The sequence below is a fragment of the Platalea leucorodia genome, assembly GCF_965183815.1.
Source record: "Platalea leucorodia genome assembly, chromosome: Z".
NCBI lineage: Eukaryota > Metazoa > Chordata > Aves > Pelecaniformes > Threskiornithidae > Platalea > Platalea leucorodia.
The window spans coordinates 9,984,920-10,056,171 of record NC_138858.1 but is presented as its reverse complement, the minus strand read 5'-3'; the positions used below and the strand labels follow the sequence as shown (position 1 = coordinate 10,056,171).

Here is a 71,252-nt window from a genome sequence, read left to right as displayed (position 1 = left end):
GAGGAGAAGTTTCTTGTACCAGCGGGGAGACTGAAAGGTGTAAGGAGAGGAGAAATGCCCTCTCTGAGGGCTGGTTTTGCTGGTGGGCTGGGCTTTTAAATGGAAGGTGATATTCTGAAAAGCAAGATGGGGATGTAGGAAACAGCAAGGACAGTGCAGAGAAGTCCTCGTGGAATATTTCTGAACCTTGGAGGGAGGTGGTTTCTAATATCTCTTCCCAGGAGAACAACCATAAGAGCATCCAAGAGGAGCTGGGATTTTGTGCAGTGGCACATCGCCCTTTGGTCACAGAAACACCAGCTGTCAACATGGGAACACAGAGGTCGCCAAATGGATGACACCCAGGTGGACAAGTGTTATACCTCTCTGGCACATCCCAACAAAGCTGGCAGCAGATTTAGGGTAAAAAACCTTGTTGTGCCTAATAAAACCAAAAAGGAAATTGTGAGAGGTGGAAATGGAGCCAGAGCACCATTCCCTGTAACCAGCCTTGCCTGGGGAGGGAGTTCCCACCATGTCTCCTTCAGAAATGAATGAGTCAAGGAGACGTTACCACAGGCACAACAGGGCATGCGGGCGTGCACAGGCAGAGCAGGGAGACAGCTTTGCTCCTCGGGTGATGGGAATGGGGAGGATAAGTCAGGAGACCTTTTTTACAGCCAAGGTCTCCATGGATCGGGTCAAACAGCTCCTCAAGAGCAGAGGTACCACAGACACATTGACATGCTGAAGCCTGGCTGTGGCATCAGGAGAAATTCATACACTTGGAGCCTGCCTGAGCTCAGTGGCTGCTGCAAGAGCAATTGTGTTTGAGGGCAAAGACAAAGGGGTTCCTCCTAGCTACTCCTTCCATCCATCATCCTTTTCTTCCTGTCATGGTTTAACCCAGCAGGCAGCTAAACACCACACAGCTGCTCGCTCACTCCCCCACAGTGGGATGGGGGAGAGAATCGGAAGAGTAAAAGTGAGAAAACTTGTGGGTTGAGATAAAGACAGTTTAATGGGTAAAGCAAAAGCTGTGCACACAAGCAAAGCAAAGCAAGGAATTCATTCACTACTTCCCATTGGCAGGCAGGTGTTCAGCCATCCCCAGGAAAGCAGGGCTCCATCACACGTAACGGTTACTTGGGAAGACAAACGCCATCACTCTGAACATCCCCCCTTCTTCCCCCAGCTTTATATGCTTTATATGCTGAGCACGACGCCATATGGTGTGGGATATCCCTTTGGTCAGTTGGGGTCAGCTGTCCTGGCTGTGCCCCCTCCCAGCTTCTTGTGCACCCCCAGCCTCCTCGCTGGTGGGGTGGTGTGAGGAGCAGAAAAGGCTTTGACTCTGTGTAAGCACTGCTCAGCAGTAACAAAAACATCCCTGTGTTATCAACACTCTTTCCAGCACAAAACCAAAACTATAAAGAGTATTAACTCTATCCCAGCCAAAACCAGCACAGGGACACATAGCCCTCCCTCCAGTTTGTGTATCCTGCAGGTGGGCTTGGAGCCAAAATGTAGGGTTTGTCTGGGAGCCACTCATCTCAGGCTGGCTCGGGGATGGACGTGCACTTGGTGGGCACGTTTGCCACGTGAGTACCACATGCCTCCTTAAGAGAAGGAGAGTATCCTCCTCTTTCTTTCCCTTCCTTGCTGCTCCTTGGATTAATTTTTCTTGATGTAAGAGAGCTGAGTGCTGGCTGATTGGGCCATGACCTGACTTTTATATAATGCATTGTGCAATGCACTTTATGTAATCAGAGATTTCTTGTGTAATTTATTTGCAGGGCATTTGCTGAATCAAGGACGAGACCTGGTTCCTGTTACATGGGAGAAGGCTAAGTGGAGGGGCACAGATGGGTTTGCTGTTTTTGGGCTGCCCGCTGCCTGGGAGGGTGTAGTGTTAGAGGGCCAGGAAAACAAATCCATGCAGCTGTGGGTTTGATGGTTCTCTGTCCATGTCCACCTCCAAAAAGGTCTCTCCGTTCTTAAAAAGAAAGAAGTCAGGGCTTGAGTTTGCCCTCCTGAGGGCCAGGTCTAAAGGGGCTCAGCCCCCCCCACTTTCCACCGGTTATAGTGGGAGTCTCAGGCATGACTTTCGCCTTTGATGCCTCAGTGATGTGCTTGGAGTTAGCCCTCAGCATTTTGTGCCCAAGGGGGCTGGATTGTGCCAGAAAGTGGGTCAGGAATGTGAGCTGAGGATGTGATTCAGGCTGTGAGCTGAAGATATGACCCCTGTGGCATGAGATTAAAATCCAGTTTCTCCTGGCATCTGCAGCTTGAGAGCACAGATCATGCCTGCTGTTCACGTTGCCCACTGAGGTGGTTAATCCATCAATGGGGCCTCATCCGTGCCTTAGGAGTGGAAGCAACCACACCCAGGTTGTGACAGAACAGCTAATGGGCTGGAAACAGCCGATGCAGATGCCAAGTGGAAGAAAATTAGCTATGGGGCCGTCTCATGAAACAGGCTCTGTCTCAGCAGCACTGGCTCATTGCACGGCCAGCGCATGAGCTGTCCTAAGGGATGGTCAAATGGGGTGCTGCAGCATCCCAGAGCCTCCCTGGTACTCCCATTAGTCCTCTCCAGCCTTCCTCCCCTCTGTTAAATGAGAAGTCGGGTCCTTCTTGCCGAGATTGCTAGGGATGTGCTGCAAGCATGGCCGTGGCATGGGTTGCACAGCCCGGAGAGATGGGACTGCCCTGTCCATCTCACTGAGCACCAGGGCCCTCGCAATACTCTTTCATGCTACAGAAGCTGTGTGTGTGGGATAACTTGGGATTTTATATTCTTTTATATTCCTTTAAATTAGAAGTATTTCACAATGGCAGGAGAACCTGACACCTGGCCGTGTGTGAGCCAGGAGGCTGGTGGGATTGTCAGGCATGTGAACAATGTCCTGCATGGAAAACTACAGCGGAGAAAGCTGTAGGGCTTTGGGAGCTAAAGCACTTGCTCCTCAGTCAGTTCAGGTCTAATTAGTAAGGGAGATTCTTGTGATTAGGAGATCCTGATGCAAAGCAAAGAAGATATACAGACAATGTGATAGTCCTTTGCTCTGTCTTAATCTGTGACCTGAACTAGCTGAGATGCTTGATGTCAGTTAAAATATTCTTCAGCATGAAGAGAAATAAAAGAGGGAAATTTAATGAGATAGGCATTACCAGATTCTTCATGGATCTGCCTGGCTTGTCCTTACCACCTCTGCAGGAGGTGGAGTGCTCTGGTCTCACTGCTGAGCATAGTCTCTACAGGACACCCTACATGAGACACCCCACAAAACTCTTGTCCATGGAGCATTTCAGAGTAAAGGTATTCAGTCAAAAGTCTCCGGACTTAACGCTTTTGATAAAGCTAGAAAATTTTCTGAGACTTCCTCTTCATCCAGTCTCCTGTTTCTTGCTGCTATTTTACATTGAATTTCAGCTTGCGCTGAACCGTGTATGAAAAGCCAGGATGACTCTGATGGGTTTCCTGGTCGCTGTTCTCAAGACATGCTATCCCTTGTTTTAGTCACCTCACCCACCAAGCAGCCAAGGCGTAGAGTCCCAAGTAGACGTTGAAACTCCACCTTGCTGGGAGCTCAGAGGGTCACTACCTTCCACAGGTGAAATGCAAAGCGAAAATGGGTGTTGCGTCAAGATGAGACCTTTGCAATGAGGCATATTGTGCTGGGTAATGGCTCGGGCATTAGGAAAGCTGCACTTTTCACTTTTGCTTCTGGGAATCCCTGCCTAAACTTCCTTGTTCCTCGGAGGTAACTGGAGCTGCATGGTGCCAACATTGCAATCACATGCTCGTTTGCACAGGTTATTACGAGACATGCGCTATTTGGGCTGCCACTTGCAGACCCTCAGCAACGAATCAGGAGGTGTTTGGAGAATTTCCCACTCGGAAGGAGAGATTTAATTAAAAAATAAATGATGTGACTCAGTGCAGATGTAATAGAGGTTGTCAGTGAGTTGTCTACTGTGGTGGTCAAGTCTCTCTGTGGAGAGGCTGAACTAAGCAATGTTTTGAATAATTCAAATGTTTTTTCCCGTGCAGTTGGCATTCTGGAGTTCCATAATGAGACCACTGTACGGTCACCATGCCCACACCCATCAGCTCTTTGCTCATTTTTGTTAGCTCTGACTGGAGAGAAGGAATGCAATTCAAGGGGAATGGTGCAGGTTTCGGTATGGATGCAGGAATAGTCCTCTGTATAAACAGGGGAGAGGCAGACAAAGAGTCAAGTAGACTGTAGCTGTATAGAAAAGGCTTTGCAGGTGGTTATAGTAATTATCAGTTGACCCAAAGTCAACAGTGTCATGGTGTTGCAAAAAAGAAAGGAAAAGTTAAACATTCCTGAGTTGTATAAGCAGCAGCATTATTTGTAGGACACATGAAATGGTTCCAACAACCTATTAGTGTAGACCATGCCTACATGGCAGTAATATGACCAACTCTGGGCACTACCCTTCCCGAAAGATATGTATCAGTGGGAGAGAGTACAGAGCAATGCAACAGAAGTGATTGGAGGGTGAAGAAACATGATGCATGGGGAAGGACTGATGAGACCGGGGTTGTTTAGTCTAGAGCAGTGATTTTTTGGACTGTGCTCTATTGTCTTTTGATCTATTTTTAAAGAGTCTGGAAGAGGTGACTAAGAAAATCAAGTTTCTATATGCTTTAGAGATGTCTACAGATATCTCTAGAAAGGTCTGCACTTTCAGGAGAACTTATTTAGGGTCCAACACTGAAGTGAGAGACAGCGAACCACTGCTGTTGCACAGAGAAGACTGAAAGGGGCCCAGTGCCAATTTTTAAATGCATAAGATTGAAAATGAATTTTTAAATGCATCAAATAAAAGAAAGAAGCTGTTCTCTAAGTTGGAGGGGCAGAAAGTTAGGAGAGTGCACTGTAGCAATGGAGATGGAGGGAGTGAAATCTTACGGATAGTGGGATTGCTAGGTGCTGGAATGTGTCATCTGGACAGGCTTGAGATTCCCAACAAGGGAATCTCAAAGAATAGGCTAGATAAACATCTCTCCGTAATCACAAGGATAGGGCTGACCCCTTCTTGGCTCTCTCAAGGTCACTTTGCATCCCAATTCTCTACGATTGTGTAACTAACTAGTGCTAATTTATGGTCACTGTGATTTAATATATTAATAAACACAGTTGAGAAGGGAGTGAGCAATGATCCAGTTGTCACTTAATTGCTGACTTCCTTTTCTGGATTAGTAGAAGTACATTGAGCAATACTAATCCACTAATCCAACCCCAGGTATCGATGAATTGCTAGGCAGACCTCCTCAAGTCTATTTTTCTATGATTCTACATCACAAGACCGGCAAGTTGATTCTAGGAGTTAAATGCAGTGGTCTCAGATACTCCTTTTTTACAGCATCTGATTTGATCCTAACTTTTCATAGAGCTGACAAGTAAACCTTCCTGAACATCATCCACCTGTCCCCTAATCTGCGCTGTCTTGAATTTTACCTGGTAGCAGCGAGACATAAGGTTTTATTTCCAGGAAGGGCAGGCAGAAACCTTGGCTGTGATACTACTGTTGTTCTTTGACAAGGACCTGATTCCTCTAAAAACACTTGCTGTGGCTTGAAGGAAGCAAAAGCTGCAGTTATTTACAGTAATATCTCTGTTTGCTAGCAAGGAGACGTGTTTCAAAGCCATTCAAAGCCTTGTTGTATATGTAACTTTTTAAGAGAGGCAGCGCTTCATGCAGAGGACCTCACTAAAAGGAGGAAAAAGAGTGGAAGAGCTGGTGGTCTTGAAAGGTGGTTTGAGGACAGGGTATTTAATGAGGATGAGCCAGGTAAGGTGAGACACTTGCACTCTGCGTGGGCAGATTTGGGACATCTGTAATTGCAGTGCAAGGGCAGGGGCTTGCTTTTTTTTTTGCTGTTTTGGTTCTATTCTAGTTACATTCACTGCACTTCATTTGCAGTTTTAAAAACTTCTTGTCTCTCAAATCCTTGACCAATGTAACTAAAAGGCTTGGGTAAGTCAAGGCACAGTTTAGAAGGGGGACAGTCATTATGTCTCCAGCATGCAATAACTGATTGCCCCACATTAGCTTCACAGGACTGATGAAAACGCATCTCACCTCAATGTGGACACCACTTGGGGCACTTAGATGTGCTGCCTGATTTTTCTTAACAAACTCTCTTTTAATCCTGGTTCGTGGAGAGGGGCTTTCCACTCCAGAGGGTTTCCTGGATATCCTTGCCTAGGACTTACAGGGCAACATAATCAAAGGCAAAGTTATTTTGTGGGATGTTAACGTAAGCAGAAAGTGAACAGTGTTTCATGCTAACTGCAACCCCTTTGCAGAAAGCCCTTACAGGGATTACTGCTATAAGCAGCCTCACCATTTTGCCCAAATTAGTAGAAGAGCTGGTGCAAGCATCATCAGTAGCTAAGAGGCTTCACAGGTAGCAATACCATTTCCTTGTTGGAGAATCCTTATGGGCATGTCAGAAATAAACTCTTAGGTTGAATGGACAAACACAAGTGCTATTAATAAATCGTATGAAATGGAAGAAATCCTTTAAGCCTGTTATTCAGAAGAAGTCATCTAAAGACTTGTCTTGAGATAGCAAATCTCAGTAACTAGCCAAAGCACAATCAAATCCTACTGGTCTTCTTTCCCATTGAAATTTTGTTAGTGTTTCATCTCCAGGAAAACATGTCCCAATCATGAGATTAATAGGGATATACTGAATTAACCACAATGTTTAAAAAAACCACTAACATCTATAAAGATGTTGGTCTGATTCATGGGCAGTGGTTTAAATGCTTTGCCCCACCCAGAGCGCAGAAGTCTCTGATATGTCATTTTGCTGAAACTTTGCTGAGTCTGACAATTGTGTTATGTGATATACTCTTTTATTTCTGTTGTTCCCCTTGCTGGGGTTGTTTGCAGAGAGGGTGTGATGAGTGTTAAGGGATGAGGATAGAGGACACATTTACATGTTCAGTTCAGAGATTTTTTTAGGATCACTTCTTTCCAAAGACCCAAAGAAGAAAGAAAATGCAATTCTTTTATACTTGTCTGGATTTGAAGTAAGCTGTTTTGTTGCCTTCATGTCCTTGCAATGAGTCAGTGTCCTCATGGGGTTAACTTGTTGAAATTTTCAGCTCATGGCTTTGTGAGCTCTTCCATTCTTACAGAAACTATTTTTGTTTCTCTTTTTTCTTGAGTAAAGAAATTATCTGACTGGATTTCAATTTGGTGAGATGCTATTCTAGATTGTTTAGGGTATTACAGGAGTGGAGATATTTTCCCAGATAAACTGGACAAACTTTACTATTTGTATAAAAGTCCTCCAGCACGTAAGTTGTCTATTTTTTAATGATACTAATTCTTAAAAAAATCTTGACACTTAATTTCTTTTTAAAAACCCCACCATCTTTTCTTCCTAACATCCTTCAGATCTTTCTGAATTTTCTATGGAAGTTGTCTATGTGCTGCCAGACAAATAATTTCCCAATTCTTATAAATATTCTGTATTCTGGTGGTGATCATGCCAACAAATTTTTTAGAGGGAGTTTGCCATGTGCAACATAAATGCTCCCAGATTTACATAAAAAAAGCAGTGAAGGGGTAATTACACGAAGGTTTGTGTAAGGTGAAAAAAATCCACATTAAATTTCTTGAAAGAGTTTTGTCATCACAATTGGTTAAGGAATAACCAAGGCTAGTTAGAGTCGTGAATCAGAAAGATAACCAATATCTGAAGAAACTTTTCCAGCTATCTGTTGGCTTGAGATATTTGGGGGATAGAAAGTGCCTCTAGAAGAACATACTTTTCATACAAAATCTGCAGTGCCTTTTGCCCATGGTTAAACTAGTGCCTTTGTCAACGTAGCACCTTTCTCAAACTAGCATCTTTCTCAAGCAGAACGTAGGCTCATGTTTTTCTGACATAGCTAATGGCTTTAATGGCTCTAATAACACCCTCCTGCATTTTTGCTCCCAGCCAACAAGCCATATATTTCTTGCACAATAATATCTCATTGAAAAACATAAATATCTTACAAAGCTTGCTTACCTCAAGTAGATGTGTCTACACTAAATCTGATGTCTTGTATGTGTAGGAGTTGCCTTCCTGTAAAAAGACATTAATTGTTTCCTTGCCTTTTGGACCAAAGGGTCCCTGGTTTTATAACCTGTTATGTAAAGCAGGTTTATAAGTTTCTTGTAAACGTTATTTTCTGGCTTATAATCAAGGTCAGGTGAATGTTTTGATCTGCTGTTTTGCATCTAAATTACTATATAGTCCAGCACCAAATCTCAACTGGGAGGTGGCAATTAACTGAGAGCTTCCTAAACCACTAGCCAGCCAACTGTGATTTTCTGGGTTTCCTTGCCCACCCTGGTGCAAAGTAGCTTGAATTCCGCATGGTTTCCAAAATACCCCACCAATATGCAAGCACTGGGTTTTTAACCCTTTCCCAGCAGCGCCCTGGTTTGCACACACCTCTGAGCTAGGCAAAGACTGGTCTCAAAAGGCTCAGCAAGGGCACGTCTTAGCACCAGAGACCCAGGGAGTGCCAGGTCCTGGTAGACCCAATGCTGTGGAGGTGGGAGGTCTCAGGGAACACCACTGAGCCACTTATTGTTGGACTGAGCTGGAGACAAGCTGCCCTGGGAAGCATGAGAAGTGGAGGAGTCTCTGCAGGAGGAACTGAGCTGGGGGCCTTTTCATTAAGCAGCTGCTGGGGACCATGGGGCTGTGAGCACTAAAAGCCCTGCCCATGTGCAGGATGGGGAGAGAGATGTCGGACTGAGCATGGAAAACAGGAAAAAAGTTGGAGGTGGGCCCAATTAGTTTGTTATTTGAGAGAAATTCCAGCAGCCATGCTAGCTGGGTAGGTAGGGAAGAATTTTCTCTTCCAGGTTAATGACCAAAACCGTCTACTTTTAGACAACATGAGGAAGAAGGGTCCAAACTCAGGAGCTGTGGAGGTGATGGTGAAGGATGTCCCACGTGCACTGCCTGCAGACTGGAGGAAGACTGGGGAGTAATTGAGATCAGGTGGTAGCTGCTTCCATCTCACAAGCAGGGGCACAGCGAACCATGTAGCTTTGTGCTGAGTGGCCTGTTGTGGCTGAAGGGGTTTTTCTGAAAGATGGACCCATCCTCAAAGGATTCTGCAATGAAGGGCATGGGGGAGCAGCTTGGGTGCAGGCTACGTAAAATAAATGGAGAAGGGGAAGTGGCTCATGTGGCTCAAGTTGGGTGCAGATGACACTAGGCTTGGCCCTAAATGTTGGTATGAACGTATTCCTTGGGTTCATGCCCACCTTTTGGGTATATCTCCTACCTGAACCCCTTCAGACTATTGTAGCAGCAGCTTAAAGTGACTGGTGAGTATTCCTGGCCTGGGAAAACACCCTTCAGCCCCATGAAGATGTGAATCTTGCTTGATGGTCCTGGCTTATCCTACCCAACGCCAACTGTGGAGGCACCCCCTGGGGGAAGGAACGGCGTAAAAAAAAAATCACTGTGAAAGTAAAACCCGACTTCCCTTTCTCCCAGCTGCTGATGAATAACACTCTTGCAACATGAGTTGGCAGGGTCCCTTTGGAGCAGAGTGACTGAGCACAAGGTGAGGCGACACTGTGCTGGGGAGAGGGTGGGTGCATGGAGGCAGGTTGGCTCTGGGAAGCCAGTGTCTCAACCCAGCTGGGTCTGGCAGCAGAACTGGGGGTGGCAAGAGGGATGGGCACCCTGTGGGGACCTCGAGCAGAGGGGTGCTGCTTCCGTCCCTCCTCGTTGAATCACCTGCATTGTGTCACCCGGAGCATTAGTCAGGGAACTGGACTGATGAGGTGACGGCAACTCCTTACCCTGCTTGCCTTGCTCTTGCAGGCTTTCCATCAGCCTCCGCTAGATGCTTGCTGCTGAACACATGCATCTCTCTGGTTCCCAGCCAGGGCCTCGCACCCTTGGGTTTATTCTGGCCAAGCACTGGGAGAAAGGTCTGTGCTATAAATGGGCACTGACTGGTGGAAACCATGAAGTCCAGATCTGTGTGGGCAAAGGTGATGTCTCTACCATACAAAGCCCTTGCACACACAATGCTGTTTTCCCCTAAAATCGGCAGCAATTTGCAATGGCCCTAGTGAATGCAGCTACTCTGGTGTGAAACCTTGCTGAGGGCTTGTGAAAGGGGGTCAGTGATACCAGCACACGCTGGAGCTGGGAGACCACAAATACCGGCACCAGCACCCTGATGATGACTGCAAACCCCTCATTCTCCATGGCTCACATAGGTGCCCCAACCCTGCCTGCATATCCCTGCCATGTGGAATGCTTGTGATCTTCATGCTGGGCTTCTGGCAGCTGGGAGCTGAGCTCCAGGGAGGTTGCAACTCACACCAAACCTGTCCATTTGAAACCTCCAACCCTTCTGGCTGATCTGTCCTACTCCCTCTGGCTTGTCTGTGCTGTTTCAGAGGTGCAGTGCCTGCAGTTGGACACTGGAGTCCAGCTCCAGCTCCATCACCACTGCAAAAAACAAAATAATTACTTCCCATGCCCCAGTTCTGGCTCTCCTGTCCTTACCACCCACACAATAGCCACCCCTTTTTCCCTGGGCACTACAGCCTTTTAGTTTGGCTTATTAAAGTAATTTATATTCTACCTGAGCCTGTTCTCCAAAGTCCTCCCAGATTCACTTGTAAGCCTCCTCTTTTTCTGCCTGGGAATCGGTAAAAATACAGACCAAAAGGATGCCCAAGGCTGGCCCCTCTGAGCATCCTTTTGAGATGTTCCCATATTTGGGAGCATGCTTTGCACAACAAAGTTTCTGAGCGCAGATTTTTTTTTAACCAGAACCGCAGCCGCACTCTGTTGATTTTGTAATAGGATTTCATGCAGGACGGTGCCAAGAGTGGTATCTCATCTCCTGATTCCTCCCAGACCACGAGGTGATCTGCCAGGAAACAGGTTTGATATGACGTGGTTTCTTCTCAACAACCCCATCTTGGCTGCACCTGTCACCTCATTATGTTTCCAGCACTTAACAAACGGATCAGCTAACAGGGCAAGAGGGGATCTTTCCGGGTACAGAAGGTGGCTTGACCAAGCTGGGATTCCTGGTGTCCTCCTGGGCCTGCTTTTTGAAGATAGATATTGTGTTTACCCTGCAGCAGTCCTATGGGAATGCCAAGAGATCTCGGAGATAATTTCTAATGGGTTCAAAGTGTCTCCAGCTACTTCCTTAAGTACCCCTGGTTTATTAAACTCTGCCCACTGGGCTTTGACCTGTGTTTTTCCTATTTTGGACTCTTCTCCCACCCCTTATTAACACTTTCTGTTATTGGTAGCTTGTCCCAGTTAACCTTTTCCTACATCTGAAGCATGGCACAAGATGTACCATCTTTCACTCAGTCACTTGCTATGTGTTCTCTTTTCCTGTGAATAGGTCTGCATTTCTTCATCTTCTGCTTACTTCCAATGTAGTTCAATAACCTCTTCTATAGAGATGCTTATCTGTATCACTAGCTTCTAACCCTTACAGGTTCTTCAGCCTATCGGAGTTTATCCTTGTCTGCCTGGGCCTTTCCGTCATGCTCATCGTTACTCATAAGACAGCATTTCCATTTGTTGTATAATTCCTTTCTGATTCCCAGGTCACCAACCGGTGTCTGATGCTGTCACTGTCATGTCTCACTGTACTTCCTCTCTCCCCTGCTCATCAGGACAGATTGCCTTTGTGTGCTTAATTAAGGGCATGTTCATGTGATTGCAAGAGAATTAAGTAAACACATCATAAGAAATAATTACCTGTCAGATGAAACATAGTAACTGACTCTCTCCTTCTGTTTGAGCCTGTCCTGGTTGTGAAATTAAATGGGTTAGTTTAAACACCTTCATGGCTGAGTTAAGCAAACCCTTTTTATCTCATTTGCAATGGACTAGTCTTTTGCATATAGTCAATTATCACATTAGTTTATTGTCAGTAATGTCTTTCGATGCACTCATTGATCTCCTGTGATGAGTAAACACATCCATAATGTCTTTTCATAGAATCATAGAATTGTCAAGGTTGGAAAAGACCCTTAAGATCATAGAGTCCAACCGTTAACCTAGCACTGCCAAGTCCATCACTAAACCATGTCCTCGAGCACCACATCTGTCTGTTCTTTAAATACCTCCAGGGATGGAGACTCAACCACTTCCCTGGCAGCCTCTTCCAATGCTTGACCACCCTTTGGGTGAAGAAGTTTTTCCTAATATCCAACCTAAACCTCCTCTGGCACAGCTTGAGACTGTTTCCTCTTGTCCTATCACTTGTTACTAGGGAGAAGAGACCGACCCCCACCTCGCTACAACCTCCTTTCAAGTAGTTGTAGAGAGTGAAAAGGTCTCCCCTCAGCCTCCTCTCCTCCAGACTAAACAACCCCAGCTCCCTCAGCCTCTCCTCACCAGCCCTGTGCTCCAGACCCTTCACCAGCTTCGTTGCCCTTCTCTGGACACGCTCCTGCACCTCAGTGTCCTTCTTGGAGTGAGGGGCCCACAACTGAACACAGGACTCGAGGTGCAGCCTCACCAGTGCCAAGTACAGGGGCACTATCACCTCCCTGGTCCTGCTGGCCACACTGTTCCTGATACAAGCCAGGATGCCATTGGCCCTCTTGGCCACCTGAGCACACTGCTGGCTCATGTTCAGGCGGCTGTCAACCAAGACCCCCAGGTCCTTTTCCGCTGAGTAGCTCTCCAGCCACTCCTCCCCAAGCCTGCAGTGTTGCATGAGGTTGTTGTGACCCAAGTGCAGGACCTGACACTGAGCCTTGTTGAACCTCATACAGTTGGCCCCGGCCCAACGATTCAGCCTGTCCAGGTCCCTCTGCAGGGCCTTCCTACCCTCCAGCAGATCGACACTTCCACCCAACTTGGTGTCATCTGCAAACTTACTGAGGGTGCACTCAGTCTCCTCATCCAGATCATCAATGAAGTTGTTTTGGTAGCACACAGGCTCTCTTGCACTTGCATTATTGATTTAGACCTTTTTTTTCCCTAAGGTCAATTCCTCAATCTGCTGATTACGCCTTTTCTGAAACCCATTATCCATGTTTGAAATCCCTTCTTTGGAGCCCACTGTCCTTATTCTGCTACTGCCACACAAGATCCACTAGTACAAGTGATGTGGGAAGGCTGGTGGAGGATAGTTCAGTTTGAACTAATGTGTGTATGGAGAAAAACAAAGTCCACCTTGTCTTTTCTGCTGTGGCCTCCTCCAGCCTGCAGAACACAGGGGAGAGTTTCTACCTGACACCCTGAGGGCAGCTGTCAGTCCTTTCCCTTTTGACACAAAGGCATCTTCCAATGTGAAGTTGTTGGTCAGAGCCAGTACAAATGTCACAGAGGAGGAAGTTGTGGGATCTGATAGATGGTGGAAGATGAGGATTCAATGGCCTCACCTTCACAAAGCCACTTGTATTTCCTTTCTTCTCCTTGCCTCATCTTGGCATGCATTTACCTTACAACTTTCACTGTGGCAGGAGACTCAGCTAGAGCAGAGATTCATGTCATGAGTAGTTCAGATGTTTGCATGATCCCAAATCATCCAAGGGTCTAGGACAGTTTGCAGATGTCATTTGATAAAATGTGGCTAGGTCTGGTCTGCCCTCGTAAGCAGATCTGTGTTGGGCAACACAGAAACACTAAAAGCAGGTCCACTCTTCGGACTGAATCTGTAGCACTGGTGAAACCTCGTTTCTGGTGGGGTCCCCTTGCAAGGGCAGTTAGGGGGCTTAGCTTCTCTGCAATGGAGAGGGCAAATTTAGAGACAGGGAAGGAGATACGATGCTGCAGAGGGTGTGAGAGAGGGTAAAAGTAATGAGTGTGGGAGCTGGGACAAATAAGACAATAGAGGCAGACGGGGTGGGGTTGCTCAGATGGAAATCTACCTCCTCTTAGATAAAGAAGCATAAACAGGAAGATGCTGTGACTCATCATTTATTTATTTTTGCTTCTTGTTGGACAGTAAGAGACAGATTGGATGTCTGCAATTTACTTTTTGACTCTGCATTCGTCAGGGGATCAGGCAAGTTCCCTCTTTAATGATCCCTGCCATAATCTCAAGTTCCACACCCTGGAGTCAGTAGTGTTTATGGCCACTGGTATGTCTCCTCTTGGGACCTTCAGGCAGAAAAGAATCAGGCTCCAGGCCTGGAGTAGGGCACAACACCTACCTTTTAATCCATTTATTTCTGTTTAGCACAGTTTAGTCCTATTTATACTGAAACCATTAAATCAGTTGGCTTAGGTTTTACGACCGAGCTAGTGTTATAATGTGGACATGACCCAGATTTATTCATGGCTACAGAACAGATCTGGCAAGAGGCTGTAAGAATAAATACTGTGTGTTAAGATTTAGATTTTCAGTCAAAGCTGGTAAAAGTACTCAACATGAAGGTAAGCAGCTGTCTTTTGTAAGAAGGCAACCCAATAAATGTGGGTCAGTTTTGGAGATCTGGGCCCAGACATGGTAGGCAAGGCTTTAGAAGTTGGTTCTTTGAGATGTTTTGGAAATAAGTGGTTCCAGGATTGTGAGGAATGGGAACAAAAAGGGTTGTAGCTTTGTAAAATAATAACCCTGAAAAATCAGTCCGTATTTAAATTGTTTGTTCACTCTGAATGGTTGAGCTCATCCCAAATGCACACTGGGAACCTGACAGTACAAGAGACTCAGCAGAATCTCAAGGGGATGATGGAAAGTACTAAGGAAGAAAATTGCTTCTAAAAGCAGTGTTATAACCAAGAGCAAACAGTGTTCCTGAAAGCGCCACAGCCACCAGCAGAACATGTCGCTGAGCTTCTCTGATGTTCAGGCTGCACAAACTGACACCACCACAGCCAGGAGTGACTGGGGAGCAATTTATGAAGAGGAGAATGGGCACAATAGACTCAAAAGGTATCAGTGTGGTGGCTCAGGTGTCAGACAACAGGCATTCGAATGCCTGACTCTCTGAATAGCTTTGGGCAAACACTCCGACTCTTCTGAACTTTCTTCTGCAATATAAGAAGGAGACTTCCCCATCAGACTGGGGCCTTCCAGACTGATCATATCTCAGAGACACCCTGAAGCTTAAGTGTATTTCCTTAGGCTAGACCTCTTTGTCTGAGGTGGGGCTAAAATCAGCAGCTGGATCCCGACACCAGGATTGGAGAGGAGACATCATTATGTCACTGTGTTTCAGAGAATAGCAGTGATTTTCTGATGGGAGCTGCTTGTTTGTTGCACATCTCTCCTGGGGAGTTAGGCAGAAGTCACAGAGCAGGAGCAAAAAAAAAAAAAAAAAGTGTTTGATGGTTGCTTTGACATTGGTTCTCTATCATGGTGAATGGTGGATGAAATACAGGACTGCTCAGAGAGAGTGCTGCACTGAGAGCTGCATCACCATTTCCAGACAGCAACACATGGACTCTAGGGATTTCTTTGTTCTGTAGTGTGTAGAGGACATTGTATCACCGCACTTTTTAGATTAGGCCTGATTGTTTCTGGGCTCTGGATGGAAGAGAGGAAACAGCTTGAGGGCCCCATGGGCCCCCAGCCATAAGCCAACCTGGGTCCTGCTGATACTTCTCCATGTGAGGAGAGCTGTTGGCTGTTGCCATTGTGTTGTGCACATTCCTGCTCTGCATCTGATTTCATGGCACATCAGTTGCCCTGTCTTTCACCTTACTGAGTAGCATCAACTTGCGTAACTCCCTTGGACTAGTACGTTGTAGTCACTTTTATTAACTAAAGACCCCTGAAAGCAAATGGGCTTTGACTTGTGAATCCTGCTTTTGTAGGTCAGAACCATTCTTGTTCTCCTGAAGACCTACTTAGGGAAGTTTATCCAGCTTCCCTGTGTGTATTTCCCTGGGTGTGTTACTAGGAGAGCTGCTCAGGCTGCTGATAGTACATGCATTTGGCTCTGAACCGACCTGCAGAGAAAGTCACCATGGCTCAAAGGCACCTGGTGCTCTGCAAGCAGCCAAGCAGAAGCCACAGCCACAGACTTCCAGATCGCTCTTTCAAGCTCTCACAGGGAAGATAATTTTACATGTCAGTGTAAATGCCAGACTGCAATTTGAGGTGTTTAAGGATGCTAGAATGCCTAAGGGATTCGGTAGGTCCTGTGAGGTCAGATGGTAATTTGGAGGCACCTGTAAATGCCTGAAAACCTTTGTAATGTAAAGCTCTTCATCGTCCATGGCATGGATTTTCCAAACCCAGCGTCTGCTTTCCTCTGTGAATCTCTAGGACCCAGTCCACCCTTTTCCCAAAATTCCTGTGTTCCTCCATGTTTTCTCCTCCTCCTTTCCCTGGTGCTCCTTGCAAAGCACAACTGCTCTGGATCCAGCGATGTGAACCCTTGGCCCCTCCTCTGAGGTCTCAACAAGATGCATCAAGCTCAGTGCCCCTCATCCCTCTTCAGAGTCCTTCCTAAATCAGTCTACCAAAGTTTGCCTAGAATTGTCTCTTTTCCAGTAGAGTCAATCTCTTGATCCATCAACATGGTCAGCCCTAAACATCTATTAATCAGAGGATATCACCTGTGTGGTCCTTGTTTGTGGAATACCCATCCTGCTCCAGTCCTCTGTCCACAAGCTTGTTCAAAGTCCAATCTGAAACTCATTTCTCTCATACTGCAAGAATTTGATAAATTATGACAAAATATTAAGCTCAGTTTCCTCTCCATCTGTCTGCCAAGTTCTCCATTCCTGGATGTTCTCCCTATCTCTTTCTCTCCTGCCCCTCATGTATGGTTTGTTATCTTTGACAATGAGGTTTTCAAACCCACTGTGAGGATAGCCTATGCTTACAACAACTTTGTAGTCATTCAGGGTAATTTATTAGAGCCTTGACTATTGTAATTCTTTGTGGCACATGGTCTGTCTCACGAACATGATTTTCAAACGTGTGAATCATTACTAGACATCTGTTTTACCAACTAGATCTTTGGCAAGATGAGTTTTTGCTCATCACCATGGACTTTCAGTTTGCATGGCTTTGACATGAGTATGGCCTAATTTGGCCTTGGCCTTGCAGTGTCAGGTGCCTTTCCACATGTCCGCGCGCACGCGCGTGCACACACACACACACACATGTGTCATTGTACAGGATTAACTTGGCTTTACACCTCTATCTTTATCAGCCATCATCCTCTTTCTGAGTCATGGCAGAGGCAGATAAGCAGCTGGTTTTGCTATTGGCTTCATGGTAATAAGTAAACAGTAATTCATATTTTGCAATCATATAGGTCCTTGAATTGGATTATCTGAAAGCACTTAATTAACATTAATTAGTCATCATTGCATAGTCTACGTGAGGTAGATAAGGTTTTATTGTGCAGAAGGGGAAACTGAGGCAGAAAGGAACACCAGGATCAGGCAGGTTGAACGCCTGTCAGAAGGGTTTGCAGTGCCTTGTTTCTTCTCAAAACCTGCCGCAGCCCCATTTTGAAGACACCAAAGGCAAAGTCAGGGCTAAAACATGGTGGGCAAAATCCTGCCCCCCTAATGTTCAGGACAGAACCCCACAGGGTTAACTGAGACCTCTATTCCTGCCAGGTTGTGCCTGTCCACTGCCTTGGCTCTTCCCACTTTTGCTGCTGTTTGATGCTTTGCAAATCATTGACACCCCAGTGCAACAGGGAAGGTAGACATCCAACAGAGCCAAAACAGTGTGGTGGGTCTATACCTTGGCTGGACCTGGCCTGATACCTTAGAGATATTTTTTCAGTTGCCCAGAGATAACATTTGCCAAACCATCCAAATGACTTAGGAGTCAAAGTCCTTGCAAAAGTGCGTAACGGCCAGATGAAGGACCAGATCTAGATCAAAGTATTTGGGTAAAGGAAGATGTGTCTAGACATTGCATGGGATTTACAAACTCACACCAATGTCTCACATCTGGGGCTTGAGTCAGTTGCCTAAATGTAGATGTTTGGGGCTCTTTGAGATGACCTGGATGTCCTTCCTGACCTCTGGCTGCTGTTTGGAAGGACAAGGCTCTCCTGAAGGTCCCATGTCAGATCTGCCAGTTGGTTGAGGTTCCTGAGGGCACCTCAGAGACACCTAGTTTTGGATAACTGAATTTTGCCCCAAATGTCCAGCTTAATGGCCTATGTTGTCAGTGCATGTCCAGCATGTGTTTCACAACATCCAAGCCTGTTTCTGTAGGGACGTAGTCCTATCTCAGACGCTGAGTAAGGTGATGTGAGCATCCTCTGTAAAGTCTTTGAAGTTCCCTGGGTGAGAAGTCTGAACACTTTGTTGGGCCCAGTTCCTATATTTACCTTCCAGTTCTGAGCCCAAGCCATTTAGGAGCTTTGGAAAAGATCTCTATCTGCCTGATGATGCTACACCTATGCACCAGGAACAGGGTTACTGCAGGACCTACAGTTCCTCTCAGAGCTCTCAGTCCCCCCATTATCATCCCTAGGCCTCATTGTATACTGGGTCTTCCCTCTAGTGTCCTTCTCACTCCAGTGTTGGCTCTGTTGAAATTAGTATCACAAGGAGAATTTAACACCAACAAGCCAGACGTTGCTCCCCCAAGGCTCAGTCATGGTCCTGATTTCCCTTAATGCCAACTGATTGGGCTTCATTACTTGCTTGTCTCTATGTCTCACCCAGTAAGAGGAGGTCTGCATGACAATGGTGAGAGAAGATTGAGTGTCCCCACACTTTGTAGCTGAGTGCACACAGAAACTGGATGGATCTGCTTTCTACTCTGGGAACTCCTGTACATCTTGGCAATCTCAGCCAGAGGGACGTGTATACCAGGGAACCTACCTGCTATGGGCAGGCATTGTCTTCTCCTCCAAGTGTTACCTTTGCTCACCAGTGATTTATGTGATTAACCCCCTCCAAGAGGGTTGAATTGACAGCTCTTTGTCTTAACGATCTCACTGTCAGTGTACAATGCTGGATATCAACGTGAGCTGGGCTTGAATGTACAGCACCAGGTGCTCTGATACAACAGACCTGGGGAGCATCAAATGGGGGACCTACAAGATTTTATTCTGTTCCTAGCTGAAGAGGGGGTAATTCCTCTCTCCCACACTCCCATCCCAAGGAGTGAAGGGACCTGAATGAACTGCTCCAGCTGGAGGGTGGTGACTGACCTGGGAAAGCCAAGGTAATGGTGGTCCTTTGGATTAGGGTTGAACTGTTTGAAGACAAGCAAGAAGCAGCAAGAGAAAAACAGAAGATGCAAGAGCTGTTCATCAGTTGAGCACTGCCTGTTGTGCACCCCAAAGGAGGGAAACGTAGTGGGGACTGTAACTTCATGTGTAAACTCAAAGGGTTTTCTTTAAACCAAGGCTGTGTGGATGAACTTCAGGCTGGCTCTTCTTAATGGAGGACTGGACTTTAAAGCCTTAACAAACTTTTAATGCATGCGTCTGGAGCAGTTCTCTGTGGTTAAATAATCCACCCAACTGATCAAAACCCAGGTCTTACTCAGTTCTCACGACTCAATACCTCCCCTCACCTTCCACTGGAGCAGAGGGAGCCCAGGATGACCGGTTGGTGGGAGGCCCTGGTCTCATTATGAAGTGGGGTTGAAACATGTTTTAGCTGAAGGTCTTCATGAGTATTTGCTGACAGCAGAGGACAGGGTCAGACTCACGGCTCTCTTGGGGCTCAGCAGCAAAGCCTGTCATGGTTGATACATGCTTGCTTCCCCGGATTCATTCCTTTTTGGAGCATCTCCGCCCGTCTGTCCCAGCCTTTCTGCCCTCCTCCATGTCCTCCTGCCTATTTCAAGGCTCTCAGCCCCTCAAGCCCTAAATTAGTGCCTGTTCCCTTCTTCTTTGCCTTTCTGTGGAGACGACCCCCCTCTCCCTTTCTTAACCTCAGACCCTTTACCTGCTGAGCCTCAACTCCCAGTTTAAGCTCCTGGTGTAAAATGTCTCTGTGTACAGCTTGCTGGTTCCAGTCCCTCTGCTGCTTCTCCTGAGTCTCTTATCAGATGCACACCTGCCTCCTCCCTGGCCCCTGTTGCAGATGCTGTGTCCCTGATGCCAGGTCTCTCTGTAGCCCTCCTGTCTGACTCCCATCCCTTTCCATGTCCTCCACAGGCTGGCAGTCCCTGTCACCTGGTCCAGGTACCTCTGGGTCCCACTGCCTTCCTGTCTGTCTTGGTTTCTCTCTGGGGAATCATGAGGTGGTCTCTCCAAGGAAGGCTTTCCCTGGCATCACATCCCAAACCCCACCCCAATCCCTGTCCCTTTCCTTTCCATCTTCTTACCTGGTCTCCCTCTGTAAATCCCAGATCTTCCCTCCACCTTCCCAGTCCTCTTGTCACTAGTGTTCATTTCACAGTGTACTTGCTCCTCCACCCCAGTCTGGGTTTGTTACCTGTCAGATAATCCTCCTTCCTCCTAGACACCATATCATGGAGAACAGCATGGTCAGGGAAGGTTGTCAGTCCCTGGTTTTCATCCCTGGTGTCCAACTTCTGCCATGGACCCATCAAGAGCCACCAGCCTAAGGGAGCGGATTCATTTCATCTGTGGGGATGGTGTTGTGAGTAGTCTTGTCCTCTCTAGGAGCTGCAGAAATTTTCAGAAAAGAAGTGGATGAACTTCAAAATTTTAGAGGAGTCTTGTCACCAAAAATCTGCCAAGTCCCTGCTGAGGTCACCTGAGCTGCACCTGGACTACACTGGGGTGGATTTTTCGTGGGCAAAAGCACTCACCTACATTTCTGCCTCCCAATCATATCAAGTCCCAGATACATGACAAGGTCACCAAGACATTTACAAGTATGATTTTAAGATGGGCAAAAGTGTAGATCTGTTACTCGCCTGCTTTTGGAAGTGCTTGAAATTGTCTTGGCACAGAGAGGTGTAACAAACAAGGCAGAAAATGTTCAACCCCCAGCAGTGTCTGTTTGCTACAGGCAAGCCTGGGAGCAGAGCAACAGGCTGTGCTGGCAGCTGTGCCAATAAGGCACAGCAGAAGTGCTTGTGCAGGCAGATGTTTGGGCCTCACAGGCAAAAACAACCCCGGCCCCTTTGCCCAAAAGTGCTTTCTCTGCAGTAGGTCCCTCCGCTGCCCCTGCCAGCCAGGCTACCCCCCACGGCGCACAAGCACCCGGTGCATCCCAATCCCACCCTGGCATAACTTGGCTCCCACCGCTGTGAGCAGGACACCCACCTCTCCCTGCCCTGCCCTGGGCATTGGTCCTGCCCTACCCCTGCCCGCTGAGGGCAGGGGGACCAGTAGCCCTGCAACATGTCTGCCCAGGCAGTAGAGGAGGAGAAAGGCAGCGCCTGGTGTGATGCACGTGCTGGGTGCATGCGTGCCAGTGCTGGGCACCAGCTGTGCCTCAGGGAGCGCGTGGGGGTGTGTTTGTGTTGTTGCATCCTCCTCACGTGGGCAGTCTGGCTGTGGCCCATGGCACACATGTAACATGAAGGGAGAAGGGAGGATGAGCGGAAGATGACTGTAGGAGCCTGCAATGGAGGGGATAAGGAGGAAAATCAGCTAGACCTGCTGGGTTGGTTGAAATTCTTGTTTTGGGCTTGGACAGGGTGTTGAAGTACATTTCTCATCTCCTTGTGAGATCAGAGAAGTGTCTCTCATCTCAGTGCATGGCTCTGCAAATGCGTCCTGTCCTTCATGCAGGGGGACCTGGGGGTGTCTGTGCGCTGTGCTGGGGCAGTGCCTGTCCCCCGGCTTGGGAGGCTGCTCCATGGTGCCATGCAGCTCCACAGTCAGAAAGAGATGACTCGCCCCTGGACACTGCCATTATATAAGGGAGGGGAGGCAGGTTTCCTGGTGATAAAGATGTTGCACAATTAATTATTCTGGCTTGGCTTCGGATCCCTGGAGCTCAAGGGTGCCACACAACATGACTAGTGCAGCACAGGCTCAGCCTGGCTAAGCCTCAAGCTAGCAAATCACTTGTGCTCACATATCTCTCTTTCCACTGAAGTGTATGCTCCTTTTGAAGGGAGACGTGACAGAGCACACTCTGGAGCAGCAGCACCTGCAGTCAATGGGCAGCTAGAAAAATCTTCCAGTTCTTTGCTTGGGCATCTTCCCGCTCCCCCAAGAGACACCCCGTACTGAGCCCACCAGCCCACTTGCCCCAGGATAGCCAGCACTGCACTGGGGAAGTGTGAATCCCCATGCCTGGGCTTCTCATTTGTATTTGTCTGGCTCAAGGCTAAAAGCCATTTAGTTTGATGTGACTTTCTCCTGGAAATTAAAGACCATGTATTTTTCTCCCCACAGTGGTATTTGTACCCTGTAATCAAGCTGCCTCTCCATCTTCTCTCTAAAGGCTGAACATGCTGAACTCTCTCAGCTTCTCCCTGCAAAGTGTATTTTCTTTAGCCCTTGGGTGAATTTCCTGGTGTTGTCTTCACTGTCTTTAACTTTTTAACATCCTTCAGAAAAGCAAAAACACTTGAAACCCCACAGCCCTGCACTTGTCAGGACTGGGTGCAGATACTCCTCACTTGTTGATCTGCTGCCATGCGAGGTTCCCTTCCCCTCCTCTCCACACTCTTCAACAAGCCTCCGACCAGTGGATATCTACTATGTAAGAAATGTCAGAGAGGAAGTCAGACATTGTAGCGACAACCTTCTCATTGCCATGGCCTTTCAAAAGCTGGTCCAGGTGGCCAGACAAGTCACAGGACAGCAGGGGTCTGTACTGGCTGTACAGCTCTTGCAATTACACAGCGACGGCATTGGCAATCCTGGTGGGGGACGGGGATGCAGAACTAGAACGTCATTGTTGTTGGAAATCCCAGAACTAAGAATTGCATCTTATTTCCACGCAGACTCCTGAGCAGAGCTCTTTGAACTTTATTGCAGCTAGAGGTTGTAGCCAGCAAAATTCAGCTTTGATACACACATAGTATCTCTGCTTTCCTCCATCGTCTTTCCCGTGAAAGGAGGCAATGGCTGAAGTATAATCCCAGGCAGTGATCAGGGCTCTTACACATGCTAGGGCAGAGCCCAAACACACCTTAAACCACCTGTAGTATTGCTCACAGGCCGATGGTGCAGACCACAAGCAGGGGAGCATCCCAGGACCCAGGGCAACCAAGTTTTAGGGGCCAAATTCTCTCCTGCTGAAAGCCAAAGACAGCCCCGTTTACACACATGGAGGATTTAGTCCAGCATTTCTTGTTATATAAGTTAACAATAACCTTAAGGTGTTGGTTTGGAGCACATCCATTGAATGATGCGTTGTCCCAGACACAAAGATGGAAAGTTGCCTGTTTACCAAGCGGCAAAAACAATAGTGATGAAAGACAGAGCAGTGACCTGAGTTCAACAGCTCCAGCAGGTGGAGGTAATAATGACAGATGTGATCATTTACTGTGGAGGTTCACGAGCTGGTTTAGAGTTTCATGGCCCAGAGTCATCCTCAGGGCACTGCAGATTCCAGAAACAACTCCAAAGCACCTTACGGTAAACGGTAATGAGCAGAAAATGATCAGGACTGGTGTCAAGGGAGCAGTGTTCCTCCCTGGCCCCTGATGAAACTCCATTTCAGCAAGCAAAAATGAATTCCTTTATAGATACGAGGCCTTGGGAAGAGTTACTAGCAATTGGTCCTGGTTCCTGGTCTGTTCTCGACAGGGCTTGCTGTGGTCCAACTTGAAGCAACCCACCAGGTTGTTTAGCCTGAGTGTATGTCTGCACCTCCCTCCCTGAACACCGCTGGTGTAAAGGCTTGGTGCCACCTCTAGGACATGGGTCTTTATCCCCTGCTTGATGTCTTTCTGAAAGATATGTCTGATCTGAGGGGTACCTTGCCTCTCCAGCATGGACAGCATAGGTTGTACATGGGTACACAGTGCTGCAGACCTCGTGGCTCTTGACTGAAGCTAACAGTCTTGGCCCATTTCTGAAGGTGCCAGGATGGGCTGCTGGGCCTGCTCTTGGGAACAATATGACACACAGCAGCAAAGGGCTGTAGTCCCAGAAGCAGTTCCCACCACCACCAAGGTGATTCCCTCTGCTACAGCTTTGCCCTCTCGCGTGCCCTGGGTCTGGATCCTTGTGGGCTGCTCAGAGCCCATGGCCTTTGGCTGAAAACCCATCAGTGTTTGCTGGCTCTCCACATGAGCTGACTCCAGACAGCTTGTTGTTGGAGGCCTGCTGAGCTCAGCCACCACCCTTACACCTTGGTGCTGTGTCCACAGGGCATCAAGGATGACCACTGGAAGAGCTACAGGGTGCTCTGCTTCACGCTGCAAAGCCTCCTGTTCCAGCGGTGGCAGCGCAGGTGGCACAGCTCGGGGATCTCAGAATTGTTGGGATGGCAAACCCCACCTGAGGAAGACTGCTGCCTCTCCTCCCCCTCACACACACCTTCGCTCTCCTAGAGGAGAAGCAAGGCAAGAAGTTTCCTATATAGGTTAATAATAGCCTTGAGTTCAGATTTCCCGTGATTTCTTTGGCAGCAGCCGGGACCAAGTCTTCCTGGCACATCACTTATGGAAACCTCCCACAAACTACTGGCATGTCTTACTCCTCCCCAGTGGTCCACACTGGGGTATCCCACCAGGTTTTCTCTGCCCCTCCACCCTTCCCTCGTCGTGGCTGACTTGGCTTGCCAGGTGGAGGGATGAATGAGTGGCAGATGGCCATGCCAAGCACCACTCCCTCCTTCTGCGCATTGTCATTTCTGCCAGCTGAGTGTATTCATTGTGGGAGGGGTGGGAGAACATCTGTGGAGCCAGGGCTGGTGCCTCTTCTTAAAGGTTTTGCAAGGCTGAGCGGATGCCCCAGCTGGGTGCCTGCAATAGATACTCCCCAAGCCACAAGCGGGATGAGTGTAAATGATCTTATCCTGCTGTTCAGTAATAGGTATCCAATTTGCTGACTCCAGTTGCCCAACTCAGGTCTGATTCAGGTCTCCGTGGGCTTCCTGCAGGATGTGGTGGCAGGAGGGGTGGGTGCGACATCTGATCAGCGGGCTTGTGAAACAGGGGTGGACATAAAAGACCCATCACCTGTGCCTCCCAGTAGGGGCTGGAGTGTTTGATACCCCCAGCCTGGAGCTGAAGAATGTGTACATTGGTGTGTAGGTTAACAGGCAAAGCAGGAGAGATGCTGCCTGTCTCCAGAGGATCCAGATCTCCTGCCTGGGAAGCCCCAGCCACACACAATAGACTTTCATTGACAGATTTTGCTGCAAAATGGTTTCCCAAGCAGGGTGTGTGGCAAGATATCTTACTACAGGGTGGACATTTTGGTACCCTGGCAGCATTGCCCTGCTCCTACCACCCCACAAAACACACAGTGCAGCAAAGTGCCTGTAGTGGGGAGACTTGGGGCTGCTGCCAGCATGGGGAGGGGTAACCTCTCCTCTTCTCTGTGTTTTTTGAGCTCCCTGGCCCACTGGTGCTCTTGTCACTTTCCCGTTGCTTCTTCTCCAGTCTGGAAGTGAACAGGAGCTTTGGTACAGGTGGGACTCCCCTACTGGGATTTGCCGGGAGGGCTGGAGCTGGGAGATGTGGGGCTGCAAGGATGATGGGATCCATCCGCTCTGCATCCCAGAGGGGAGAGAGACTGAAGGGCTCTCCATGGGTGGAGGGAGAGGACCGCTTGTTTGTCCCTTTGGTACACTCTGTGCATGCCTCCACCTGGTGCTGCTTTCAGGTCTCATCCTGCCCTCACCGGTCGCTGGCAGCCGGCAGGGCTGGGGGTTTCCTTGCCTAAGGGAAAAGGAGTGTCTGACCCCAGGAGGAGGTGATTGGAATTGGGAGTTGCTGCCCATGCTGGCTACAAATGCACAGGAAAGCATCTGCTCCCATCTGCCAGTTTCTGATCCCCGGACTCCCGTCCTGTGCCAGGGCAGGCAGCTCCTGTGGCTTCTGGGCTGGCTGTTCTCAACACCTGGTCCTGCCCTCAGATGTAAGGGGTATGGGGAGATCAGGGACGTCTGAGTTGGGCTGCCTGTCTGGGGAGGGATTGCCCTTGCTGTGTCCTCCCCTCTGCTTCCACAGACCACTTTGATTTGACAGTGGGTTTCTCAAGATAAAACCCATCCATGCCTTGGGTCATGAAGCAAACTGGGGCTTGGATTTCCTGTGTCCACACGTGAGAAGTAATGGATTTATTCCTGGGCACAGGATTAACCTTGTTTCAGTGCTCCTAGTTTAGGACCAAAATTCTGAATATCTCCTACATCCCATTTTGACATCTACTTTTGCTGACTTCTTAGGGTTTTCAGTGTGTAAATCCCCACTTTTGTTCCTTCTGGGCAGGCCAAGTAAAAGAGGCCAGGACATTTTCTAAGGAAATGTTGGCTCTTTACCCTTGGGATATTCCAGGTCAGCCATAGGGTCAGTCAACCCATGTAACTCCATCCAAGGGGAGGGAGAAGAAGACAGTGTCTTTCATCACAACAGCATTCAAGTTCTTTGCTTTTCCCCTCCCATGAGATCAAGCTTTCACTGAAGCCTCCAGAACCAGTTTAAAAGCTACTGCCAAAACCAGGCATGTCCCATGCCTGCTGATGTCTGTCTGTGCAGGAACTGTCAGGTAAAGGACATTCTCCCTCGCTTTGGGAGAGGGACCGTCTTGGTGAATTGGGAGGTTGGTGCTTATGTCTCTTTAGACTTTGGGTGTTGCATCCACTGCACAGCCCAACCCTTCTGTTTACAGCCCTGTTATCTCCACAGCCGCGGGCGCTCGTCTCAGGTGGCTTGTCCATGCCAAATCCCCGTTGCATTATGGAATCTCAGAAATGCCCATTACAATGCAGTTCCTTAATGCCTGTTTGCTTAAGGATGATGTTTAATACTTAAACTACCCAGGAGAAAAAAAAATAGGCCAGTATGGAAATTCCCCCAGGATTCAGGCTGATTTAAAATCAGTTGAAGGAATGAATGTCCCAAGGAGGACAGCAGACTCTGTTCTCACTTGCAGGAAGTGTAGGCAAGCTCACTTTGCATTTGCAGAGGTGGATTTAGGGAGCGTCCAGATGATGTGGTAGTTGAAGTCCTTTGACAACCCTGAAGTCATAAGAGACAAGAGAGTATAGTTTGCTCCGAAGATGCTTTTACGGTTCAGAGGCCCAATTCTCTTTTCTGAGGGTGCAGGTTAGTGGGAATTCCCTTGCAGAGATCATATGAGGGCAAGCAAGGCTTGGGGGTACAGAATTGGGTCAGGGTACACAAATCAGGGGAAAAAGAGTTAACTACTTCAGGGAAGTCCATGCCTCCTCTCAGATTTAACACTCTCATACTTTCTGCCTTTGCATCTCCTGGGAAAGGAAAACATCTTCCTGGAATTGGAAAATATGTACAGAACATCCATGTTCTTATGGTCTCTACTCTCCAGCCTAAAATTATCCACGGCTGGTTCATCCCTAGTTGCACTTGTGCCAACACAAACAGTTCTTTTGCTTCCTGATGTACTTATTGACAGCGGTATGCCCCCACTTGGCCTTGGGTTCTCCGCGTTATCTTATTCAAGCACTTTTGGCCCATACTGGAATGGAAGGACTCCATTCACCTGCTTGTCCTTCTGATATTTCTTAGCAACTCTTCCACTTTTCTTGAGCATAGGTGGTCTGAAATTCATGTGGTATTGCAGACATAGCCCCTGCTGTGAAATGTGGAACAGTATTAAGACTTCCCTGCTCCTATTGCAAATACCTCACCCCATCTACGGTACAAATACCTTTGGATTTCGCAGGTCTGCACCTCCTTAGAGACTGGGGGTGGGTTACACAGACTATATGTAGCTGTCTCCATCTGGCCTAGTTCTTTTAGGCTTCCTTTATGGCCAACAAAGAAATGCTTCTAAAGTGATCACATGGAGCAGACATCTAAAATGACATCTAGGTGTTTTTTGCTCTTAAGGAGATAATTTCTGTGCCCAGGGATATCTGTGCTGGGACTACCTGTAGTTAGGCTGGAGAGCAGGCACACTTTCCATTCCTGGACGTGTGTTCACCTCGTAGGAAAAGTTCTTGTCATTGCTCCTGACTCACACTTTGGGCCGGTGGAGTTTCACCCCATTTCTGTGTCTTCTGCCTGCAGGGTCTTTGAACTCTTCTGCTGTGGTGCGCAGCAGCAGCAGTGTCTTCAAGTCACGACTCGCTCTGCAGCTCTCAGAAGAACGACTGTCTACACAGAGCAGTTTATGGAAGAAGCTCCAGCCGAAACTCTAATTCAGGAGAGCTGTTTGTAATAGCTTTCCTTTCAGATGTGTTATTAAAAAGCTTTCTTCTGGAGCAATTGGTGCTTTTCCAGTGTACAGTAGTTATTCTGGTATGCAACTGCTTATACTGGAAAATGGTTTCTCTACAGGAATGGCATGTCATGAATGATGTTTAATCCTGCAAACTGCGACCAGCTTTGGGATGAGGAGAAAATCAGACATGACAAGGAACTGCCAGTGGGAACAGGCTGTGGGCCCATGTTCCACTATAACTCTGGAGGATCCATCCCTATGGGACACTTCTGAATAAGAGGTATGGACTCAGCTCAGGTTCACGTTTTGCTCCACTTGGTCCTAAGCAATGGACTTCATGAAGAGCTGTTTTGAGGGATTTTAAATATTATTGCCATTTCTATATTGCAATTCAAAGTCCAAACCCAGTTTGCCAGCTTCCAGGCCTCTCTTAGATATCCGAGGAACCTAAATTAGAATTGCAATTTCACCTTAAGTTTTTCCAAACATAGATGCCATCAACAACCCTCAGCTGTGTAGACTACCCCTGTTCTGTGGAGGAATTTCTTCAGTTTTCTGACTCAAGGTAGAGGGCTAAGCAGACCCAGACGTGAAATGAACACCTGGCTCTGTAAATCTGGAGATTCAAGGCAGGGTGTTGCAATCACTGCACTCAGCCCTCCAGCTAGAATAATTTAGAAAGCTTATAAACTTCCTACCCACTCACTTCCTACCCTGCCTTGCTAGGCAAGCTATAATTTTTATTTTTAATGAAATCTGAATTCTGAACAGGTCATCATACTGCTCTGTCAAGCAGATCATAGGAAGAAGATGGTCAGAGGTATCTTCCAAAGGGAGATTTCACGAGGCTGAATCCTGTCATGCTATGACCCAGTGACCTCTCCTGGCATAACGGCTTTTGCACCAGGTGACCCAGCCATCAGCACAATGACTCATTACAGATTTGTGTGATTCATGCTTTTCTCCTTATTGGATTGCACCATGCATCCTGCGATGGGTGAATCAATTTGGCTTGGACAAGATGTGAAAACCATTGGTACGGGTTTATCCATTCAGCTGCTTAAGGAAAAGTCCTTACTTTGTGAAACTTGGTTTTTAATAGGAAAAATTATATGGCTGGAGGCTGACTCAGCACTCTGCAGAAGTCAAGGGGTTTATGAGCCTGAGTTTATTTTGTGTCACTAGAGCTGGTAGGAATACAGCTGAAGGGGAGGAGCCAAGGATTGTTTCTTCCTTTAAAATTTCACCTGTGTCTTTCCCTCAGAGTGGAGTGACGACGGAGGGAGCCAAGCGACAATGCAAACAGCAAACTTGGAACCTGGGTGTTGGTTTTGGATCATGTCTAGAAATAACAGTCCGAGCACAGTGCGTTTCTTGTGGCACATTGCACAGTTCTTCAGGAGGTAAAGAAAAGGAATAAGAAAGTGACAAATGTTACAGATGAGTGCTCTGTTGGGCTGGGGTCAGAGAGCAAGGGTTCAAATCTTCCTTTATCCCTAGCTACTCCCATATTTGTAGGTCCCAGAAGATACTGGAAGAAAAGATTGAGATTTATGGAATGAGCACAACAGAACAATATTGTCTCTGATTTCCCTGCTGATCTGAGTTTCCTTTTTTCCTTTGAGGTTTCCTCTGGGCAACCAGCAGTTTCCATAAATTAAAGTGTTACATTGCCCCCCCCCCCCGCCTCCTCCAATGCCTTGATTTTTTGACAGTGTACAGATTGATAGGGGTAGTTCATTCTAGGTACTTTAACATCTAATATTTGAATCAGGGCATGACTGAAAACAGATGTTTCTTGCTTGGGCTTCAGTAGCTTTGGCACCACAACCAGGAGGTCAGGCATGAGTTTTTGTGACAGAAGTTTGGAAATTTCCTTTTTTCAAGTCTTTGTGCTGTGAAATAGCATCTTTGAATGTCCATGCAAGGCAACGCTAAAGGTATGGACATCTCACTGCGTCCACCTAACACTAGGAAAGCCCAGCAGTTCTGAGGTCCTACCTTGTTAGTCTTACTGATACATCCTTCCTTGTTTACTTATACTGACCTGTGGACTTCTTCTAACCACCAGGCTGGGTAGCAGTACCCTGTGCACCAGTTACTGCGGGAGGTGGGCTTGTTTGGAAGCTGCTGCTGACACACATCTTCAATTGTTTTGTGCTTAGATCATGTGTCCCTAGCATCCAGCTGAATGGTGCAGGGCAATTCCTGCCTTGGCACAGAGAAGCTCCAGAACTGGGGTCTTTCAGCTCTTACCCCCACTTTGACTAGTTATTTCTTCTGAAAAATCTTCCACTTCTTCCAGTGTTGCATTACTGCCTCTTCCCCAAGCTCCTTCCTAGATAATAGCATGGCTGTAGGTTGGGAAAGTAATTGCATAATTGCAAAATCCCTATTGCTCATTTTAAGTCATTGGATCTTGGGCTGCAGTGATTCACCCTCACACCGCCCCAAGAAGGGAATGTGATATCACTCTCTCCAATTTACTGATTGAGAAGCTGAGGTGTGGAAAGGTGAAGGATTTGCTCAGAGTCAGGCAGTGATTCAGTCGCAGAGCCGGTGTTGGAGCACCCAGCCCACCCAGGCTCCTCGGGCTTGCATCTGTCTAGACTTTTCCAAGCACCAGCTTTGATGCTGGTGTTACCACCATCTTCTACCATCAGCCTGGGAGCCTAGACATCTCCCCTCCCTTCACTAGTTGTGAGGAAATGTCTGTATCCTCAACTCATAGCTAGAGGGGCTCAGATGCTGCAGACAGGAGAAATGTGCCTATCTACCTGGAGAACAGCATACCTCCCTGTGCCTCTTCCTCCTTCCCTGTCTCTCTCTGGTCTTATGGCCCTGTCGCCACCAACAGGGAAGCGATGTGATCCAGGACCCTGTCTAAATAAATCTCAATAAACCTACACCACAGAATACAGCATCTGCACACTGTTGGTTCAACAAATGGCAAAACAGCCCACAAGCCTTAGCTTAGGAGCTGCCAAAAGGGAAAAACCACAACACACAGCTTCATTTCTGGCTGTGATAACTTTGATACAGAGTCAGGGTGAAAAGGACAGAGCAGAGTATAAAGGAGAGTGCAGAGGGGAGTGCAGGAGGAAGCGAGGCAGAGGAGTGGCTGTGGATCCTCAGCGGCTCGGGTGATGCACAGCAAGAGGGCAAGGGGAAAAAGAGGGAGAGAAGGTAAAAAACAGGTGTCCTGAGTGCTGGTTTGCAAACCCCAACCGCAGGGAGCATGCATGGGGCTGATGGAGTGCTCGCTGTAGTTCAGAGGATCCCATCGATGCTGGTGATACCAGACCGGGCCTGAGGAAAGTTGCCTGGCCCTGTAATTATGTTTGGACCCGAGTGTTTCCCTGCATTTGATTCCTCACACATCATTGCTTTCTTAACCACATTCCTGACTCTACTTCTTAGGCTGGCTGCAGTTTCCATATGAAATAAAGGCCCATTCACCGCTGCACTAAAAAGCTCTGCTTTTCCAACAGGAAAGTCGATGGTTAAACAAGGGGAAGAGGAAAAGCTGGGTATCTGTGGCTTTGCAGAGGAGGTGGGGGAACAAATCCAGGAAAGGGGTGCCCTTCAGTCCTGCAAATTCAGCCCTGCTGCTCTGTATCAAGCCCATGTGAGTCAAAGAACCCAGGGAATTTTTACTACTCACTTAACAGAAACCAGATGCCACGAGTGGCACGTGTCCTGTTAGCAGCCCTCACTCCAGATGGTATGGACTGGGACAGCTTTCATTCAGACCGTCCCATATCCCAGGGTGATACAGGACATTACTGAGGATGAAAAGGCAGCAAGGGCTGGTTCCTGCGAGGCTCAGTGAGTCAGTGGTCTCCTCATCAAGGTCCTATGATGAGGGATTGGCTCTGCACTTGGGACCTCTCACTGCTTTTCTTCACAGCTTTCATAGGGACTGGGCTGGAAAGGCTATCTCAAAGCCCTGGGAAGGAGAGAGAAACTAACAATACACAAGAGTTTGGACCCAGATGCCACTTTTCATGGAGAGAGATCTGGTCTTGCTTCTTGACACCAGCTTCAGCTGGGTAATTGCTGGAGTCAGGAGGTGCCTTGGCCTCAGCCCACAGTACAGGTGCGGGGCGATCAAACCCTCCTGCCCCACGATTTTGCTGCAAAGTCAACTGCAGCCTCTGGATCAGCACAGGGGTACTCATCACTTTGCTATCCTGCGGGTATTTGGGAGGGAAAGAAAGGTGAAAGCAGGGTACTGTGATTGCACAAATGGGTTAAGACACTGCTCAGTCCATGCATTTAGCTTTTAGGGTCTCAGCTGAAGCTGGAGAGGGGCAGATAGAGCTCCGTGTTTTAGGTGGTAAGTGATGAAAACAGCAGGGTTTTGAGCAGGACATCTTTGTCACATTTAATTCCTTCTTCTGAAACTCCTGAATCCTTTGCTCACATATGCAAGCAATAAAGAAATTTAAGAAAACCACCCACTCTGTCTCACACTGAAAAGGAGGGGGAAAAAAAATAAGTTGGGTTTGAAGAGAGGGTGGAGGGGGTGTGGTTACCCAGGAGGTGTGTCAGGCATCGAAGAACTTATTTATAAGCAAAGGCAGCTCTGCTGAGGAAGAAACTTTGCTGAGGCTTTGTTAGCTGCTGCTTTTTCCCCCTGACACTGCTTGAAGGACACCGCTGCTGTGATGGGGAGGCAGAAGGACGTTCTTGCTACTATTGAGGAGCACCTGAGGATCAGAAACAAATTAGTCCGGCAAGCGCTGGCTGAGTGCCTGGGGACACTGATCCTGGTGGTGAGTCTATGCTGTGGTGCGGGGATGCTCTCTAACCCTTGGGTGCAGGGCGAAATTGTCCTGGTGAAGGGGCTGCGCTGCTGCCAGGGTTTGCACCAGGCACGAGCCCAGCTCCAGTGCAACCTGCCCTGTGGGGACTAGGGAAGTCCTTATCCACAGGAAAAAAGTTCATGCAAGTTGCCACAAGATGAGCTTCAGCGTTGCTGTCAAAGGGTGGGCTCTGCAAAGCTTGGTGGGTGTTTGTGGGCTTTCGTGTGCCTGCAAAGTGTAGGGAGCAAAAAAGTCTCTGTGCAAGCAGCAAGTGTTTTGCTAGAGATCATGCAAAACTTCCTTTCTGTCTGCCCTGGAATATCTTCTTGGCACTGAAATACTTCAAATGTTATCACCCGAGGAAGTGAAAGGTTTTTCCTCATCTCGCTTTGTTTTCCTTGGAGAAAGAAGTAGCCAGAATTTAAACTGTTGCAGTCATTTGCTTTTGGCTGCAGGTTCCCCAGGGTCTTATCAGCAGGGTGCACAACACCACAGCAGTCCATGCTGGCGGTTGATCTGGAGCTTGTGCTTGCCATGTGTGTGACAGTGCCGAGCTGCCAGCCAATGTGCTTTTAAGTGGTGAATTGCAACAGAATAATTCTGCCTGTTTTAGTGCTCGGTTTCCAAAGAGATGAGATATAAGTAATAAAGCGGGGTGGATATCTGTATAAGTGACTTAGTTTGAAGATGTTTTGAGCAGCCCTGGCTTGCTTTTAAGTCAAAGGCAGGTGTAAACAGCTAGGACAACTGTGTGTGAGGAGTGGGGAGCAAATACTGGTGTAGCAGAACTGGGATAAGGATATCGGGCTTTGGGCATCTGCATCCAAAAAAGCAGGACTGCCTGACAGGCCACAAATCTTATGCACTCTTTTATGCTTTAATAAATAACATTCTTTTCTGATGAGGAAGAAGGGGCTACCTGGTCTTGTGTGGGAGGATAGGGGGCTCACCTGAGTCCCCCTAAAATGGTACCACTTGTAAAAGAAAGCAGCTTTGCACAGTGCAATGGCTGTATTGTCAGAGTGACCCAGCTCTGGTGATTTGCAAACAAGTCCTGTTGATTTTTCAGGGAAGGGTTATTTGGGGTTAAGGTGGGTAGAAACTGATAGGAAAGTGATTAACAGGTAGAAAGTTGCTGTCTGTGAATCGCTGATGTTGCTGCAGTTAGTTAGTCTCAGGATTGAAGCAAGGAGGAATAACGTCTCCTGCTAACTAAGTTAATATTGCTGGAGAAACAAGGCAAGCCTTTAGCCATGTGGATCTGAGCTTTCAGAAGGGCTTGTGATCCAAAAAACATTGTTCCTTCTCCCAACTGTAATAGCTGGTGTGACAGAGATTACTTTTCCCTACAGCCTTGCCTTTCTGGAGCAAAGAGGAGTTGGGATGTGCTCAGAGTCCAAGGAAGGGTTTGGTCCACAATCACAAAAAGACTCCAAAAGGAGGGTGGTAATGGGGACCCATCAGCCAGGCTGGATGACACACTGGCAAAAGTGGGCAACACATGCCTTGTCCTCAGGAGAACCACATCTGCTGTGTTTTAAAGTGTGTGTGTGTGTGTGTAAGTGTACAAGCAGATCTCTCACCTTCAGGAGTTCCTGAGCTGGTGTCTGGGGGCAAGAAAATGCTGGTTTTAGTGGTACATTTAACACCATCTTATAGGTCTTGTAAAAGTGACTTGGGATCTCCTGCAGCAACACTGCAATGGATGGAGGGCTGTGGGTACTCTGTCCATGTGGGAGAAGATGGGGTGGGCTGGTGGGAGAAATGGGAAAGTCCCAAACCTGGTGAATGCTCCTGGGTTGTCAGCAGGCAAAACCAGCGTATACAGAGAGGGAAGTGGATTCCAGGGCAACAAGCCTGCAGTATGGCTCTGCTGGGTGTCAGTCCCTCCTGCCTTGGAGCTGTCCCAGTCTATTCTTCTGTTAATGAAATGACACTTACAGATTCTATTCATTTTACTAAAAAAAAAAAAAAAATTTTCTCCCTACCACCCAGGTTCTTTTGCATCTTTTTATCATATCACCTGCCTAAAACAGGCTTTGAAGATGTCTTCCCCTTTCAGATAGCCTCGGTAGTAGTTTGAATTGGACAGTCCCAGGAGAGAGGTTGTCACCCTGTACCTTGCAGAAGTCCCTGCTGCCCACCCTGCCAGCAGGCTGAGCTGGGTGTGCATGCATTTAGCTGCATTTGAGCCTGGTAAATATCTCTTATGGGCTTCAGACAATAAAATACCTGAGGAAAGATCTGGGATCCATGAAATTTTCTTCATGGGAGATGGAACTGACTGAACAATGTTAGGGATGGATTTAAGGTTTGATATTGTTCATGTGGAAATTAACTTCCTGAGCTGAAGGGAAGGAGACTGTTTAAAGTTTGCAGCTTACTTTAAATTTCACTGTGTAATGTAAAACGTCCCACCGTGGGTATTGGCATGGCTTCAGCTTCTTCCCTCCTCCCCTTCACTTGCATAACGACTGCAGTGCTCTCAAACTCTTCTAGAGCAAAGCAATTTCAGACCCCTGCAAAGCCTCTTTGCCTGTAAGAATTAACCCAGTGCTTGATTTTATTTTTTTCATTTTTAAAGAAGGTTGTAAAGGTAGTAGAATGTTAAAACAAAATAGTGCCTCTTTTTTTAAGATAAGAAAAATAATCCAACTAAGGCAGCCAAGCCATGAATAGAGCAAAGGCGAGGTGCTCTTTACTTGCAAGCTGCTTTTGCTGTGTACAGCACCTTGCACAACTTGGTTTTAGTCTTCGGGTAGTGTCCTTACTGTTACAAGATTAGTAATGTTGATTCTACCTTTCCTCTGATAATTAAAATGGCTGGGGTTTTTTCCCCTTCAAAATGCATTTTCTGAGTGGTACTTTAGGTTTGAACTTTATATCTATGTCAGAAGCACCTCTTGCTGGCAATAGTTAAGCAATGCAAATGCTGAAGGCATTTTCCAAGTTGCTTGCTGTTTGTGTTATTACTGTGGCAACTCAGTAAAGCCAGATTTCCAGTGGCAGGCCTCTGTGCCTCCCTTAAAGACTTGATCTGTTTGCCTTGCTTGGCTGGCTGTGAATACCAAAACTGGCTCTGTTTGGTTTTCACATTTGCAGGAGAAGGAACTTGCTGTTTATAACTGATTTCCAAGTTGGACTGACTGTGATTCGCTGCTGTAGAGGCGCAAAGAAAGAACAAAACAATTCCTGACTGCTTTTCAATCAATCAGGGCTGTCTTGACTTTGTGGCCAGGTGGGAGCTTTTTGGAGTATGAGTGCTGCAGACCACAGAAACCAAAGTAGCAAAGTGGTTAGGATGATCAAGGCGAAAGGAGCCTCGTTTAACTGTTGGCAGTGCAGAGGCTAATGTTGCTGCTCATCCTGCAGCCATCTGGGGCAGCATGGGAATTCCCACAGTCACTGTTGTTTTCTGCCGATTTGCTTGAACCCAGCTTGTTGCATTTGGAGAATGTGATTTTACTATTTTTTTTAAAAAAAAAATTTAAAATGTTGGGTTTTTTTTAATGCTTTGCTAGGATTTGAAAGGGGCTGGAAATCTTTGCTGCAAGCATGTCGAGCACTGCTGATTCTTCTCTGCAAAGGGTCTGTGCTGCTGGGTGTGGAGGCATGGGAAATGGCAGTGCTGCTGCTCTCCCTCACCTCTTCCACCAGAAGAGCTCAAAGCTCTTCATTAACTGTCCAAAACTGCCCCTTCTTGGTGTCCCCATGCAGGAGCAGGGAGGTTTCTCCTTCCTACAAACAAGACAGTTCAGGCACCAAGACTTGCCCTCAGTGGCAAGGCAGCTTTTCCCCAGCAGTGCCCAACCCTGTGACCAAAACCCCCCCAGGAGGACAGGTCTTTCTAAGAACTAAAGCCTCCTGATCTGAGGGATACCAGGGATATCGGAATAAGTGCTTTTGCTTCCGTATGTGTGGAGGAACAAACTAAAATAGTGAATTTCCTCTCTAATGCCCACCTCCTCTGCTGATGGTTGCTCAGGTTTCTTGCGCTGAGTGCTGCTCGTCTCCCCAGCTTTGTGCAGCGTTGTGGTAGCATGTGATGTATGTGTGCACAACTTTCCTCAGACCCTCTTATCTCTCGAGCCCTGCAGCCCTGCCTGGCTCCAGGACAGCACATGGTGCAGAAAGAGCTGTAACATGACAGACCATCTGCTGCTGCCCTTCCTTGTAGGGCTGCTTCTGTCCAGACTGGCTCCAGCTGTGCTGAACAAGAAGCCTGACTGTGCGATCTAATGTTTCTCTTTGGTTTGCAAACTGTAGATGATGACCGGTCTGGTTGTTCATGAGATGCTTTGGGGAAAGGTAAAAATGACGGTGTTCCTTGCACTGCCTTTATGGCTGGTGGAGGTTGTCCTGGCTGCACGGGCCATGGAGTCAAGGAAGATCTCTGCATGCTGCTTGAGCAGAAAAAGAAATGGGGATGGATCTGTCTACAGATCTACCTAGCTGGGTCCTGCTCCTTGGGAAGGGCAGCAAGAGGCCATGGGGGAGACTTACAGTGCCTTAACCCTTTTGTGCATTGAGCTGCAGAGAGGGAGTTGGGAGGTTGTTTTGAACTGGCTGTAAAGTGATAGTCCTCTGACCTCTCCCTCCCAGCCTCCCTCCTTGAAGGGACTGTAGGATAGTTCCACTCTGATATGATGAGAGGTGTCCGTTTGTGTGTCTAATGCTTAAAATCTTCCACCAATATCTCAGGGTCTCTTCCTCCAGAGTAGACCTTTGATTTGACTGCCCTTCTGGCATCTTCCCCACTAACCAGAGCTCAGGGAGGGCTGACCAGCCTTTCCCATCCACCGAGGTGATTAGGGTAGATTTACAGCAGGCTCCTTGCCTAATCCCTGGTTTATTTGCTGGCTGAAGAGATTTGTAACTCGGGTAATAACACTCCTCCTGGGCTATGCCAGCAAAACTTTCCCATCTTGATTTAGAGATCAGTCTGTTTGAAGTCCAAAACCAAATGCATCCAGGCCTTTTGTGTTGCACCTGAAGACATGACAAAGCACCAGCAAAGAAAAGAGGAGGCAAGCAAGGGAGGAAACCTGGCTGTTGTGCAAGGGAGTGCTGAGCACTACCTTTCTCCCACGTTCACATATGGAGCTGCTTTTCACAAGGTCTGCATATAAACTCAGGTGGCCTCACTTCATTAACTTTTTCAACTTTTTTGTCTTCTGAGGTCCTTTCCTACCAGCCCTGACAAGCTCCAGAGCTTTCTTGTCCCCAGACTTTGAGACAAGGTGTTTTTCCCTTGGAGGACAAAGCCAAATGGCCAGTCTCAAGACATGCCCTGGACGTAGAGAGTTTAAGGTTTCCCTAGGTGTGAAGTTTCATCCAGCAGCCTGCTACCTTTTCCTGGTTTTGCTGCTGATTCTGTCTGTCCCCTCCCTTGTACAGGCTTTGGAGTTTGTCAACCCCTCTACCCTTGAACTAGTTCAACTCAGATCCTGCAGGACATGGATTTTGTTATTTTTCACAGTGCAAGGAACTGGATCAATTGGATCAGATGAGGAGTGAGAAGCCTCCCTGTTGGCAGGGAAAGCCATTAGATCTGCTAGAGCCAGTAAGATGAAATTAGGGAGCATGCTTCCATTAACCTGGTTAATGGGTGCATTGACCTCAGTTCCTAGGAGAGTAGCTTTACTACATCAGAGTAATGCTTTGTTGCAATCATTTTATTAGCACTTTAAAACTGCTTTTGAACTTGGCTATTGGATCATGGAGGTATAACAGTTGACTGCTGCACATGCTGCCATGTGAGGCACTAACCTGGCTTTCTGTTGGCTGGGATGTTCTTCCAGTAATGTCTGGGTTTTTTTTTTTGTTGTTTTTTTTTTTTTTAACAAAAGAAAAAAAAGAAGTGTTGGAGGCAGGTTATTAAAATAAAGAGTGAGGGGTCATCTCTGCCTTGGGTGTGCACCACTGTGTCTGACCATAGTGCTGTAATATTGACTAAGAACTTCTACATCCATTGCATGGACTTAAAAGCCACTGGGGTAAATGCTGAATTGCTTTTATTTGACCTTCCTTGCCTTTTGACTCAAGCTAGCTGCTCCTAAATGTTTCTCTGTGAGCACTGGAAAAGGAAGACTTAAAAAATGGATGCTGAGGGTCTTCTGTCTCATATGGTCTGGGAAAAGGAACTGGAAGGAAAACTAGCAAACAGCAGAAGTGGAAATGGTGTGATTAAAAATTGTAATAGCCACTACCACAACAAAACTCTAATGTCAAGCCACTTGCCACAAAAGCACAGGTGAGCATGATTTGAACTGGTTCCTGAAAGTCAAACGCCATGGGTGGATGTCATGCATGAAAATATACATTCATGCTTAGTGGACTCCACTGGTGCAGGATGGAATTGCACACATGCATATCAAAGTTCAAACCTGTCCCTAAATATCACCTTACTCTTTATCTGCTGAGGGTCAAGTTTTCTACTGTTACGCTGAATTAAGCCAAATAGTGCTCAGGGCTCATCTGATAAATAATTGCAATGCTCCTGTGGAGTGGCTCCGGGGTGTTTTTGCATGGCCCATAGACTCTCATAGAGGAAAAGCTGGAGAGCTATTATGAGGTGTAGGATGGGGGGAGAGGAGAATGGGGAACAACTTCTTGAGAAATGGCAGATCTGGCCTTGCTCCAGGTTAAGGGAAAACCTTTGTGGGTGAACAGACGCGTGGAGGGGGGGAACTTTACTCTGTGGTTTCTGCAACCCAAAAGTATGTGACTAACGAGCCAACCACCATCCACTTGCAGAACTGCCAGTTCTTTCAGAGTGAATAACACAAATACCTTCATCAATCGGAATAATCTGCACCCAACCCTGCCAAACTCAGATGCCCATTGCAGCTTTCTCTGGGCTCACCCTGTCCCTGGTCAGACTGTGTGCTGTGTGGCATTAGAGAGGTGAACACCATGGCCAAGTACTCTCTCCAAACTTCTGTCTAAAGCATGGTGGGGCTCTTCTGGGGTAAGGGAAGGAACAGATGTCACCCTGGTCATTAGCCAGTATTTATTTGCTCAGTTGGAGCTATGCTTCCCTCAGTGGTTTGGGCATAGCTGGGAATGAAGGCTCTGTTTGCTGCACAATAAACCTGCCTGGGTGTCTTCTCTGCCATGGTTTCCCATCTGGGCAGCTCAGGGTTAGGACACTGAAGGGGCTGTTCTGACTGCACCCAGTAGAGAGCAGTGCTGGACGTCCCTTCTCATTAACTAATGAGTTCTACAGGTTCCTTTGCTCTTTCTACACAAGGTCCTGTGTTGGGGACATGGCTCCTTGTCAAGAGGCACCTGTGTACACAGTGTCCACCTCGTGAGTCAGCCTGCAGCCTACCTGGCTGCTCCTTTCCCAGCAGGCTGAGTGCAGTGTTTGCTTTATTAGTGATTCATCACTTGTCAAGGGGATGGGAGGGGATGAGTTAGGTGTGTTTTGGCTTTGCCCTGGATCTGGATTGTGTGTTGCTCTATGGGCATGTCCAGTATTGGCAGGAGAGGTGAAGAGAGCCACCCCTGGTGCCCATTTGGTGGTTTATTCCCTAGGAGCAGATACTGCTTCTGTGGCAATTGAGTATTTCTGGGATGATGGAGTTCACAGAAGCAGAAAGTCTTGATGAGTATGTAGATATGGGCATGTGGTCAGTATAAATAAGGCAAGCCTTTATCCCTGGATTTGAGGATCTCGGGAGCAAGCTGTAATCCCTGTCCTAGTTTAAGGATGCTCTCAGTACCTGCTGATGTGATAATCCCTGGTATACACCAAGAATCAATTCAGGTGGAGTCAGTGGAAGATAAAAGCATACAGATGATTAGGATTAGGGCTCCTTAAATTACACAGTGGGTAGTGGAGAGACTTGGACAGGCAGAAAGCCTCCAGCTGAATGAGTGATGAACTGAATTGCCAGGGGAAACTGGTCTGTTTTGTTAAGGGTAAGCATAGGAGGGATGGCTTTTGGATGTGGTTGGGAAGAGAAGGATAACCCATTTGGAGCAAACGTCTTTGAGCAAGGGCACATGGCTCCCTTAGCTACTAGGAAACACCCCTTATCACCCAGCAGAAGCAACTTGTGCACCCCTGATCTTGGACAGAAGGCCAAGCCTCTGGATATGCTGGTGGCAGGCTGTCTGTGGAATATGGACTTTTCTTGATGGTGTCTGTGCCATGTTGGTGCTGCAGAGACAGGACAGCTGTGTTGCCCTGATCCTTTTACGTGGTTTTGCCATAGGAAGGATATGCCTGGTTTGGGATGGCGCAGGCTCTGCTCAGAGGGCCCACAGCAGAGAGCATACCTTGGGGCTGGCACAACTGCAGGTACCTCAGCTCAAGGAGGCAGTCCCTGTTCCTTGCTGTCAGCCAGTGCCACCTGAAGGAGGACTCCATAAATGTCAGGCTGTATATGATGACCTTCAGTCATGTCTGTATTTCCAGTCATTAGCAAAATTGTACTCTGCCAATCTATGTGCTACTGTGTCAAATAATTTGCCTTTTTAACAATAAGGTACTCGGATCCCTCATCTGAACTGTTGCATTGTAAATACCTTGGTCCAGGGTGCTGTTTGGCTGATTCTTCTCACCTACCACCTGCAAATTAGATGGTGGGATAAAGACCTTCAGTCTCCTGGAGATGTGAACTGTGGTCTGATCTTGCTTTTGATTTTGGCCCTGGTTTTGTTTACCCCTGCCAGGAGATAGGCTTCTTCTGTGTCCTTTCGCCTTCCCTGGTGTCCCTGGAGATAACATCCAGTTACTTTGACTGAAGGTTGAAACTTTGAAGGCTTTGAGTCATGGGTGGGCTGTGATGGTGCATTCAAGTGTAAGTGGAGCAGTTGCAGGCACTGGTCAGCAACTGGTCCTGATGTGAAACAGAGAGGGTAATTTCAATCTCTTCTTCTCCTAGCTGTTTGGCTGCGGCTCCGTTGCACAGATTGTGCTCAGCAGAGGGACTCATGGAGGTTTCTTGACTGTTAACCTGGCCTTTGGCTTTGCTGTGACGCTCGGCATTTTGATCGCAGGACAGGTATCAGGTATGTTGTGGCTCCATGTGGGCTGGATTTCACTTGTGACAATTGTGTAGGCCTAGATAGCTGTGCTTCTATGTGGTACTGGTATGGAAACCAGTGTCCCTTGGCTCATCTCTGGGACACAAATTCTGCCTGTAAAAGTGCAATAACCACCAGCCTCTCTGCAGGTGGACATCTGAACCCAGCTGTCACCTTTGCCATGTGCTTCTTGGCCCGGGAGCCCTGGATCAAGCTACCAGTTTATGCCCTGGCCCAAACCCTGGGGGCTTTCCTGGGAGCTGGCATAGTCTTTGGGCTGTACTATGGTAAGTGCAGAAACTTTCTGTGTTTGTTGAGGTGAGATGGATGTTCTTCATGACTCAGTGGAGGGAGGCTCGTTCCCAAATCAGAGAGAAGCATTTTCTTGCAGGGCAGAGATGAGAGAAACCTCCTCACTGTGTTTCTGGGAGGGCTTTCATGTTCTCATGATGATGATGGGTTCATATCAATCTGAAGGCCAACCAGCATTGTCAATGTGTGAGTCTTTGTCCTTGAGTAATGATCGTTGTAATATGGGCCACTGGATGGCCCCTCTTGTAGGTACTATCTGGATTAAAACAGACCTTTCGGAAATGCTGATGAAACACTAATAGTTATGGAGACTTTATATCTGCATTGTTCCAGACCCTTTTTATTCTTCTTGTTTTTTTTTTAAAAAAAAAAAAAAAAACTTCACCATGTATGTCTTCTGCATTGTCTTGTGTTAGCTTCCAAACAGTGGGACTTCTAGCAGTTTTTGCTGCCCTTATCAGAGTGTTTCTGTACCTTGGAAAGCATCCTAGAAATCCAGTTCCTCATGCATCTAATCCTCCTGAGTGATGTTCTTCATCACACGGCAATATTCAGCGGGCAAGACCTGACCCTTTGTGCTGGAAATTCCTCTTCCTCAGATATTCAGAGTGACATTTTGACTCTGGGTTTGCCTCCTGATGTCTGTTTCTAGCAATAGGAGCAGTGGTCCCTGTAGCTGAGGAGAACATCTGGGTCACTGTAGCTTCCACCTGAAAGGAGGCAACTGCCACCCCAGCACTAGTACCACCTGCTTTTCACTTTAGAAAGAAGCAGGGGGACCTACCTTCATCTCTGTAAACATCAGGGCTCCAGTTCAATACCAGTTACCTTTCTAGTTGGTGGGTTGAAGTCTCCTCTTCAGAAGAGTTAATCCTGTCTTAGCTGCCTAAACCATGGAAGAGCTACCTTCAGAAACTGTTTTTTCTCTCCACTAACCATGGAGGGAATCAAGACAGCCGACCTAGGTTAGTTATCCAGCTTCTACATAGTGGTAGGCAAGGGGGCTGATTGCTCTACAAGGCAACCCTGAGAGGTGAAAATAATTGTGTATTGGCCTAGAGGAAAGTGGAAGATCAGCCCAAATCCTGTTTGCTGCAGATCAGATCCATAGCAGTATCTCATGTCTTGACACCAAGACTGATACCCCAGGCATTTGGGTACCTTTTGGGAGAGATTTGGAGTCACTTAGCATTTACTTTTTGGCTCTAACTCTTTCCTGGTGCCTGGTAAACAAGAAATATTAGGAGCAGAGACTCAGGCCATCTGCATCTGATCCTGATTGGTAAAATGCTGTGGTGGATCACACCCCAAGGTTTCCAAATGAGTGCTCTACAGCAGATGGTTTTGCAATACATAGCAATGGGGTGCTCAGGGAAGTCTGTCTCAATATTCATGGCTCTGTGGAGTCTACATATTGGTCATCTTCCAATCAGGATCCTCTCTGATGCGTGTTGGAAAATGACCGACCTCTCTACTTTTCTTTTTTCTTTTTCCCAGATGCCATCTGGGCTTTTGGCAGCAACCAGCTGTATGTAACAGGACAGAATGGCACTGCTGGTATCTTTGCTACCTACCCATCTCAGCATCTGAACGTTGTGAATGGATTCTTTGACCAGGTAAGAGGGTGCTGGGAGGATGAAGGTGCATTTGAAAAGGAATCTTTTGGTGTGGTTCTGGGCCTCTCCCTTAGTTAGAGGATGAATTGAAATTTAAAGAGAAGATATCCAGAAAGGTTTTTAGAGCTGACACAGGTATCTCACTAGCCAATAGAAAGAGCAGAGCCAGAAAGCACCCTTAGCATAAGACTGGCCAGGACACCAGTGAAAAGGATACGACTTGGCCTCAGCACCTGAAGAACGATAGCGTGAAGAAGGATGACTCTTCCTCACTCCCACTGTACTACTGTGGCTGTTGCACAACCCAGAGGCCAACTGGGTGTGGGGTGGTGGTTGGTGTTGGAAGTGACTGTGTCCTCCTTAAAATTGCCGTCAACCACAAAAGGACAGCAGGCATCCAGCTGTGGCAGGTTGGAAGCACATTCAGGAACATGTCTTCATCTTTTCTGGCTGCTTGTAGAGTTATTCATAGCTCTTCTGTGGGCAGGGAAAAAGGTGTGGGCTTGATTGAGCCTGTGGGCTGCTAGGGGGAGCACGTTCCACTCTCCCATTCCCGTGGGTGCTCAGCCTACTGTGGTCTGATAATGCCATGGGATGACTTAGTGCAGTTCTTTCAGTTTAGAGAATGAATCCTAAATGCATGGTACTTCAGAGAAGTTAAATAATTTGGTTAAAAGATTAATCTGAATTAACTTCTTCCCCTTCCCTCCCCAGTTCATTGGCACAGCCTCCCTGATTGTTTGTGTCTTGGCTATTGTCGATCCCTACAACAACCCTGTCCCCACGGGGCTGGAGGCTTTCACAGTTGGCTTTGTTGTCCTCGTTATTGGAACCTCCATGGGCTTCAACTCTGGCTATGCTGTCAACCCTGCCAGGGACTTTGGGCCTCGTCTCTTCACAGCCATTGCTGGCTGGGGCACTGAAGTGTTCTGGTAAGTGCTTGCCAACGAAAACCTTGTGCATGAAGGGGAAAAAAAATCACAAATCCAAGTAGGTGGTAGGCCTGTCATCATAAAGAGTCTTGGCACCCATGAGATATCTTTGGATTTTATAAACATTTTTTGAAGACACTCTTTGCTCTGCTCAGATTTCTTAAGAAATTGTAGAAGCTCGGCAGTGAGAGCAAATGACCTAACTTGGTTATCAGTGAGAAATTTAAGAGCATCCATGAGAAGTTCAGGAGCACCTTGAGCACTCTATCATAATTATTTTAGCAGTAGAAAATACAGGGCATTTGTTATACTTGGATTTTGTTGTTACTGGAGTAAACTGAGAGCCATGAGGACTACAGACTATGTGCTGTCAAGGGATGTTTTACTGCAAGCAGTGGGAGGGAACTGAAGGTGCCTATTTCAAGCACTGCAACTGCTTGTCTCCTTTCTTGGTGGAGAGACAGTCTTAGAAGTCCTGGAAGTAGCTGTTCTGAATTGCTTGTCACCTGAACTTGCAGTGGTGGGCAATATCTGCCTTGGAAATTACTGTGGACATGCAGGTACTGTTATCTTTTGCAAGTAAATGGTGATGTTTGGAGACAATCAGACCTTGCATTGTTCCAAATTCAAACATGAATATCCTAATGTATAGGCAGCCATTCTTACCTTGTGCATTTTCTTTTCATTTTCCAGGACCGGTAAACAGTGGTGGTGGGTTCCAGTTGTTGCTCCTTTCCTTGGGGCCATTGCAGGAGTGATGGTCTATCAGCTGATGATCGGTTGTCACGATGAGCCTTCTCCACCTGCCTCTGAGCAGGAAACAGTCAAGCTGGCTAATGTGAAGCATAAGGAAAGGGTCTAAGGAAGCTGCCACCCAGATCTGGCAGATATTCATTATTCAGGACTGCAGCTGGCAAAGAGGAGGAAGGAGTTAAGAAGAGCTTCAAGAAAAACAGGAAGAGATTTTTTCCTGTCTTAAGATATTCTAGCTTTTTTTTCTTTGTGTATATCCCTGATGCATTTGCTTTAGGCATTTTCCTGTGAGCCTTTCCCCAAATCCAGTATAACGTAGTCTTTCCCTAGTAGAAGGGGGTTGAGGACTGTAGGAGTCAGGAGGGAAGTGTGCATTGCTGTCCAACACCTCCAACATGGCCCAGTTGTTCAGGAATCAAGTTCTTTTTGGGCTGTGTTGCTGGCCTTGCCTGTGAGCTTGGCAAACTGCTTCCCTCCAAACCTGTGTCCCTGTAGAGTGGGGATCATGAAAAACTTAAATTGTTTTGCTAGCATGGAATGGAAATTCCTACATCCCAGAAAAAATTTGCCTGTGATTCTAGTATGGATCAAATTCATGCTTGGTGTTGCTCTAAAGTCAATAACTTGGCACCAGGAATGAACTTTTCTAAAGGATTTTTGTTGGCCAAACTTTTTATATCTCCCATGAATTCCTAGAACATTGTATCAATCAGCTGATCCATAATGTCAGAGCAGAGAGTGAGAATGCACTGGATTTTAATATTAAGACAAAATGTTTACAAACCACTGCACCCTGGTATTCTAATCACAATTTTGAACATTGCCAACTCTTAGAAGATAACACATAGGAAATCCTTGTTCTAGCCAGGGGCTAACCTGGAAAGCAAGCTTGGATCCCTGTAGCAGCCTTTCTAATTAATCAGCTTTGTATATAAACTGCAAGCAGCTAACATCCAAGTTCCACTGGAAACATGTTGTTGCTAAAGTTGTGTGTGTTCATGTGAATTTCACAATAGTGTGTTTTTTTTGATAGATTTATATATAAATATACTCCTTAAAGCTGTTACTAAATACCAGGATTGAGATGAGTTAATTTAAAGATATATGGGGATACTTTGAGATACTGTTGGATTTTCCTGGAGTGGCCTTAGATTACGGCATTGTGTTGTTGCAGCATTTCCTTTTCTACCTTGCAGAATTACTGGGGTATCCCTGGAACTCATGGTTGAGGGACTGAGGTCAAGCTCATCCTCTGCTAGAAGTGCTGGCATCTCAGGGGATCTCTGGCTCTCCCAATGCCATATTATTACAGAGTATTTGAAACAAGCAGTATCGGTTGTGAAATGATTTGTAGGTCCTATGCCACTGCATTAGAGAAACTCTTCCAAAGCCTGTTTCTTTTATGTGTGAATTCCTTGAAATATGTAACTTTGTATACATTGCCAGTCACTATAATGATGTATTCTTTGTTTTTGCATTTTTAAAAAATAAAATGTTGATGCCCACACTGGAAAATGCTGGTGTTGGTTGTGTTTCTAAGCAGCTGTCAGTAAACTTTGCCATGGAAAGGAAGTAATCTATAGCAATAGCTTCCTCAAGCTCTCTTCCTCTTCAGCCTGTAAGAACAGAATGGAGCTAACCCTTTCAGGCAATACACCTACATGCTCCATCTGTGTTTTATTCCTTTCCCTCTTGGGCTGGGCTTTTGGGGCAGGTGGGAGGAGATGGGGTGCCTGTACTCAGTACAAAGGCCAAGGTCTAGGCTGTTGGGTGGGGATGTCCTGTTGTCAGGCATCGTGTTCTTCAGGCAAAAAGAACAAGAGGTCAGCATTTGTCCCTTGCCCTTTGTACCATTTAACTTTTCTTACTATTCTTTCAATTAATGCAGTTCTGAGCATTCAGTTCTACTCTGCATTCCACATACTGCCCAGCATCACCCAGCATATTTCACTTGTCACTTCTTTTTATTGCCTATGTCATGCAAGGAAAAGTATTACAGACCTGAATCCAGTGCTCAAAGGATTACACAAACAGCTTTCTTCCAGCCTGTGTCCTCTGTAAATACAATTATTGTTGCTCTTTGGCTGATCTGTGTCCTGCTGTATTTTTCCTGTATTAATTGTACTGCCTTAAAATAACTCGTAACTTCCCATACAGTGCTATACTGAACAATTCTGTGAAGTCTGGATAAATGTAGTTTCCTGCAATTCACCAACTAGAAATCAAATGTCTTTTGGCAAAAAGTTGCTTTTTTTTTTTTTGTATGCTCTATTTGTGGTCAGCATGCTGCTTTATTCCATTTCTATCTTGAAAGTTTATCCCTCAAAATCTGTGTAGAAGTCTTGTATACTACTGTGATCAACTAACATAGCTGTAGAGGTCAATTCCCATTTCCCTTCAGGACTGTTAGTCCTTTTTCTACTCTTCTACTACATGGCATCTTCAACTGACTTGATCAATGAATTAAAATTCTTTCTACAGACCTTAGGACTTTTAATTCAAGGGGTGGGTTTTGGGTTCATTTGGGCTTCTTTTTTGTTTGTGTTCCCCCCCCCCCCTTTTTTTTTTTTTTGGTGCGTTCCCTCCTGCTTCCACCTGGCATGTACCCTTGCCTTACTTGTGCCTCAATGGTTGTGTGTTATTACCCTTATTAAAACTACAAAAAAATACCAGCCTGAGGTCAGAATTTTTGTCTTAACCATGTCCCATCTGTGTAAGGCTTCAGCCTTTCTGGGATCTGTTGGAGAAGCACCAAGAACTGCTGATTAGATCCATTACCATGTGGAAAGGGGCAGGCTCAGCCTGCAGTCAGTGGAGGATGAGCTATGGAGAACTTAGCCTCACCTTCCAGAAGGGTCTGACCCATATGAGACATGATTAGGGCAGCTCTTTGCTAACTATGTAAGGAGGGCAGTGCACAGAACAGTTTGATATGCCAGATTGCGAGAGCTCTAGAAGTGTTATTGAAGCGTGGGGAGGCAAAGATGGAGTTAACTGCAGATGGTATTTTCCCTGGCAGCAGACACCCTTAAATTGCTGCCAGTTGTGGTTCTGTTTGTTTTCAACGTAACTGTCTTGAGAATGCTTCTGGGCATTATTCATCTGGCAGGCCCATGCAAACCAAAAGATTTTTTTTTTTTCTCCATACCTAAATTTCAAAGGTAATGAATCATCTTGTAGTTAATGCCTTGCTTTTGGGGTCACTGGAGAGGTAGGACTCATCTGGCCAAATATAGTCATCCGGGTTTTAGGTCAGATGAACTCCAGCTGTCAAGCTATTGAAATATACTTACTTTGTAGGAAGAAATAAATCTACGATTTAAACTATTCATGCTTGACAGGGAGAGTAATTTGTCGCTGGAACAAAATGTTAAAAGATGTTGTGGATTCTCTATTGTGTAACGTTTTCAAATTAAGACTGGCTGTCTTGCAAAAAGGTCTCTCAGTTAAACTGCAAGCCATACTCTTAAGAGCAAGTCCCGCTGGAGGAAATTCCCAGACCTCTAAATTACAGAAGGTCAAGTTGACAAGAATTGTCCCTTCTGACTTTAAAACCTATGAAATTTATAAGGCAGGCTGAAAGTGGCCAACTATTCAGTTCCTCTTGGTTCTCAGCTGATCCAAGCTCTTTGCTGCAAGTGCTGTGACACGGTGGCACATCAGCTGTGATCTGGGGAAGTCTGCTTTTGGTTCCCTCTTCTCCTGGTGCCTTGAGATGCATGCCTTGGGAGGCTCTTCCAGCTCTGTTTGCTTTGTCCGTCCGTGAAGTGCCAGCAGCAGCGCTGATCTCTTCCAGACCCTGCTCTGCTTCGCCTCATGGGAGCAAGGTGGCATCATGAATCAAGGGGCTGATGCTGCTGGGCATGGAGGTGTGGATGTTAGAATAGTACAGCCTCCCTTTGTGCAGCTCTTCTCTCCCAAAGTGAGTTTCAGCTCTCTGTCTGCCAGTGGTGGGTGCTGGGGTTGCAGGAGCAGGTTAGCACTTGGCTGACCACCTCCAAGTGAAAAGGACAGGTTCCTTGCCTGCCCTCCTAGAAAGAAGGTGAAGGACTACGTTTTACTGAGGGACAACATTGGCAAAGACCAGGCCGTGAAGGCGGTTGTATTCCCTGCTGTCTCTTTTAAGTCCTTGGTAGTTGTGCCTGCTCAGGTCGTGTTTGAACTCCCGGCTCTCCTGCGTAGCCAAGGATTTTCCCCTCATCCTATATCTCAAGGCAGAAAGAAGTCTTAGCCCACTGCCCAATTCCAGCATGCCCACAGTCCTGGTGTCTCCAGGGCCTCCACATTTGTGCGTATTTAACTCTTTAGGATTACCCTCTGTAGCCTTGTAGGAGCCTTGGACACATGTGTTTTGGACTCAATGATCTTAAAGGTCTTTTCCAACATAAATGATTCAATGATTCTAATTAAACCATCTAATTTATTATTTACTGTGTAAAGAATAATAAAAAACCTTCCTGGCACAACAAACTCCTTCCTGAGCTGGGGGTTCCTCTTCACTCTTCCCCATTCAAGCTTCAGTTCAGGTACAATGTCCCTCATGAGGGTTTCTCTGGGTGCAGAGTGTGCACGTGAGGAGGACATCAAGGCACTCCAGACAAATGTGTCTCCAACCCAGCTGCTGTCATGTGGCTTGTCACCACTGCAAAAAATTAATTTGGCTGGAGAAGTGAGTGCAACCATCTCACTCCAGGGGTCTGGAGAATGCTTATACAGCCAAATGAGCTTATCAGATTGAAAATATTTTCATATCTAGCCATATAATAATAACAAAAAAGCCACAGTGGAAAAGGAAAGATCAATAGCATAAAAGTGTGAAAGCCACAGAGAGAAAGAATCAATCATTTTAAAGAGCAACATTTTTATTCACAGAGCAGCTGAAATATTCTGCCAACAAAGTTTTGTGGTGTGGCTTGTATTTATCATTATCAAATTAGAGTGCGAAGGTGGATTCAAACTTTAGTCAAGAAAGATTTCAAGATATTCTTTTATTTGCAAAACTGGGGTGACTATTTAAGGTTTTCCTCCAGCGCTCTAACAGCAGTCTAAAGAAGGAATGAAAATTGGAGTTTCCTTGTTAAACTGTGTAACAAGCTTAGGGCTAAAAAGTTGGTTTTGACCTATTGTTCCTAAAATTTCTGAAGAATTTAAAAAAAATCAGTGTCCAATCTCCAGAAATCCATCTTGATATCAAATTGACTTGGCTGCTGAAAGCAGCATGGCTCTACTAGCGTCAAAGGCCTCCCCCTGCAAGTGAAACAGCACAAACCGCATGAACAGCTCAAAGTTTGCATTCACATTTGAATAGGTCCGTACAGATACGCTACCGAAACACATTCAAGCCAAGATCTGCTGCACCACTGAATGAAACCCTTGATCCCATATTTGCCATAGTTTCAGGTAGCCCTGCAATACCCTTGGGTTTGTTTTGGGGGTTTTTATGTTTGTTTGTTTGGGTTCCTTTTTTACAAATGGTAGGTGTACAGAGGTGTCTGGTATTTTGGAAGTAAAACCAGCTGCACAGAGCAGGCATTGAACAAGATATACAGACACCCGAGAAACTTTATGACGTGGAATTACGCAGGTTATGAAATCCAACATAAGCAACACTTATTAAAAAGTCACATCAACATGAATAGGAAGACAGAAGCGATTTTGGATCATTTCCCTTACTGGGAAAGGTACACAGTGGTATGTCAGCAATACCTGTGAGGAAGCAAGTGGAAAATTAAACCAAACAGATTTCTGCACCTGTGGAGCCCACAGGAATGTGGCTCTGTCCCTTTAGATGTGCTAGCAAATCCCACTGGGTGGGTAGCTGCACTCACACAAAGTATCTTGGTAAACCTGGGTGCAAGTGGTGTGGGAGCCTAAATTGTTGTGGGGTTTCTTCTAATCCCCCATCACTCATTGGTCGTACTGGGAATTTCAGGTTCCTTCCTAAAACAGTCCTTCTTGCAGGGGACCCTCTCTTGGAGACCATCCTCTCCCTCATCCCCACTCCTACGTGGAAGGAGGTGGCTGCCTTTCAGCTGCTGCTGTTTCTTCCCTCCCATGCACAGCTTTCCCCCTTGGTGCCTGAGCTGCCTGTGCTTGCTGGCTGCAGCTCTGGCTTGCTAACCTCCCCATCACTGCCTCTGGATTTAGAGGATGCAGCCAGGATGTAAAGTCTCACCCCCAGCTCCTGCAGCCCACTGCAGTCACAGTGGGCCACGACTCCCAGGTCCTAGTGCTGTGGTGGTAGGAGGTGCCTAGGAGGTAGGACAAGCGTGGTGTGATCTCTCCTTTGGTTGTACTTTCTCCACGTCTGCTGAACCGTGTGACAGGGCCTTTCTTAGCTGGAGGTTGCATCAAGAACATGGAAGTTAGTAACCACCCTTGAATATATTTGCCCTGAGGTCTTTTTTTGATACATTCTTACTTTTTGCCCTGGGGACATCCTGTGGCAATGAGCATTAACATTTTATAGGGGTCCACTACCTGAATTGCTCCTTTCGGTGAGAGGGGCCAGTCGTCTCTCTCCCCTACCAGCACTATCCTCCAGGCTCTCCCTGGGGACCTGGTGCCTTCTCAAGCTGCGACACTGCTAAACGCCCTGGGAGAGTGTCAGGGAAGGGTGATGGAGACTTCATTCTGTACAGCAACAAATTCCACTCCCTTATCTACTCTCTTATAGGCTGAGTGGCATTTGTAGTTGAAGAAGGAAAATCTTCCCTAAGAGTCCTGTTGGGGGACCGACTGGTTGAGCTCTTGCCCCACCAGCTGTAGTACATGCCCAGAGACATGACAGAGAATGGCAAAGGACATAAAAAACCAGTCTTGCAACCTTCACATTGAACTGCTCCAGAAGACAAAGTTTAGTTAAGCCTGAGTTACTTGTTCTTTGATGTCTATGTGCCAGCTGATCTTAAGACAAATGGCTATGAACAAAGTATTTCTTCAGAAGAACCTGTCCAGCTGGGGCTGAGAAGCTGATAAAGGAGGTGAATGGAAGAGAAATAAATAAATGGGAGGAGGACAACAAGGAGAACAATCTCCCAGGCTAAAGATTGCCAACTGGGATACACTTCTGAAAATATAACAAGAAATGTGCTGCCTGAGATGGTGGTTTTATTGGTTGCAGGATCACAAATTACCTTAGCTCTGTGCAGGGAATTTGCGCAGTTCCCATCTGCCCCATCTTCTACTCCCTCCTGCCTCTCCAGAGTATCCACTTGCTTTCTACTAATTTCTGCTGCTGCCCTGGAACTGGCTGAAACATCTTCCTTGGCATCTGGGAAACCTTCTATATAATGTCCCTCACTCCCCTGCACTTTGGTTGTCTCAAGTGAAAGTGTCTTTTACTTCTTTTGTTTGCTTGTATAAAATCTTTTAATTAAAACACTGAGACACAGCTCATCTGCATCTAACTCCATGAGTCCAGCCCAGGCCAGCTGGCTCACAGGACCTGCGTGGCTAAGTGCCGCCGGACATTGCAGCTGGTGCCACACGAGGGAACAGGCACCCTTTGAATGCAGCTAACCATCCTGACCTAAGGGTAGAGGAGGAAAGTTCTTGCCTGGAGTCTAGGGTGGAACCTTCCTCCTGCCTCCAGGACAGATAAGGACGCCTTACCTGCCCCTGCTTGCCCACCAGTCAGCTCCATGGGTACCCACATCAGTTGCTTGGGTGTTGTGGGTGACTTAGTGCCCCTCTTATGTTACTCTGGTGGCAGCTGAAAAGCTGCAATCCAGATATAAGATGTGAGACCCAAGTATAAGTCATGAGACATAAGAATGGCCAGCGTGCTCTCACCTAACCACCTCCAGGAAGGAAAATATGTCTCTGGGTCCTGTGACCCTTGTCATATGTAGTGTGACTGTAATGTGCAAGAATGGGGTGGGGTAGACAGATAGCTGGGGGGATTGGTCAGGTCCTGTCATCCTAAAAACCCTTTTGCTCCAGGAAAATTACTGAGAGTAGATTAGGTATATATCTGTCAACAGGATTTACCCTCTTCTAATTTGGGACATTCAGCATTTACCCACTTCTTCATGCCTGGAACACCACTAACTCTTTAAATTCATCACTCTGTCCCCAGTGGAAATGCAAGATAACAGAGGCTCCTCTATCTCTGAGCAACAGGGACACAAAGTGACGTGTTGCCAAACCTTTCACCTATGTCTGCTGCCTCTTAGTCCAGATGCTCCAAGCGCTGAGCAGGCGTCATGCACTGCAGCCCAGCCCTGTACCTACCCCGACGAACAGCTCAGCTTGAAAAACACACCACAGCGATGAATGTTCCTGATACTGGGATCGTGTTTGTCCCTGCAGACATGAGATGAAGACAATGGTGTCTTCAGCCTCCAGACACGAAAGATGAAACACTGAGACCTCTGTGCTGCCTCCAGGGACTAGAGGGTGGAGGGACGAGTGCGCAACAGTGTTGGAAGAGCCAGCACAGGGGACGGGTGCAGAAGCTGATCGTATCTGAGCCCTGCAGCCCATGACGCAAGCGTAGTGCAAGAGGGGCAAATAACAGCTGAGGGAAGTCTGGGAGCCCATGACTCTGCTCAGGCTGGCAAGCGACAGCATGAACTTTCACTGAATCCATCTGCAAAGGAGAACTGAATTGCTTCCTTGACTGTGCTGACTATGGGCTCAATTCAGATGCCTAAGTGTAGGGGCCTGGAGCCATTTGAGATGCCCTGGGGAGTCCTGCCTGGCTCTAGCTGCCACTCCAGAAGGGCTGGGGTCTCCTGCAGGCCCTGTGTCATACATAGGTCCAAGCCTCTGATACCTTCAAGCTTCCTATATGTATGCAAACAGGTCAAGCCCTGGAGATCATTGAAATGGAGCTGAATTCCTCCCCAGGAAACTATGGCCTGGGCAGAGGCAGGAACTCAACAAATCTCCATATTTCTACCTATCTCCTTTGTGGTAGGATGCCCATTTCCATAGAGACTTAAGAATGGCACATGGAGCAGATGAAAGCTCTGCCTGTCCCTGTGCCCTGTCTCCAACAACAGCCACTTACACTTCCCTACCCTCTTTAGGAATGCTGCAACAGGGAGCAATAAAAACCACAGGGATGAGGTGGCTTTTGAGCTCCCAAACGCTCTTCTTAGTTTGGTTTGAGTTGTGAGAGAGTTGGTTGAAACCAGCTCTCTTGAGGAACCAGAGTAACACTGCATTTACATACTAACTAAAGGAGTTTGTTGGTTTATACTGGGAGGGGCAACTTCATTCACTGTCCAAGGAGAAACACTGATGTTGTCTCATAATTAACACTTTTCTTTCTTGAATTTTCTTGCTGGGACACAACTTCCCTGCCAGGAAGACTTGGCTTGTTCCAGGAGATCTTCAACTGTTCTAAGTTGTACTTGAGAGTACAGCAACACCTTTCTGGACAACCTTGCAGGGAACCCCCCAAGATGCTTGGGTTGGCTCCCATCACTGGGAAATGACCCCAGGTGGACGTTCCCTGCCAGAGGCAGGATCTAAGGCTCAGCCTCGGCTATTGGAGCTAAAAGACATGTAGTTCGATTCAAAGAGGCAGGCTGGTTTCCTTGTCTTATCTGAATCGAGCACACTCACGGGTCAGTCACACAAACATGTCATTTCACATGTCAGCCTCTTATTAACTGTGCCCTATCCCTGGCCAGGAGCCGCAAACCCAGAGCACAGGTAACTGACTCGAATGGCTGATTTCTAGGTAACACTCACCTCTCAGGTATGAGTCATTGGGACAACTTGTAATAGTTGAATTTTGTGTCTTGGCTGGCGTCAGCTCAGTCCCTGAAACAATTACGTTTTCACTTAAACCTCCTGGGCTCACAACCTCTGAACTCCACCCAGCACAGAAGGGAAGAGTTTCTGTTGCCCTTTAACTTTGCTTTCCCTTTCTTGCTGCATTGCTGTAGGTAATCTCCACTCAAATTGTTGTTTGTCTGAGTCCTTTCCTCTCATTTACCTTGTCCTCACTCAGGAAATGTTTACAGCTGTATTGGCCCTTCAGGAGGACAGAAGCTGATGGGAGAGGGGAGCCATGCTGATAAACCTCCTCTGAGCCAGGGGAACACACGTACTAACACCTGGTCCACAGGAGAGCCACAACCCAGTAAATTCCAGCTGAGCTGCTCCCTGACCTCTAGGAGCAGCAATGCCGCTCCAGCACACTTGAAGGATCCCTGGCCAGGAGAACTTGGCTCTTGTACCAGCCCTGCTGAGGTTCATAAGCTAAGCTGTCCTGTGAAGGGCTGTGGGATCCCTAATTGCCTCAAGTGCAAGGCTCTTGCCTGGGTGATGTGGTCTCCCACCTCCTTTTGAGGCTGGGCTTACTGGGAGGTAAATCCATGGGACAGAGAGCAGCAAAACAAGGCAGACCCTGGCCCTGAAGGGGTGAGGGCAGAAACAGTTCTGCTTGGTTTTAGTTCAGTGACTTTAAAACTTTGAATCCAACTGTCAGTGAGAGCAGCTGCATTTAAACAAATAAAAAGCATGGCTCTTGGGTCTCTACTGAAGTATAGAACCAAGGAAAAAAAGTTATGTTTTTTTATCCATAACCAAGGGGAGAATAATGCAAGGATAGAAAGTCTCGGGGACTACCCTTCATTGCAGGAGATGGGAGCTGGCTTTGGGAGGAGTGGCTCTCCGTATTTGTGCTGTAGGGCACTTGTGTCTCTCCTGCAGTGTGCCTGCCAGGTGCCTGGAAGTGAGGGGCAGCGACGCAGAGCTTTCCCACGCCTGAGACCCTTTGCTGGTCTGGGCATGAGCCTTTGTGTGCCTTCAAAGTAGAGAAAGCAGCACCACCCTGCCCCTGGGCGGGCGGGGGGAAGGTGTACGCTGAAGATAGTGTAGTGCGTTAACAGAGGCAGCCTGTACACAACATTTGCTATTCAGTCATTTTGGTTAAGTGGCTCGGTATTTTCCCTTCCCATGACCTCTTCTCCACTCAGCCCTTTTATGTGCCTCTTCCGTGTTTCGGCGTCTCTGAGATTAATTTGTCTTCCAGGTTTTGTTCTGCTCCTCTCTTTCGTTAAGACATTCTTCCTCTTCCTCCTCTTCAGTGTTTTTCACTCTCCTCCCCACTCGGTCCTAGCAGAGCCCCCCAGCCCCATTTATACTTGTGGGTCATGGAGGCAGAGGAGGAGGACCAGGCTCGATGAAGCAAGCTGGGAATTTGGGGGCACAGGGGTTCTGGGAGCTCTTGCTCCAGGCTAGTGGCCAGTCACGTTTCTCTAAGGAGCTCTCATAAAATATTCCCAGCATTTTATCAAAGAGGTGATGCTGTCATGGCTTTGTTTATTATTTCCCTTCAGGGCTTGGTCTCTTCACGGCTTCTTCCTTTCATTTTTGAGAAGGAAATGTTTGCAGCTCTGTCAGCCCCTGGGAGGAAAGTAAGCTACAAAGGGAGCAGGGGTATTGACAACCTTTTCCCGAGCCAAGGTAACGCAGCTTTATGGTCACCTATGCCCTAAACATGTGGGAACCATGCTCAGCCCTCAAGGATGCTGAGCTGGGCGCTGGTCACTGGAAGAAAGAGCCATGGCAGGGGATCAGGGACACAGCCTGTGTGCTGTCCCATGGACCCTTCAGGATCCATTCCTCCACCTGCTCCTCTCTCTCCATCTTTCTCCGTGGTCCACGAGGGACCTTGACCAGGCTTCTCCTCCCACTATGCCCAAACCTTCCTCTCTGAGGGGGTCCTCGCTGTCTCCTCGCCTCCCACTCAGTGCAACTCATTTCAGCCATTTCAACTGAGCTTTGAGCAAATCTGTGCAAATCCTTCCCTCCTCCTTCCCATTGAAGCCTGTGTCAATGGGAATTTCACCAGGCAGTGGAGCATGAGGGACTTTTCTGTGGTGGAGGCAGATGAAGGGATAGAGACAGGTGAGTTCCCAGCCCCTGATGCCTGCCCATCCCTGCCTTTGCTCCACACACACACCATGCCGTGGCCTTGCCTAGGGCACCACATGAGCCTGGGACCAGACCTCCTTCACCTGATGCCCTCGGGCTGTTGTTTCTCCACCCTTGGTTTGCAGCTTGGTTGCTTTGCACCCTCCCAGTGTTTTGGAGGGACCTTCTGCTCTTGTGCTAGTATCTTTATTTCCTAACACATTTCTCACATTCCCTCAGCCCCCAGACCACTTTCTAACTCATTTATTCCTGCTGAAGGTCTGTCTCATAGAATCATAGAATATCCTGAGTTAGAAGGGACCCACAAGGATCATCGAGTCCAACTCCTGTCCCTGCAGAGGACAACCACAAAAATCATACCATATGTCTGAGGGTGTTGTCCAAATGCTTCTTGAATGTTGTCAGGCTTGGCGCTGTGACTACCTGTCATGTCTCCCCGTCACCACGTCTGGAAGTATTGCACGTGTATAAGCACAGCGGCAGGAGGCTCTCACGGTCCTCAGAGAGGCCTTGCAGAATGGAAACCCTCTGTTATTTTCTCCCATATCATCTCCTTTTCTGTCCTTACCCTCTTTCCTTTGTGCATGTTTGGGAGCATCATGAAGCACATCGCTGAGAAACTCCACTTCAAAGCAAGGAGAAAGCATGAACAAGGAAATGAATGAAAAGAGGAGGGATCTTCTTTCATGATGTATGCCCTTGCTAGTAGCTTTGGTCTCCATTTTTTTCCCTTCTTGCATCACAGATGTCCCATGCTGAAGGGGGCAGAGTGGTGTCTCTGGGGGAAGGTTTGGGTTGCAGATGAGCTCTTGGCTATACCTTGCAGTATCAGCTGTAAACCAGGTAAATAAGCAGACAATTCTCAGCAATTTTTCCTATGAGGTTTTGTTTAGCTTCTTCAAAGGAAACCCAGGTAAAATCTTCTAGAGTGATCTGTGTGCAAACAAGCCGTCAATCAGCTTCAAAACAAGCTTCACCTCTGTCTTGGATCCAGAGCTCACGTGGTACTCTTCATCTCATGTTTTTAGTGTATGAACACTCCACAGGCAGGGAAATCTACCCACAGAAGAAGTGATCTCTCCTGCCGGGGATAATTTTACTCTTGGAGACATAACAATGAGGAGATGATTATCCGCTTCTGTCTGGTTTCCCCAGGAGACCAGGACTATGTGATCGTGCAGTCTGGGTGTGCGAGAGGGTGAGTGTGCGCATCTGTCTGTTCCCCTGATGCCTTTGAACCACTTTGGCCCATTGCAGACAAACATGGAAAACTGGCAGACACAGCAGGAGTGATGAATTCCTACAAATTTCATAAAAGCTTCTGGCTGGATAGAGGACTGAGGTGGTGTTATTGGCCCCACTGAAGGGGATATTAGTAAGCATGACATTTATTGGATGACAGAAACTCTGTATGCATGTAAGCCATCAGAAAACAGATCTCTGCCATGCACACAAAAGCTCATTTTCAGTCAGAAACGCTGGATCGCCTGAAGTCATGGAGAACTGGCAAGACCAAGTAATCACATCATGCTTGTATAAGTCCCCTAGGATGGTATTGGGAAGCAGTCATCTGTGATAACAGGATCCTAGAATTGTAAAAAATAGATATATAGAGAGACACATATATATAATTTTTGGAAACAATCTTGGTTTTCAAAGCTTGCCCTGTTTAAAATGGAATTGATAAAAATTGATGAAAAGATGACTGGGCTTTTCAGAGAGGAAAGCCTACTTTAGCTAAGCAGGCTGTTCTTGCACAGGGCTCCTGTCTGGTTAGACACGTCTGGTTAGACACAATCCTCTCCATATTCAGCTGCTGTCTGCTGCAGCTCAGTTCTTGCTTATTTTCCCCTATGTGGAAATACACCTATTTAAAAAAGAATAGATAAAAGAAAAAAGAAAAAAAAGGGGAGATAGTAAAGGGGGAAAGAAAGAAAGAAAATCTAATGATGGTAGCTTCTCAGCAGCTCTGCAAATTAAAACTGCTGGCTGACTTCTATTCATTTTATTAGTTAAGGACTTTATTTTACTTTTAGCCACAAAAGCAAGGATCTATGTTGACTAGCCTGACCCTCTGCTCTGTACCAAACCCTTCCAGTCCTCAGAGCCTTCTGGCTGTTTCGGGGTATCATTTTCCCCTTTGGGCAAACCAGGTCCAAACACCAAACCTTGACTCACTGCTGTAAGTCAGCTGAGAAAATGTCTGTGATTCTGTGCTGTTACTCATTTCTGTGAAGGAGAAGACAATTCCGTTGGTCTTTCTGGTTTCAAAGGAAAATGTGCGCTGTTCCGGGGAGTGGAGTTGGCTCGTGGAAGATGCTGGTGTAAGATCCAGGCACAGCATTGCACCCACCTGCCCACCACCCAGTGCTGTTAGATGCCTGAGCCTGTATCCTTGGCACTTGGTGACCATGGAGCAGACTCCTTATCTTGCGTGTTTGTCAGTCATCTTTGTTATTTTCTCTCTTGTGAGAAAACAAAAATGAGCAATGAGGACAAGGATCAAAGCTTCAAGGGCCTAGAATAATTGTGGGTGAATCACATGGATCCTCTCCAGATATGAGGCAAACACAATCATGTCATCAAGGCGCAGCAGAGATCACGTGGGAAGGGGCCAACTCTCTGGGGCAGCTGAAGTAAAACGAGGCCCCAGAGTGCGGAAGCAAAGTGATTTTCTTGCTGTTGCTTCCACATCTGAGCCCTGCTGCGATGCTCACCTGAGGGACTGGAGCTGTGGAATTGATGGGTCACTCTCCTGGGCTTGTTGTCCAAGGCATTTGAGTGCAGCTGGGGTAACACAAACCTTTAATTTAGACAGATAGCATTTATGCTAACATATGGTTAGTCTTAGAGTGCAGAAGCCTTCAAGATAAGCAAAAACCATGGGTATAAACCACATCTCTTTCTCAGCTAAAATTAAAGTAGAAAAAGACTTTTCTTGGGGTGGTGGTGTGTGCTTATTCCATACTACTTTTCCTGTTACTGGATGTCTTGGTCCATGGCCTGCAGAGCTGCAGCTCCAGGGTGCTCAATCTTTCTGCCCAAGCTACAAAACCCATGGCTTCTGGCTCCAGGTGTTTGGGCAACAATCTCAGGTGTGTCCTCCACCCAACGACTCAAGGGTAATTTGGCCAAAAGACCTTCTCAGGTCTGTAACAAGATGCATGCATGGTCTAGAAGGGGAAACACAGCCGTGCCTATGATTAGTTACTGTCTGACAGTTGTGGCCATGGTTCAGTGAGGATGGGGAGCTCTGATGTAAGGAGACAGCTATTTCTTTGTTCTCTGCCATCCTCCCCTTCACCCTCTGTTTTTTCACTTTCTTACCTATTCTTTGCCTTTTGGGCTGGACAGGTTTCCTCTTGGAGCAGCTCAGTCTCTGGTGCTTGAGCATTTTTTGTCTATTGGCTGCTACAGTTCCAGTGTCCTGTAGAAAATGAATGTGACATACAAAGCCTGGACCAGAGACAACTCTGGTCCATGAGATGACTCACACGGTGTCTTCCAGCCATGTCTTTGTCCCAGCATGGTTTGGTAGGAAGCTGTATTAGCCAGACATGGAAGCTAGCAGGAGTCTGTGGTTTGCCTAACATGACTTGGGAAGCAGAATGAACTTGGGAAGCAGAACTGGCCTTGGGAAGCAGAATGAATCCCCAATAATCGAAGACATAACAGTTAGTGACCTGCTCCTCCACCTGCATGCCCACAAGTCTATGGGGCCAGGTGGGATCCACCCGAGGATACTGAGGGAGGTGGCAGAGGAGCTTGCTGAGCCACTCTCCATCATTTACCAGCAGTCCTGGTCAACTGGGGAGGTCCCAGATGACTGGAAGTTAGCTAATGTGACACCCATCTACAAGAAGGGTTGGAAGGAGGATCCAGGGCACTACAGGCCTGTCAGCCTGACCTCAGTGCCGGGGAAGGTCATAGAGCAGATCATCTTGAGTGCCATCACGTGGCACGTGTGGGACAACCAGGGGATCAGGCCCAGCCAACATGAGTTCATGAAGGGAAGATCCTGCTTGACCAACCTGATCTCCTTCTGTGACAAGGTCACCCACTTGGTGGATGAGGGGAAGGCTGTGGATGTTGTCTACCTGGGCTTTAGTAGGCCTTTGACACTGTCTCCCACAGCATTCTCCTGGAGAAGCTGACTGCTCATGGCTTGGTTAAGTGCACTCTCTGCTGGGTAAATAACTGGCTGAATGGCCGAGCCCAGAGAGTGGTGGTGAATGGAGTCAAATCCACTTGGCTCAGTATTGGGGTCAGTTCTGTTTAATATCTTTATCGATGATCTGGGCTAGGGGATTGAGTGCACCCTCAGTAAGTTTGCAGATGACACCAAGTTGGGTGGAAGTGTTGGTCTGCTGGAGGGCAGGAAGGCCCTGCAGAGGGACCTGGACAGGCTGGATCAATGGGCCGAGGCCAACTGCATGAGGTTCAACAAGGCTCAGTGCCGAGTCCTGCACTTGGGTCACAACAACCCCATGCAACGCTACAGGCGTGGGGAGGAGTGGCTGGAGAGCTACTCAGCGGAAAAGGACCTGGGGGTCTTGGTTGACAGCCGCCTGAACATGAGCCAGCAGTGTGCTCAGGTGGCTAAGAGGGCCAATGGCATCCTGGCCTGTATCAGGAACAGTGTGGCCAGCAGGACCAGGGAGGTGATAGTGCCCCTGTACTCGGCACTGGTGAGGCCGCACCTCGAGTCCTGTGTTCAGTTTTGGGCCCCTCACTCCAAGAAGGACATTGAGGTGCTGGAGCGTGGCCAGAGAAGGGCAACAAAGCTGGTGAAGGGTCTGGAGCACAGGGCTGGTGAGGAGCGGCTGAGGGAGCTGGGGTTGTTTAGTCTGGAGAAGAGAAGGCTGAGGGGAGACCTTATTGCTCTGTACAACTACCTTGAAGGAGGTTGTAGTGAGGTGGGGGTCGGTCTCTTCTCCCAAGTAACAAGCAATAGGATGAGAAGAAATGGGGTCAAGTTGTGCCAGAGGAGATTTAGATTAGATATTAGGAAAAATTTCTTCATGGAGAGAGTGGTTAGGCATTGGAACAGACTGCCCAGGGAAGTGGTGTAATCACAGTCCCTGGAAGTGTTCAAAAAACATGTGGATGTGGTGTTTAGGGACATGGTTTAGAGGTGGACCAGGCAGTTAGTTAGGTTAACAGCTTGGACTTGATGATCTTAAAGGTCTTTTCCAGCCTTAATGATTCTATGATTCTATGATTCTATGACTGTCCCTGGGGGGCATCACCTGGCTCCCTCTGCACTGACCTCCAGAGATGTGGGCGTAGTTACACATTTTGCAGAAGTTTCCCTTTTCCTAAGAAGGCCACATTTGGCTGAAAAGTGATTTGAACAAAAAAGCTGACTGTCTGTACTGGTAGACATTGGCTGTACAACCAGGGAGGCTTTGGGATTCCTCCAGACCCTGTTTCCATAGTGTTTGTGCATTTCTTCCCTGCCTCCTCCTCTCTGTCGCCATAATAGAGAATAAGTGACCTAATTGTGGATGTGGACTCCCGTGCACCTCACAGCGCTTGAGCATACATGGTTTACAGCCAATAGCAGACAAGAACTGACAGCTGGATGAAGACCCATGGGGCAGAAGAAGGGAGTGAGACCCTAAGGATCAGTCTGACAAATGGTGGCTTTAACACAGAGGGGTGCAAGGAAGTGAAGGACAGGGAGACTGAAGAGCATGGGATAAAAGATGAAGGCACATGTTTGAAAACCGGTGGGCGATGGCACTGGCTACGTGGGCTACCTGGGGTTGGGAGCCAGCCCCTTTGTGGTGACTGCTGATGGCTTCCCAGATGGAGTGTGACCAGCTGGAGGAAGTGATCGCACATCCTGGTGGCTGCAATAGCCCCCTGGCACCCCAATGTCTGATAGATCCTTCCAGCTCTGTGCTCAGTCCTTGATATGATGGGTGTCAAGGTCCTTGAAAGTGCAGCCAGGATGGGTGCTACCACACAAAGTCTTTGCTGAATTTGTATGGCACCATTTATTCACCACTGGCTTTTGCTCTTCCAGCCTTGCTCACACACTCATTCCTTGGGCATCTAGCTTGGAAAAATATTTCTGGAGCAGTTATTAACACTGTATAGTGCAGCATTTGTTGCTGTTGGCTTATGCTTTTGGTGTGGTAGCAGACTTGGGACGTGATGAGAATTCAGATTTCCTGATTCTCCTTTCCCTCTTGGAACACCCTGAACTACGGGCATGTGAACAATAGCAACTAAGATATTACAGCTTAACGAGTTGTGGTGAGCTGCAATAACTGCGTGGCCCCAGCCTGTCCCATCTGTCAAGACATCATTTGTGACCAGATCTTTGGCCATGGACTCACAACACCTACAAACGATCCACTATTCCTGGGTTAGTCAATGCCATTATTCAAAAGGAGGAAAAAAGAAGAGTAGTTGGCTTAAACTGAGGAAGGGTGTGAGACCAGAAACCCACATTTTGTACCTTGAGGCTGTTTGAAATGAAGTCAGAGCCACTGGGTCACAGGTACTGTAAGACTAACTGTACAGCCTTTGTGGGGGACCTCAGAGGCTCTCCCTACTACCCTACTGCATTCCAAAGAGTTTTCCTGGTTAACATGTATTTTTCACATGCCCTCTCCATTATATATCCCTAGCGTGGTCTGTGCATGTGAGTGAAGTACAGCTTATAACCCTTTAGTTTCCTGGAGTATTTTAATACCATGGGCAGGAGAGAGTGTTATCACACCTGTTGGCATTGTCTTCTTGGAGTGGCAATTAATCCAACGAGAAATGCAATGCCAGCCAAGCTAAAGAAAAGTAAACAGAGAATTAGTCTATGAAAGCAAAATAAACAGAAGAGTTGAAATGTTGGAAGAAAGGAAGAATAAGAAAAAACACTTTGTACTAGTCGTCCTAAGGCCAGCCTGCATGTCCACTCTTGCTGTGCATCACACAGCTAGTCCAGGACCCATTTCTCTACCTGTCCTGTTGTGCTTTTCTTATGAAAACTCTGCAGCCTTAAATTGCCCTTCATGGGAGCAGATGCACATTTCGATATTTATCTTCCTTTTATACCCAAACTCATTGTGAAGTTCTGTTCAAATCTTGCTCCCTCTCCCCACAAATTACCTCTTTCATTACTGACTTGATTAGGAGGCAGTCTTTTCTCTGTGAAATTATTTATGCTGAATCATTATCATATGGTGAGGCAGGACTCTTGTTCTCTCACATGTACTCGCACACATGGCTCACTACAAGCTCTGGATTGAGACTGACAAGCAGTAAGTCAAGGATGATTTGGCAAACCCTAACCTAGGTTTTGAGGGCTACAGTCCTTCATTCATATTCTGCAGGGACATGAGACTGTTTCAGTTATGAAGATACAAAGCTGTGTTAAATCCAAAATATAAACTTCTGCCCTCCAACCTCCTGCTCTGACTAGCTGGACTATCCCCAACACTCGATCAGGCTGGCCGTGGTTTTGTTTACCTGTGTCTTGAAAAACTCCAAGGATGGAGATATGTCCGGTGACCTGATGCCGGGCTGGTCTTCCCTCCTACCTAAAAAGCTTTTCCTCACGTCCACCCTGAACCTCCCAAACTCAAGTTTGTTGCCCCTTGTTATATCACCTGCCCTGCTGAGAAGAGCTGATCTGCACCGTCCTCGTAGCTGCCCTTCAACTAGTTGTTGGCTGCTATTAGATCTTGCCTTCAGCCTCCTCTTCACCAGACTAAACAATCCCAGCTCCCTCAGTCTCTGCTTCTTGGACATGTGCTTTGTCTCCTGATATTGGCAGGCCTCCTCTGTTCCTTCTCCAGTTTCTTGGTGCCCCCTTTGAACTGGGGGCCCAACAGTGGAGACAGTAACTTCCTCGGTCTGCTTGCCACAACTGTCCTAAGGTAGCCCCGTATGTGGTTTACCTAATTTGTGATGAGAGCACATTGTTGGCTCATATTCAGCCTGGGATTGACAATATAGTAAAATATCATGGTAAGGTCAGGGTAGGGCAGGAATATCCTTCATCAGTACCTGCACTGATGGTGGATCCTTCCCTACAGACCCATCAGTGTGCTAACGTGCATGCTGTTTGCACACCAAACATGGCTCATGCCAAAGCACTGTTTTTCAGCCACCTGTGAAAAAAAAAACGTAGCAGCAGACCTGCACTCAAAAGAGATCTCAAAGAAAATCCCAATTGCTTCATGAAGAGGGGTGTGATTTAACTCTTCCCTCTGACTTAACTCTGCAGTGCAGTGTCCCAAAAGCATATTAAGGAGCAGTGTGGGAAGCACCATAATTTTAAATGGTGTCTGTGTTGCTTGTGGTCTGTAAAGATCTCATCAGATATTGCTGAGGATGTTAGCTATGTTACCCTGGGAAAGTTCCAGTACAGGTAATTGCCTCCTGCCTAATTCAAATCATATTTAATAGAGTGGCAACACTCAAGTGAATGCCCCCAGGGCAGATGAGTGGTGGGAATCAAGAGTGCACAGAAAGAAGATTAAGAAGCAGAGATGGGAATCCATTGAGAATCAATGTTTGGGGAAAAGCCCTCCTCCCCTGCCCAAGGAAGTGCTGAGCCAATTTGCCACTTTCAGCTGTGCCAACGTAAACGTATGGAAAGAAACCTTGGGTTGTTCTTCTTCTAGAAAGGTGATGTCATGAAGGATTACATCGTGGATGGTGCCATGAGGGAAGCCACAATTCTGTCTACAAACCTCATGAAGGACACCCCTGTGTTCTCTCCAGACCTTGTTGGTAGCTCTTATATGGACCATGGACTTTTGTTTCCATGTGTTTGCTGTCCCTTCTAGGGAAAAAGAAAGGTATTCTGCTTGCCACTGCTGGTGGGAGGGCAGCAATAACATGAGTGTACAACACTTTTGTAATGTGGCTATCGGTGCAGACTCTCTGCATTACAGAGCTGACACCATTTACATCCTGTGTCCACCTTAAATTATTCAAATGTTATCTGCAGAGGAAAAGCAGAAATACTGCTAGGATAGCTGGACATAGGCATGTCAGAGGGACAAGAAGATCTGTCCTTTCTTAGACATGGCTAAGCTGACACTTGCTCCTGTATTGCATATTCCTGTACAGCCCTTCCTCCCCACACAGTAAGTAAACTGAAATGGGTTGGTTTTGCTGAAGATCTCCCTTGCAGTGCAGAAGGAAATGTCCCTGCCCTGGCAGAGGCTTGGTCTCTTCACTCTGCATTCTTTGAGATCATGTTGACTTTGCTTATTATTTTTCTTAATAAATTGGCAGCCCTGCTGGGCTCCGGGTTCCTCTGTGCCAGGTGCTGCATGTGCATTTAGTGAAAGATTTGTCAGAGACCCTACAGACCGAGATAAGTCAAGGCACAGGGCAAGAGGGCAGTGACAGCTCCTCCATGCTGGGTTCCCATCTTTGCTTTTAGCTACTCTGGGTGCTGCATGGAGGCACAGAGGGATGCAGCTTGCCGTCCCTTATCTTTGCTGCAGTCTGTGCAAGTACAGGAGGAGAAAACTGAGAGTAGGAACCGACTAGATTTTTCCATTTCAATCCAAATTGAATCAATTACTCATCCAACCGTGCTTTCCTTGTTATGCACTTAAGGGATATTCTCACTTAAGTGATTTCTGAGCCAGAGTCTTATTTGGAGGGTGTGTCATAATTCAGCTAGCAAGCTAGGGCAGCTCTCCCTGGCAAGCTGGAGGTACTGAAAGGATCTTGGCTTCAATAGATGAAGATAATATGGGAGATTGGGTGAAGGAGAAAGAAGAGAGGGGAGAGGGCTGGTTTCATCCAGTTATGCGTACAGAATGTTAAGTAATCACATAACTTGGTAGTAATGATTCATCTGGTGATGCCTTGTTAAAGTTCTGGGCTGGTTGAGTCTTGCATCCATGCTCTAGGCTGAAACAGGGACAAAAGTATCTCTGGCTTTGAGGGCTTGTTAAATATTGCGTAAGAGACTCAACTCCTTTCTCTAGTGGAAGCAGAAGCTAAATCTGGAGGGGTTAGTGTGTCTGGGCAGGGGCTCTCGAAACAGCAGGAGCAGCCCACTGACGGTAGAAGGTATCTCCGAAATGAGGAGAGATATGCGCTTCTCGGCTGTGGAAAACATGGGGCTTTGCCAACAGGCTGCTCTTGGCAAAATATGCTCTTGCCAGCTGTAACCTTGGCAGAAGGCACATATGAGCCATGCACATGCCTCCCTTTGTCCTGGTTTCAGCTGGGATAGAGTTAATTTTCATCTTGGTAGCCGGTATGGGGCTGTGTTTTGGGTTTAGGATGAGAACAATGTCGATGATACACTGATGCTTTGGTTCTTGCTAAGTAGTGCTAATCTGTCTCTGAATAGGTGCTAAGTGGCGCTCACACTGGTCAAGGACTTTTCAGCTTCCCCTGCTCTGCCGGGTGCACAAGAAGCTGGGAGGGGGCACAGCCAGGACAGCTGACCCAGACTGGCCCAAGGGCTATTCCATACCATATGACATCATGCTCAGTATATAAGCTGGGGGAAGAAGAAGGAAGGGGGGACATTGGGTATGATGGTGTTTGTCCTCCCAAGTAACCGTTACGCGTGATGGAGCCCTGCTTTCCTGGAGATGGCTGAACACCTCCCTGACGATGGGAAGTAGTGAATGAATTCCTTGTTCTGTTTTGTTTGCGTGCACGGTTTTTGCTTTGCCTATTTAACTGCTCTATTTCATTTTACTTCAATTATTAAACTGTTCTTTTCTCAACCCACGAGTTTCCTCCCTTTTACCCTTCTGATTCTCTCCCCCATCCCACTGGTGGGGAGTGAGCGAGCGGCTGCGTGGTGCTTAGTTGCTGGCTGGGGTTAAACCACGACACCCTTCTAGTGACATTAATTAGACAGCCATTTCCTTTGGGGCCAAAGGCACTTTGGATCAGTAGGCACTGGCTCATTGTCCAGGATTACTGTGTTTTAATCCTGGCTTTGATTTTATACAGATTTTCTTCATCTTCCCTCATGGCAACCCGTTCCTCTCTCTGCAGAGGGTTGTGGTTTATTTCTTTACGGTCTGTAAGAGGAAAAAGCAGTTTCCTTTGGTCGTGACACTATGAGTCCGTGGTGGGGAGCAAAAGGAGAAGGAAGAGCCTTTTTCCTCTTGGTATGAACATCAGCCCAGCGGAGGAAGGGAATCCCATATTCTATGCACGTTCTGTTATTGGTGACAAGCTTAAGTATCATGTTCTAAAAAGCTGAACTGTGGGCAACCCAGGGCATAGGAAGGTCTAGGAAATCAGAATCACCAGTTTATTCCTGGAATGGGGATGTCATAAGAGTCCCATGACATACTTGAGTTTCCAGGTATTGAGTGACCTCAGTTCAGCCCCACGTGATGAGGAATTAATTTCTTATCTTCCCTTGCAGGAGGGCCACTGGGTTGTTCTGTCCATGATAGAGGTGTGCACACATCCCAAAAGACGAACCTGGGACCCTGCAAAATGTACCAGCAAAAGAGCCAAGGACTGTGTGAATGATGGAGATTGGGCTTGTGCTTCCGTAACCCTCAGTACCAGGCCTGTATGCTGCTGGATCATGTCACAATGTGGATTTGAACCAAAACAGGTTTGAGTCCCAAATAAATTTAAATTCAATTAGCCAGGATGCATAATACAGGCTTTAGGCAGCAGGCATGTTTTCATACATGCCTGACAAAGTACACACATTACATTGAAGATGGAGTTAGCATGTTGCTCCCTGCCGACGTCAGCCAAGCCACATGTGGGCTGCTGCCACCTTGTCCTCTCTGTCCCTGCCAGCTTGGCCACATGGCCTGACCATACTGCCCTCTTCATTGCTGGGTGAGTGCTAGATGGATCTGGTCCCACAACTGCCTTTCCAGGGGAGCACAAGAGCACTGGCAGTGGTGCAAGGGAGAAGGAGGAGGAAGCAGAAGGAGAAGGAGGAGGACACTCAGAGCAGAAAATATGGGAGAAGGAAGTGGTGATCTTGGCTTAACTGCCATGGTGTGACCCCATATGAGCTTAGTGCAGTCAGATGACATCTGATTTGAGCTAGAGACAGTGTAGTACAGTCCGTACTGGATCTGATCCAGAACAAAGCCTGCCAGGTCAGAGGTAATCCTTGGAATACATTTCTGCCATCAGTGTCAACTTCTGCTGCACCAGAGCTTTGCTTCATGTGGCTACATCTTCTTTTTCTGGTACTAGGAACCCTCTTGAACCCTTGGATGCATATGGAAAAGACACTGGCTTTCTGCTTACCCAGATCCACCCTCAAGTACGACTCAGCTCTGACAGGCCAGTAAGGCAGGAAATATCTATTCCTTGGCACGGACAAAAGGCAGGTCAAGACCTGTATTTGCACAGCTATTTTCCACCTGGTTCATAAATAGCAGGTCTTGATGGATGCAAACCCATGTGGAACACAAAAGCTATTCCCTTAGCAAGAGGTGGTATAAAAACAGATATGTTTAGATTGGAGTAACTGGAGCAGCCTGTCCTGGTTTCAGCTGAGATAGATAGAGTCAATTTTCTTCTTAGTAGCTGGTAGAGTGCTGTGTTTTGGATTTAGTGTGAGAATAGTGTTGATAATACACTGATGTTTTAGTTATTGCTCAGTAGTTTTTATTCCAGTCAAAGACTTTTCAGCTTCCCCTGCTCTGCCAGGTGCACAAGAAGCTGGGAGGGAGCACAGCCAGGACAGCTGACCTCAACTGACCAAAGGGCTATTTCACACCATATGACGTCATGCTCAGCATATAAAGCTGGGGGAAGAAGAAGGAAGCGGGGGACGTTAGGAGTTAGATGGCTGAACACCTGCCTGCCGATGGGAAGTAGTGAATGAATTCCTGGTTTTGCCTTGCTTGCGTGCGTGGCTTTTGCTTTACCTGTTAAACTGTCTTTATCTCAACCCATGGGTTTTCTCACTTTTACTCTTCCAATTCTCTCCCCCATCCCATTGTGGGGGAGTGAGCAAGCAGCTGTGTGGTGCTTAGTTGCTGCTTGGTGTTAAACCGCGACAATCCTTTTTGGCGGCCAATGTGGGGCTCAAAGGGTTGAGATAATGACAGGTTTGATTGGAATGTGCTAGATCAAATTTATAGCTGTTATTGCATGCATGATGCCATGTGTGCTGCCTCACTTGCGCATCGCTTTCAGAGCAGGAGAGACTTCTTGCTGTCTCTAACCCTGCCACATGGGGTTGTCACTGCAATGGGATTGTCATGGGGACTGAGTGATGTAAGTACAGGCAGCAGGTCCTTTGCAGGATCACTTTTGGCAAGGCACTTATGCTGTCAGTGAGACCATGAGCAAGTCACTTAGTTGTCTGTGTTCAGGTCTCTTCACTAAAGCATTTAGGACCTCGTGTTGCCTCTTTCTATGAATACATACAGTGCTGGCATAACTGGATCTTGTTGCAGTTCTATTTCCCTAGGGATTGTATAAGGCAAAGCACTATCATAGCGTCTTGTGAATCTGTGGGTTTAATAACGTTGAATCACCTGATATGGGGAACATTGTAAGGCCTCCAGGAATAATGCAATGCACAGGCTCCTCAGTTGGGATTCAGCTTGCAAGCTAAGACTCATGCATTTAGGTGCCATTTGAAATGCAGTATCTGAAAAATCCTCATGTTGCTGTCAGAGGTGACACAGGAACTACAACAAACCCATAACAGCAGCTTAGCATAGCACCTTGAAGGGAGTGTGTAGCAGATACCAACATTTGAGCCCTATCTCAAA

General features: G+C 47.1%; 1 protein-coding gene across 1 annotated transcript; it reads left to right on the top strand.

The window, feature by feature from the left end:
* Nucleotides 1-32,752: 32,752 nt before the first annotated feature.
* AQP3 (aquaporin 3 (Gill blood group)) lies at nt 32,753-47,135 on the top strand. Its single transcript, XM_082335933.1, has 6 exons — nt 32,753-32,963; nt 41,888-42,014; nt 42,179-42,316; nt 43,839-43,957; nt 44,672-44,889; nt 45,583-47,135. Exons 1-6 carry the CDS (start codon nt 32,856-32,858, stop codon nt 45,749-45,751), a joined length of 879 nt encoding a protein of 292 aa, XP_082192059.1. The 5' UTR covers nt 32,753-32,855; the 3' UTR covers nt 45,752-47,135.
* The last annotated feature ends 24,117 nt before the right edge of the window (nt 47,136-71,252 follow it).

Excerpts from the sequence above, each read along its gene's own strand:
- AQP3 (XM_082335933.1), top strand. The coding sequence starts at position 32,856 with ATGGGGAGGCAGAAGGACGTTCTTGCTACTATTGAGGAGCACCTGAGG. Across the intron at positions 42,015-42,178 it reads GATCGCAGGACAGGTATCAG|GTGGACATCTGAACCCAGCT; the intron begins GTATGTTGTGGC and ends GCCTCTCTGCAG. Across the intron at positions 44,890-45,582 it reads TGGGGCACTGAAGTGTTCTG|GACCGGTAAACAGTGGTGGT; the intron begins GTAAGTGCTTGC and ends TTCATTTTCCAG.